The sequence below is a fragment of the Rousettus aegyptiacus genome, unplaced genomic scaffold (assembly GCF_014176215.1).
Source record: "Rousettus aegyptiacus isolate mRouAeg1 unplaced genomic scaffold, mRouAeg1.p scaffold_m13_p_7, whole genome shotgun sequence".
Classification (NCBI taxonomy): Eukaryota; Metazoa; Chordata; class Mammalia; order Chiroptera; family Pteropodidae; genus Rousettus; species Rousettus aegyptiacus.
In genome coordinates, this window is record NW_023416310.1 from 63,165,114 (window position 1) to 63,237,202 (window position 72,089).

Sequence of the window (72,089 nt, forward strand, 5' to 3'; positions counted from 1 at the left end):
GGAGAGAGAGAGGGAGGCGTGGGTTGAAGAAAAGTAAATGAATGTCTGTTGTACTTACCCATGTGGGAAGTGGCGATGATGTCACTTTGGGATTATTAGGGTAATTTATATTGACACTACTATAAATATTGGAGAACAGGTGAGAAAAAACAAAAATTTTGATTTAGTTTTATAAAAGTAATGCGATTTGATTTATATAGACTCTTTACTTCTCATGTACCTATTCCATGTAGCAGCATAATGATTCTACAGCATTGTATGCATGTTGGCTTAATGCTTTCATAATTTCATTTGACTATACCGGTAAACTCCATATAAGATGACCAGATGTTCTAGATTTTCCAAAAATAATTCAGTTCCAAAACATTTAGTTCATTTTTCTTGATAAATTATTAAAACTCTTCATTGAAGAAATTCTGTAAGTGGAGTTTTTTAAGTAGCCCACAAAAATCCAACATTAACCCCTCATTTTACTGAATTATAGGTCCAGCTGTGTATTAATCCTAGAATCAGGAGGGTAGAGACAGGGCTGAAAAGAAGGCAATTTTTATTCCTCTCTCTGTGCAACACCAACCCTAAATGACATTAGAATCAGAAACTGTCTGGGGTATGTTCACGGCATGTAAAGTAGAAACTTTGAGTGCCCTGCCTGGATCTCATTAATTGGCCAAGGCACCCACCCCCAAGCTACTATGAGCACTGTCCTGTCCCCTTGTCTTGACAATTGCCCTTAGTCGAGGGGACCTGCCTCGGCCTGAAACACCTGGAAGATTTTGCCCTCCTCCGGGGGTGGCCCTCAGCCAATGACTGACTGGTACTGGGTACAAAGTCTGGGTTCCTTGAAATAGGAGGCAACAGCTCTGTGATGCCACTTATACTCCAGAGCTCTCCATTGAATCCAGCTGAGGTAGATGCCAAGAGCACCTCACAGAGCCCTCCCCTGCTTCTCACATTTTCTTATATATTTTATTTCTGGAGAGCTCTCAACAAATTTCTCACACTAAGACCCCCGTCTCAGGCAGTGCTTCTGGGAAACCCAAACCTACACAGCCTCTTCACCAGTCTACATCCTTTACCTATCAGTAAACTGCTTCCTTCTTCTGCCCCACACTTGCCTTCAGCTGGTTAATAGACGAAAAATAAACTGAGCCAATCAATTATTGTGAATGATGATACCCTTAGCCTTCTTAAAAGTACTTATGTGTTTGTGAGAGAATCATTATTAACTAAATTAGTTGAGTTAGAATGTCATACAGTGTTTGGGAAGATTCGCATATATATATTTATATCAATATCCTAATTGACACATGGCAGACCAGTAATTCTTTTAAACCAATATTCTTTAAATATTAGTGGAATACCTATTTAGCAAAGAAGATGAATTTTGTTGGGGTAGGATCAGAGGGCAAGAAGAGAGAAAGGCCACTGTCTGTCTTTCATTGCTCTGAAGAATTCAGCTCTGGTTTCAAAGTAGCATATCCATTCAGCAAAATGAAATCCAGAAATTAATTGTCCCAACCCAATTTAACAGTGATAAAGACCATTTGCTATTTCTTGAGCATGTCCTTTTAGGACAAGTTTTCTCACCTTCTAACTCTTGTTATCACTCCATGTGGTTTATCAAAAATTGATAAGATTCCTCTTTGCCTTGCTGATGGTTTCTTTTGTTGTGTATTGCTTTTAAGTTTGATATAGTCCTATTAGTTTATTTTAGCTTTTATTCCCCTTTCCTTTGAGGTCAAATTCATAAAGTCCCCTCTATATCCAAAGTTCATGAGTTTAGTACCTATACTTTCTTCTATGCAATTTATTGTTTCAAGTCTTATATTCAGGTCCTTGATCCATTTTAAGTTAATTTTGGTGTATGGTGATAGATAACTGTCTAGTTTCATTCCTTTGCAGGTGGCTTTCCAGTTTTCCTAGCACCATTTGCTGAAGAGGCTTTCCTTTTTCCATTATATGGTTTTGGCTCCTTTGTTGAAAATTATGTGGGGGTTTACTTCTGGACTCTCAATTCTGTTCTATTGGTCTGTTCTGTCTGTTTTTCTGCCAATGTCATGCTGTTTTGATTATTGTCATTTTGTAGTATAATCCAAATAGGAGACTATATTTGCAGATAATGCCTCTGATACGGCCTAATAGCCAAAATATATAAAGAACTTATACAACTCAACAATAAAAAAATCCATTTAAAAAATGGGCAGAGGACCTGAACAGATATTTCTCTCAAGAAGACATACAAATGGCTAACAGACATATTAAAAGATGCTTAATTTCGCTAGCTCTTAGGGAAATGCAAATACAATGAGATACTATCTCACACCTTTTACTATGGCTATTATCAACAGGATAAGTAATAACAAGTGTTGGAGAGGTTGTGGACAAAAAGGTGGGAATGCAAATTTGTACAACCACTATGGAAAGCAGTATTGGAGGTTCCTCAAAAAAACAAAAGAATTGAATTACCATATGATCCAGCAATTCCTCTTCTGGGTGTTTACCCAAAAAACTTGAAAACATTTACCTGCAAAGTTATATACACTCCAATGTTCACAGAAGCATTATTCACTGTGGCTAAGACATGGAAACAACTGAAGTGTCCTACAATAGATGATTGGATAAAGAAGATGTGGTACACACACACACACACGCGCACACACACACACACACACAATGGAATATTACTCATCCATAAAAAAGATAAAATACTGCCATTTGCAACAATGTGGATGGATCTTGAGATAATTAATCATGTTAAGTGAAATAAGTCAGACAGAAAAACTTGAAAACCATATGATTTCACTCATATATGGGATCTAAAACTGAAAGCAACAAACAAATGTGACAAACAGAGTCTCATGGACACTGACAGTGGATTAGAAGTTACCAGAAGGAAGTAGGGGAAGAGGAAGTAGATAGGTGTAAAAGAGGTCAAATATTGATTAATGGAAGGAAATCTGACTTTGGGTGGTGAACACAATGTAATTTATATATGACATCTATTGAATTATACAGTTGAGACTTATTTGATTTTATTAATCAATGTTACCCCAATAATTTTTAATAAGAAATTGATAAGATTCCTTTTATTTTCTCAAAGAAAAATATAAAGTAATACCCCTATGAGAGGAGACTTTAATTTACCACATTTTATTCCCATTGACATGTCGGTGCTCCATTATATGTCATTGCCTCATTCCTTTCATCACACCAAGGTTCATGGCACTGGTTCAGCACACGAGGTTCATGCTGATGGTGGGGTTGGGAGAGGTGGTGGATGGAGACCATAGGTCAGTTGAGAACATGCTACTATAGTTCAGAGATGATCTATATACTTAGTTTCCACAGACCAAAGATTAAAAAGCCTGCATATCTACTTGCAAATTATTTTCTAAACTTATGGAGAACTTTAGAAAATCAGATAATTCCTGATCCAACCATCCCCAGGAATTGTGCTGAGAAGGCCCATTTCAAATGAGGCCATTTGGTTGAAGTATGCCATAGTGTCAGTGCAGCAATAGCTGGAGGTAAAACATCAGCAGAGCTTTTCTCGTGGACTGTAGGCGGTAAATGTGTTTTGTTTACATCTATGGCTCTGAAAGGCTTTCTGTCTGTATGTCTTTTATATGGTTCCTTTTCTCTTTCTTTTCTTGCTTGCTTTTGGATTATTTTTTACGATTGTTTTCTTTCATTGATTTGGATATTAGACTATGTTGCTCTTAATTTAGTGGTTACTCCAGAGATTATAATATCTATCCTTGACTTATCACATCTAATATTAATAGTCTGCCCAGATAGTACTATGATTTTAGAGCACTCTAACATCACCAATTGCCTACATATGCCATTGTTTTAACTCTCTTTATGCTTTCATTATCAAAAAATATGTTTTATGTAGATAGCATTTACTAAGTTCCCAATAATTTTTTGCCCTTTATTTCTTCTTGTATTTTCAAACTTCCATTAGGATACCTTTATTTCTACCTATAATATTTAGTACTTTCCCTAATGCAGGACTGCTGATCATAAACAATTTCAGTTAGTTTCTCTAAAAATATCATCCTTCTTTAAGGATATTAACACTGTGTATAAAATTCCAAGTTTGTATGTTGAAAAATTACATTAAATATTTTATTTCATTGTCTTTGGGTTTCGTTTTTGCTAATGAGAATTTATCTAACAGTCTAAATAGTGTTCCCATCTTCTTATTCTCTAGTTTTTGTTTTCAGCAGCTTTCTTAAATTTTCCTAGGTGTAAGTTTCTATTCATTCTGTTTGTGCTTCATCAAATTTCTTGAATTTGTGACTTAAAAGTCCTTCGTCAATTTGGAAAAGACTCAGCCATTTTCACTTTGAATATTGCCTCGATCTTATTCTCTTTCTTCTCTCCTTCTGAAACTTTGGTTCCATGAACATTAGACTTTGTCATTTGATCCTATAAGGTACTTACATCTTCTTTTGTATTTTACATCTTGCCTTTCATGCTTATCTCTGGGTATTTTTTTCTAGCCTATGTTCCAGTTCATTATTCTCTCCTCAGCTGTGTCCATTTGGCTGTTAAAGCCAGTCATTAAATTCTAGTTATTTAGTTTAATTATTTTATTTATCTGTTCTAGTTTTATTTTGATTCTTTTTTATAGTCTTCATTTTTCTGTGGAAATCCTCAATCTTGTTTTCAACCATAACCAGTAAATAAGGTTATTTTAAAGTCTGTCTCATGATGCCAAAATTTGGAGCTCTTGCAGACCTATTGCCATGATCTGTTTTTATGCTGGTTCCTATTGTCTTGTTTCTCATATGATTGGTTATTTGTTGCTTGTGTACCAGACATCTTATTTTTAAATTTGGAAATATAACATGAGTCCCAGTTATTTTTCTCTGTGGAAGATTTTACATTTCATTTTGTGAGGCATTTACAAATCTAGGATCCTTATCCAAGTTCAGGGTTTGAGATGGTATGAAGCTATCTGAGATCCTACAGGGGCCTTCTCACTTCTGTTTCACCCTAATTCTCAGATGTAATTTAAAGTGAGAGCAGTATCTCCCTCAGCTGCCATGGCAAGTCCCAGACTACAGCACTTATTTCTCTACCTTGAGAGGTTGACAAAATCCCCAGTCAGCTTCTCAGCTGCCCCATGAAGGAAGGGGCTACACTATTAGGAAAAAAAGCAATTTCCAACCCAACTGACCTTCTTGAGTTCCTAGATTTTCCAAGAATAATTCAATTCCAAAAATTTAGTTAGATCTTCAGGTCTTGTCCCACAATTATTCATTGTCTTGTTAGATCTCCAATGTCCAGAACAGACAGCTTTTTAAATATTTTGTGCAATTGTTTTAGCTGTCCTCAAGAGAAAAGTTTATCAAAATTGCTTTGTGTGGCATTATTGGAAGTAGAAATTCTAGATTGAAAATGTTCTTGCAGGGCTGCCCAGGCATAACGTGATAGCTGCTGCTGCTTCTACTGCCACCACTGCCACACACTAATCTCTGAAGTTGCTGGAAATAACAAGACAGGGAGGAGGACAGTAAGTCTCACATCTCAATTAACCCCTGCAGACTTCGAAGTATTTCTGGTCTGTATCTCCCTGTTTCTTCATCACATCTTTTCTGCATTATTTTTATTGATTCAAATCTGTTGTTAATAGTTTCATCTACCATGTCATTATTTTAAATCATTTCTACTCTTAATCATCTTTAATTATAATACTTTGAAATGGTAATATGGAAATAGACAGGCAGTCTCCTTCACATCGCTACCTGTGCCCTGCTTCCTTCTATTAAAGGCATCACTTCCCATCTCAAGTGTCCAGGGATTATATGTTTCTCTTTGACCAAAGGAGCTACCATCATCCACCCCCAGCCAGCCCAGCCCTCACAGACTAGTGCCCCATGAGTCTCTTCCCATTATTTAGAGTCAGAGCCTTAGTATAAACCACAGTGATGGGTGACACCATCGGAGGCCATTGTGTGAGATCATCTTATTCAATAATTAAGGTAACATGTCTGGAAAGGTTAAGAATAAGACATTACTCCTGTATTTGCATTTGGGAGATGTTTCCAGATATTCTAGGTTTCAATAGACATTTCAGGTTTCCATGGAAGAGGAAGAATTTTGAGGTAAGAAGGATATTTTCCTGGCTTTATGGTGTAGGTCTGAAAGATAAAGCATCCTTACTTGGTCTATTTTAGTAATTTTAACCTAATTTAGTCATTTGAGTCATTTTAGTTTATTTTAGTCATTTTATAGGAGGATGGCAGCACTGTAATCTCGTTGTATAATTAGAACACATTTGGTATAAGAAAAAACAAAATCCTGAGAGGGATAGCAACATAACAAGAAGAGGGAAGAGGAAGGGAGAAGAAAAATCAAAGGGAAAAAACGAATGGTCACTGAGACCTACCTTCCTCCAGGTTCCCTCTTGCTCAAGTCAAAGGACCCTCATTGGTTATGCAAGCTTCCCCACATCATCCAACATTTTCCGCTGCCTTTAAATTCTTGCTCCTAGCACATGCACTGCCTTGTCTTCATTCTGAGACACACACTCATCTCCCTCCCTTCACTTTCTAGGATGCATGTATGCACAATTCCTTATCCCAAGACACTTTCCCCTGTAGGAAAAACAAGGCTGTGGGTTCACTGATGTGTTCCAGAATCTCAGTGTTGTCACTCCTTCACCAGAGCCACGGCTGGTTTGACTTAGTCATCCTCTCAACAATTGAATTGCTGTGTCACTGTTGGACACATATGAGTTTGACATGCAAAATTTAATCTAAACACTAGAGAATGTGAATCTGTAGAGATCGTTCCAGAACCAAGTGAAAATCTTTGCAACTTTCCCCTATTTCCTTACTTTTTACACACAGCTCATTTTATCAAACACGAATACATAAATTAAATTCCTATGCCAAGTAGTCTTTGTGGAAATCAGTCAAAGATAACTATCTATTCCTTTGGGCCTTACAAAAAGCAAGCCCTTTTATCATGGCAATTTTGTACAACTCAGACTCTGCTAAATAAAGAGCTTTAATGCTTAGCTTCTCTCCCACTTTGCTGAGAATGTAAGGGAAAATTGGTCACTGGCCTTTTTTCGGGTGTATTTGCTCACCTAATGAATCCTATTAAGCCATCAAAATACAAATGCTGGAAATTCATTTTCCTGCTTTTGTTCAGGTAATACCAGCAATCCATATCTTACATAGTTAACTGGCCAGGAGCATATGAGAAGTTTTTCAAGGCTGGCTTCCTTGAGATAATGGCTTGATCTTCCAGATGAGACCTTTATAAGTGAGTCCTCTGTTCCTGCTGCCCACTTAGGTTGTGCAGACTGCATGGACAGTGCACAAAGCCTGGCAATAAATTCCCCTTTACGAAGTTGGCTTTTGGCCTATGTCTGGCCTCAGAATGAATTGCTTCAGGTCTCTCCCTCACTCTTAGATCCAGAATCAAATCTTCATCCAGCTGCATCCATTGCACCTGCTCCTGGGGCTCTGCCTGTTGTCAGGTATGAAATACACAAACAACTTCTACTTTAGAGTGTCTTATTTCCAAGGATTATTTTTAGTTGAAATCAGCACCTCCTCCAATTTTTTACACTTCCAAGGCACTAATTTATCTTATGTCACTTATTTCTGTTTCTCTTCATGTGCCCTTTCGTGGATGTGAGCAGTTTAAGGCCTTCCGTCTTCATTCATTTCTCCAGTGCATGGAAGAGTAAACATTAAGTTTCATCTGGGTCCAAAGGAGGCCTTGAGGGGAGTTCATAGCCGTTCTTTTTACTGTTGAAATGACCTAACTGTGGTGGAAGCAGTATTATCAGTTTTATCCCCATATCATTTCTTGGGCACGAGGTCAGTCTAGGGTACCTTTCTCTTGCTGCCATTTGCTCCTTTAAGCACACTCTCCTTAAAGAAGACTGGCACTACCATGCCTCTCTCGATCTACAATAGGCACTTAAGAGGAACATGCTTTCTGTCATTCTACCCACATCCTTGCCGGCACAAGGGTCCACCCAGGCAATACAGTGCTTGAGTCATTGGATGTGCAGCTATTCTTCCTTCCTTCCTTCCTTCCTTCCTGCCTTCCTTCCTTCCTTCCTTCCTTCCTTCCTTCCTTCCTTCCTTCCTTTAATTAAAGAAATGATTTACATTTTTCCACCCATCTACCTCCCTCCTCCTCCCTTCCCCCTCCCCTCTGGTAACCACTAGTCCATTGTCCATGTACATTGAGTCTCTGTTTGTTTGACCTGTTCATTTGGTGCTTTTAGGTTATATCTCACATATAAGTGATATCATGTGATTTTTCCACTTTTTCTGTCTGGCTTATTTTGCTTAATATGATTATTTCGAGGTCCATCCACGTTGTTGTAAATGGCAATATTTCATCTCTTCTTATGGCTGAGTAATATTACATTGTATATATGTACCACAGCTTCTCTAGCCAATGATCTATTGTAGGACACTTTGGTCGCTTCCATGTCCTGGTCACTGTGAATAATGCTGCTATGAACATCAATGTGCAAATATCTTTTTGGATATGAGTTTTCAAGCCTTTGGGGTAAATACCCAATAGAGGAATTGCTGGATCATAGAGTAGATCAATTCTTAGTTTTTTGAGGAACCGCCATACTGTTTTCCATAGTGGCTGTACCAATTTGCAGTCCAACCAGCAGTGTATGAAGGTTCCTATTTCTCCACAACCTCTCCACTATTTGTTATTACTTGTCCTATTGATTAGAGCTATTCTGACAGGTGTGAGATGGTATCTCATAGTGGTTTTGATTTTCATTTCCTTAATAGCTAGCTATCTGAGCATCTTTTCATATATTTGTTGCCCATTTGTATGTCCTCTAGGGAGAAGTGTCTGTTCAGGTCCTCTGCCCATCTTTTGATTGAATCATTTTGTTGTTGTTGTTATTGAGTTGTATGAGTTCTTTGTATATTTTGGATATTAGGCCCTTATCGGAGGCGTTGCTTGAAAATATATTTTCCCATTCAGATGTTGTCTTTTTACAGTTTCTTTTGCTGAGCAGCAGCTTTTTAGTTTGATGTACTCTCATTCATTATTTTAGTTTTTACTTCCTTTGCTTTTGAGGTCAAATTCATAAAATCCTCTTTAAGTCCAAGGCTTTTGGGTTTAGTTCCTATGTTTTCTTCTATGTATTTTATTGTTTCAGGTCTTATATTTAGGTCCTTAATCCATTTTGAATTAATTTGTACAGCTATTCTTGCTCCAAGCACCTTGGGGATATAGTATTTTATATTTATATAATGATTTAGAGTTTTTGCATTTATTACTTCATTTGAGTCTTGCAAATTCTCTGAAGTATGGGAATTAATATGAACATTTATAGACATGGGGACAGAGCCTTGAGATTAGCATTAAACTTGTAATTAGTGGCACTGGGCTCGAATCTAAGTATTTTAAGTTTTTCTCTCAGTTCCTTTCTATCTAACCACTTGTTTTCATAGCATGAGCCTTATACTTTAAGGCTTTCACCCTTTAGTCCCCAGATGCTTTCAGAGGATTCAATTATACCTTGCAAGCCTGAGCACTCAGAGCTAAGTATATGTGTTGACACATGTATACCCAAGGTAACACTGGCAGTCAGCCCAGGCCTGTCCCCAAACTCTTCTGCTCTGTCCTTGGCAGCAGGAGGCAGTTTCCATTTGGTCCCGCGTGTCCTGTGTGCCCCCAGGGCAGGAACAGCAGCTAGAGGCGGCCATGGGCCAAGGGAGCCCATAGCCCTGGATGTTTTCTATCTCCCGCAGGATAAAGCCGTGCTCCTTGGTGAGGACACCAGCTCTTTGCTAACCAGTCCAGCTTCTTTCTTTGAACTCTCTCCCTGCCATCCCCTCTCCCCATTTTCCTGCCCCCAAACACACCCCTGAATACCTGCCATGCTCCTCTAAACCTCTCTGCCATTTTACATGCTGCCCGTGACCCATGTACTACCTGCTCCCTGCCCTCCTCTCCCTCTCTCACGTGGTCACTGTGGGTGAAGTGGAGCCCTTGGACCTCACCGTATGCTGTGCCCTGGCCAAGGGAATCGGACAGAATGACAGTGTGCTTGTTCTGGGCCAAGGTCTTAAGAGGCACTGTGGGTTTCTGTTCACCCCTCTCAAGGTGACTGAGAGAAGGCCATTACTGAGCCTCACACATCTGCATTTTCAGTAAATTCCACCCTCTCAGTTGCCACTGCCCTGGGTGAGAGGCCTGGAATGGGGGCTGGAGGAAGGCCAGTGGAGTGTGTCAGTGGCTAGGGCAGGTTCTAACACCGATGAGCAACTGCTTTATGTATGGCACTGCTCAAGTACTATATTCACTCAATCTTCCCAATGAATTGGGTAGTTTGGGTTGCTCACCCGCAGGCCACGCCCAAGGGAGTAAACTTCAGAGAAGTCACTCAGCTGCTTGACTCCCACATCTGCTCCCCTAGAATATCCCGAAGGCCCTATCCTTCTCCATGTTAGTTCGTTTCCACACTGCTGAGCTATGTCATATACCTGAGTTACTTCCTTGATATAAAAGGAAAAAGAAAAAAGCCACCTACTCTTGCGAGGGAGGAAAAATAATTTTTCCTCCTATTTTTTTTTTTTAAGTTCTTCTAGCTGGTTTAATAATCGAATTGACATGAGATGGATTAATAGGAAAAAGATTAACCCAATTTAATTATGTGTGTACATACAGGGGTTCCATAAGAATATGGGATCCCAGGACAAATCTGACAATTGAGGCTTATATACCAGCTAGAGTTAAGAAGAAAATGGAGGGTTGGGTTTGGACTTGAAGGGGAGGAAGGAGATTCACATGAGGTTGGAGAACCAAATGTCTTGTAAACAAAAGTTCTCTGCGCTGTCTTTAACAACAGGACACTGAGAGGGCTTTGATCGAAAGGCCTGGCTGGGTTCCTCTCTGTCTATCGCACGCTTAGATCATATTGAACTATAGTCATCTATGGCGATAGCTCCCTTCTGTGAGCAGGTCCTTTATCTAAATTCTTTTAGGTGGTTCGGAGGAAGATCAAAGGCTTTTCCTTGGTCGTTTGCTTCTTCAAAATAACGAGATTAAAATAATCAATATCAAGAAAAGCCATATTTTAGGATGGCAAATTCGACTTCTCCTCACTCTATAAAGGTTAATTCCAAGCTCAGCTCATCCCAAGAGAGGGACCTTTTACTCCCTGGTGGCTGCACATGCGTGCTGCCGTGCCTCCCACGGACCCTCCTCTTCCCCCTGCAATGCCCGGGTTAAGTGTAATCCCCCTGGGGAAGAGCTGCCTCACTCCCCAGACAGAAGCAGTGGTTCCTTCTATGCTAGCGCTCACTTCATGGTGTTATAAACGACCCGTGTATGCTCTGAGCTATTAAAGAGAATTCAGCTCAACAGTATCTATTGACCCTCCTTTGCACAATGGGCTAAAAGTAAGTATTTCGTTCATAAGGTTTTTATATAAATTAAATGAGTTACAGAGGCAAAGTGGTTAGAAGAGCTAAGAAATGCCGGCTGTTATTAATACCACGGTCTCGGTAGATATTAAATTAGTACATGAAAATAGAATGAAAAGGAGCCCAATTTAGCTCTTTGCTTCTCATAGACTTTGGCATTATTTATTCCACATTTATTAAAAAAACACTTCATGACCAAAGTGGCTGTTCAAAATTTATCGAATGCAAAGAATGAATTAGTTCAAATATCACAGAAGAAAATTAGCGTGCTAAGTCACACATTATATAAGTGGAAGATCTCAAGCATTCAAACCATACGGCACCATTAAACTTTAGTTTGTCTTTAAATTCAAATCTATATCTTGACTGACAGTCAAGAACTTGCATTGGAATAATTAGCACGTTTGATGCTGGTGCAGTCAGAGAAATCTGTCCCTTGAGTATATTTTGGGCTTGTTTTAACCAAATTAGTTTCAGTTTTGGTGAGATCAGATTTTCAATTGTTTTCAGTAATGTAGAGATGCATTACTATTTTTTTTATTTTATATCCTCTGGGTTTCAGAGTTTTCAAAGGCTCTAGTTATAGGCTGAGGGAACGAAGAGACCAGAGGGCATATTCATTTACTAAGATCTGACCATGTGCCAGGCAGAGTGCTCCAGGTTTAAGTGATCTCATTTAAGATGTGGGATAAGTAAGAGCAGAACTGTTAAATATGTGGAATGAAGTTAAAGCATTTCAGGAATCTGTAATGCAACACACTGTAGCCCCTCTTCTCACCCATCTGTTCCTGGATTCATTGACGCCCCAGCGCTGCTGGGTGTCTGCAAGCTCACACAGCCCACCAGTCAGGGAGATCAAGATGGTGAAGTCGCTCCCCATACATATGCTGCCTACAAGAGACACAAGCAGTCTATGCATGAGCATAGTGCTAAGACGAGTCTACAAGCAGTATAAGTGACAACATATGACATATGAACTAAGGCATTTCATAGTCCCAAAGTTTGGTAATAATTATGCTTTTGAAATCTAGGGCTAAATTCTGAAAAATGTATATTCTAACCTACGTGAATATTTGTGTCTGCCGAATAGTCATATCTTGCTAAAACTAGAAAGAAGGTCTATTTTATTATAGTAGACATAGTAAATGTTTATTATACTAGCTGTTAAAAAGACTTTCTCTCTTGATATTTTAGTTTTTCCTCTAAAGTTTAATAGGGAAAACGAAAATGAAGACGAGTAACACAAAAGAAGGCATAAAAATACAAATTAGCTCCTTAGAATTGGTAAGAGTTAATAAACATATATTTTTAAAAAATGTACTTGGGGAACTGTATAGTTGAGGTTCCATAAACTAGTGGGATGGTAAGCCAATAGGTTGTATAATTGTATATAAAAAATTAAAAAACTACATGAGAAATTGTGTCAATTTGAAAGTAACCACAGTTGTCACTTAAACACACTCCTTTGACAAATAGATATGAACTAGCAAACATGGCCTTTAAAATGCCTGGAATTCTGCTTCTTCAGGAAGAGGCTATGTCCTTGTATGAAAAGGTGTCACTGAAACTATTTCAACCTAATGTAGACCAACTCTCAGTAGGCAGTGTTCGCAAAATGGGCAGGCAGTTATTTTGGAGTTTGTTTTTTAAAAGCCAAAAGAAAATCAGTTCTGCCCTCTAGTGTAAAATCAGGTAATTGCGATATCTTTTTTTCTTAAACAGTGACGCCCTAATCCAGTCAGTAATTCTCTCTTGAGGAAGGAACATCATGAAATGGGGATATTCCGGGTGAGTAATTCTTTTAAAGTTAATTCAAAAAAATTTTAAGTTACAATTGACATTCAATATTACATTAGTTTCAGGTGTACAACATAGTGGTTGACTAGTCGTTCATATTCCTTATGAAGTGATACCCCCGATAAGTCCAGTACCCGTCTGGCACTATACATAGTTTTTAAAATGTCATTGCCTATATTCCCTATGCTATACTTTACATTCTCGTGACTGTTTTGTAACCGTTAATTTTCACATTTTAATCCCTTTACCTTTATCACCCAGGCCCCTAACTCCATTCTTGTCTGGCAACCATCAGTTTATTCTCTGTATCTGTGAGTTTATTTCTGCTTGTTTGTTCATCTATTTTGTTTTTGTTTTGTTTTTGTATTTGTTTTTTGATTTCATATATTAAGTGAAATCATATGATATTTGTTTTTCTCTATCTGACTTATTTCACTCAGCATAATACCCTCTAGATCCATCCATGTTGTCCCAAATGGCAAGACTTCGTTCTCTTTATGGCCGTGTAATATTCCATTTTATATTTGTACCACATTTTATTTATCCATTTGTCTATGAATGGACAGTTAGGTTGCTTCCATATCTTGGCTATTGTATATGAAATGTCCTTCTTTGTCTCTTATTTAAAGTCTGTTTTGTCTGATATAAGTATTTCTTATACCACCTTTTTTTTTTCATTTCCATTTTCATTTTCATGAAATACCTTTTTCCATTCCTTTACTTTCAGTCTGTGTGTGTCTTCTGATCTGAAGTGTGTCTCTTGTAGGCAGCATATGTATGGGGAAGTGAAGCTTGTTGCAGATTTCCAAAAATTGTTGATGGGGATATTTCTGAGAGAATTACTCACTTACTGCCTGCAGTGAACCCTATCAAATCTTTCTTTGGTGACTAAGCACACTCATTATGAGCATGAATTTCCTCACTAGAGAGATGACCTCAGGGTTAAATTGGTCTTACTCCGAGTAGCCCATCGATTGTACATGTCTGGTTTGTAGCACACTATTTGAACCCCTGCTTTATGGAGTATGTCCAACTTCTCCGTGGACGTGTGCACAGGTGGCTCAACTAGCTCCCTAAGGCCCAGCCAGTACGAGCGTCGCAGAGCACTTCATCTAAGATACATATATATAACGAGCCCAGCGAGAAACCAACTAAGCAAGGACGGCACACACACAAATAGTTGCCAGAGCATCACACAAGTTTAATCATATCACATCCTGATGGATTTCGGTCCTAGCAGACCACCCGGCGGTGCTGGTGGAGACAAGACATGTGTTAAGCAGTGACCGGTCGATGCTGGCTCGGATGCTGTCGATCTGCGATGGTCGATCAGTGGAGGCCTCTTCTTTGAAGCAGAGCAGTCAGGAACCAAGAGATGGAGGAACGCAGTCCCGAGAGGATAGGGAGCACGCTCTCTAAGTCTGTATTAGAGTTTCTTTTGCTTTATACTCTATGATGACGTCTTTGGTGTCTTATCAGCCAGCCGCACAGGTGTCTGTTTATCTTACACACTTCGGGTAGCTAAGACATTTTTGGGGGGGGTTGCATTATCTGGGTTACACACATGCACAGACCACTGCAACAGTAGCAACAGGGAGAAATACAACTTTTAAATTCTTACATCACACACACACGCACATACACACAAGAAATCATATTATGTTTGCCACTCAGATTACTGTAATAGAGCATCCCTGCCCAGCTCTGGAAACTGGCTGGACACCTCGAGCTGGGTGACCAGAACCCTGGTTACAAGCCCCAAGCAGAGATGGGTTTGACTAGAAGCAGGTGACCTCCAGATGCAGAAGGAAACTTGAAAAGTCAGCAGGTCAAATCAGCAGGGAACTCTTAGGGGACAGAAGCAAATAGGACCCCAAAAGAATGAAAACAAAGGGAAAGACTGAGGTAAAACAAAACACCTATGTCATAGTTGTAAGCATGGTAGCCCATAAGAAATTCTACCACTTTCTTCACCAGGGCTCCAGCTCATGCTTACTGAGCACATTCAAATCCTGGTGCCATCCCTCACTGCCATCCCAACGGTTCTCAAACTTCCACAGGAAGAATAATTCCAACAGTTCTCAAGCTTCTGTAGAAAAAATAATCTGCTGGGAGCAGGTAATAAATATAGACTTTCTGGCCAGACTTTCCTGAAATGGGGTCTCCGAGTCTTCATTTTTTAATATAACCCGCAGATGACCTTGGTCCAAATGGTACAAAGGCCCTAGTTTGAGAAACAAAATCAGTTCCTAAAATCCTATAATTCAAGGTTGTTTATCACAAGCCTGAATTGAACAAATAAGAGATCTGCAACAGATTATGCAGGTCTCTCACACTTAGTGACCTCTTTCTCTAGAACCCTGTTTTCAATGAACCTTATTTCTAACGTATAGAGTACCAGTAATGTTGTTTAGGAAATATTTATCGGAAATTTTTTTTAAAACTAAGTAGAATTTAACATTTTTCCCCTAGTGAAGCAACATAATGGTGAAATTACTCCTAACTGTTCTGTTGCTAGGGGTAAATTTGCAAAACGAAAGGATTGGAATCACAGAAATCAATGTAGGCATTAAGAGTTTACTTTCTGATAAATATTCAGTTAAAGTTCTTTACAGTACCTACTTGTAAATTTACCTAATTCTGTGAGACAAATGCCTTTTTAGCTTATCACACCCATCCGACCTCTAAACTTAATTTTATTTTTAAAACCTTTGTAATTTCTTTAAAATTGGTCTATTTTATCAATGTATGAAATCTTCAAATGATAATGCAGAATGATTTTTCCAAATATTTTTTTTCTACCTAAAGCATATGCTTCGTATAAGGAAGAAGAGAAATCAGTACTTTTTTTCTCCTTAATAATTGCTTGTGAATCATTAATGGGATAGATCTTAAAGCAGATTGCATTTAGAAATTTTATTTCTTCACGTGAAGTTTTGCTGTAATTCTGAAAACTGGTACCTATAGGTAGGTTGGTCATGCATTCCTTTTTCTCCCCCAGGGAAAATTCTAGTTTACACCAGTTGTTCTGGTGTCCTGTTTACTTAATGTCCCTTTCAATGTAGGAAGGAGGCAAGAGAATTAAAACTTTAATGAAGCCACATCCAGAGACTGTAATATGCTGATCAGCCCTGCAGCCAGGCCAGCAGGACACCTGCAGAACAAAGGAAGATTTCTGCTGGGACTGCTAACAATTTATTCCCCACACCTCTGAAGGGGAAACAGGAACCAAGAGTCAGTCACTCCCTATATGGCTAAAACCATGGGGAACCTATGGATTAAAGGCTGGGAACTGCCAGCAGGCCTTTCACTCTCCAGGTTCTTACCTTTTCATGCTACATACTCTTCCCCTTCCTCACTGTATGTCCATATCAAAGAAAACAGGGTAAACAGTCTTTTAAACTGTAACTCACAGGTTCTAAAGAATATTATATAAACTCAATTCCCAGAACACTCAGGGTCCCTCTCAGTGCCTTTACTCTGTCTCTCACTGTCCCTCTCACTGTCTTCTCTGCTTCTGAGAGGAGACCATGCTCTGTCTGTGGAGTATCGCCCCTTTTCTAATAAACTTTCCTGTTGACTCTAACTTTGGCGTGTATGTTGAATTCTTTCCACACTCTCTGCCAAAGAACCCTCTTCTTCTCTAGGTACAGGGCTTGGTCTCCCCTCCACGTGGGGAAATTTGTCCTGTCGTGTGTCACTGTTACTCTGAAAAAAAGATCTCAGTTTGGATGATAAATAATATGTTTACTCAGGAATTAGGTTTCAACTTATAAGTAAATAGTATTCTATTCTTCAGTTCAATGAAACCTTCACTTTTCTTGTCAGAAAAAAATGTTACCTCTTTATTTTTTAATAGAACATCTTAAATTAAGTTCATTTTTTAAAAAGATGTTTTTTAAAATATAACTTTGGAAACAGTATTTTTAAATGCAAATTTTTGGAAATTTCCTCTTTCAGCAGTTTACAGATAACCCACCTACTAGAACGCTCTAGTTCTAGCAAACTAGAAAAGCTGAATTTAACAAAAATAAGTTTGAAAACAATAGTCAATTACTAGGCAGCAAGAATTTGAGAAGTCACTATTCTAGGCAAAAGAGAAGAAGTAAAGAGAGGTGAAACTGACATTTGGCACTGCTTTCTCCCTTCCAGACATCTATCTGCCCATTCCAAAGTGGAGGCTGAGAAGCTGCGCAGAGCTCATGGACCTGTCAGGGCACTGGATGACAAAGGTCAGGGGTCAGGACCCATAAAGGAGGGAAGCCTGGTAAGCACTCCAGGTTTTCATTTGCGACCACTGAAAGGTTATATCCTAGGAAACATCGTGACTCTGAACAAGATCTGAGCTTTAAAAGAGCCCAGATTTGAAACAAATCAATTCCAGAGAGATAAAGTAATATTCTCCTACCCCAACTGTCTGCCAAAAGCAAAGGTAATTTCTCTCTGGAGGAAGGTGACATCATCCAGATTCTCAAATTATCTCTATGATTTTTCTTACACAATGTTAAACATTCAATTAAAAATAGCCAGACATGCAAAAAGAAAACAATAAACTCAAAACCAAGACAATAAAAATAAAACTACTCTCAATCCAGATATATGGAGTTACCATATATCAACTTTAAAATAACTATGATTAATAAGTTAAATAAATTCAACGAATTGGAGAAATTCATCAGGGAACTGAAAACAATAAAAGGGAAGCAAATAGATATCTTAAAACTGAAAAGAATAATAATGAAATTAAGATCTAAATAGAACGGCTTAAGAGCAGAAGTAAGAGTTAGTAAGTTGGAATGTAGATCATTCAAAAATAGCCAGATTGAAGCACTCAGAGATAAAAGAATGGAATATATAGAAACTAGCTTAAGAGATAGATAGGACATGGTGAATACTTGTAATTGTATGTCATATGGAATCCCAAGTGGAAAAGACAGAAAAGATAAGACTAAAGCAATCTAGAAAAGGTAATTGGTGGAGATGTTTAACAGAAGAGCAAAAAATTAAACCACAGATTCAAAAAAATGCTGCAAACCTTAAGCATAATTTTTTTTTTTACTGTAAGTTAGAGTAATTAAGACACCGTGATACTGATGCAAAGATCGACAATCTAATGGAACAGAATAGAGGGTCCAGACCCAGACCTAAATACACATGGATACTTTATGCTAAAGGTAGCACTGCAGAGTAAGGGGAAAGATGGTTTTTCTGTAAATGTTGCTGGGTTGATTTTTTTAAACTCCTAAAAATTAATGGGGAAAAGACAGAAAACCCATAAAAGAAGATTATCCAAATGCTCGGTAAACATATGAAAAGATCTACTTCATCATTTGTCGAAGAAATAGAAATCAAACTTCAAAGAAAGGCCACCACATACCCTTCCAGATAACTAAAATGAAAAGAAGTTTGTCAGTGCCAAGCGTTGAGTGGGCAGAAGGGCATCCAACACACACTGGGTGGGAGGGCAATTATCACAACCACTTTGCAAATGAAGCTACTGCCTCTGTAAGCAGCAACTTGATCGCATCTCACAAATTTGGTATGGAGCGGGAGACAGGAACAAATGTACACTTACATGTATGATTCCCTCTGTATAAAGTTCAAAACCAGCAAAAAGGCTTTGTGATGTTCATAGTCAGGACAACGGCTACCTTGAGGAAGGAGGGGCTGTGTCCTGGAATGAGCATGAGGGGACTTCTGGGATGCCGAGAACATCCTCCTTCTTGGTGTGGGGGGTGGTCCCAGAGGAAAGTGTACTTTGTCTTCATCCGTCATGCTGTGTGCCCTGGGATCTGTGTGTGTACATTAACACTTCTCTGCAAAAAAAAAAAAAAAAAAAAAAAAAAAAGAAAATTGTTGGGTTTACCAGGAGAGAGTAACATTACTTTGTTAATGTAGTCCCTCCATGTAAGCTATCAAAATACATGCCGCCCTTTATATCTCTGAATATGCTCTTAGGTTAGATGTTGCTTTAAATGCTGTATGTTTTCTCATAATTCATTCAGGCTGTAGCTTTTAATATCATAGGCAATTATAGGCTATAAATGTGTTTACTCTTAAGAGATATTTAGTAAGAAAACAAAAAAAATTGTAGAATTTCTACTTGAATCAGGAAACTAAACATATAAGAAACTATCGATTTGTTCTCTAAATTACAGTTAAAAGTTTATTCTCTACCCCTCCCGCGGCTGCCCCTCCTGTTCTATTTTGTCTCAGTGAATGGTGCTACCTCCATCTGCTTATTCAAGCAAGGACTCAGGGAGCATTTTGTGATGTTCTTGCTCTTCTTTACCTACAGCATCCAATTAATCCTGTCTTCTCATAGCCTCCCTCAAGTTCAGCCACTTTTCTCCATCCCCGCCACCCCTTCACACAATCAGGTCAACAGCAGCTTCAACCTGGATTCCTTCACTCTCCATCTGCCTCCAGTCCCGCCTTCTACTATACTCACCCTCTGAAGTCACTCTTCTGTCGAGTGCTTTTATGGCTCCTCTGCCTACAAGATGGGGTCCAAACTCTCTAACTTGGCTCACAAGGCTCTTCTGCCTGTCCCCACCCAGTTTGAGCTCATTGCTAACCTCCTGTGCCCCTGAAGTTCTCCAAAGCTTCGGGCTCTAGAATATTCTTTCCTAATCATCTGCAAGACGGAAGTTCCATGTTCCTCCTAGGATCTCTCAGGTGACACCCTACACTTCCCCTATCACAGCACCCATTATCTATAATAATGGAATATTTATTTTTATTTCCCACAAAACTCTGAGAGCGTAGGGACCATATCTGTCTGTCCACTGCTGTGTTCCAGTGCCCAGCATGGTGCCTGGCATGTGGCATGTACCTGATACTGTGTGTGCTGTCAAATGTGTTCAGCACTTGATAAATATCTGTTAAATAAATGGCTTGAGAACGGGAAGAGGACAGTGTTATGGATTCAATCGTGTTTCTTCCCTTCGAATTCATATGTTGAAGTTCCAGCCCGCACCCCCCCCCCCGCCGCCAGTTCCTCAGAATGCAACCTTATTTGGAAATGAGGTTGTTGTCTATGTAACCGGTTTAGTAAGGTGAGGTCACACCAGCCTAGGGTGGGCCCCTCATCCAACACGACTGATTTCCTTATAAAAAGGAGAAATTTGGACACAAACCAGTGCACAGGGAGAATGCCAGGTGAGCACCTAGGCCGAGATCAGGGTGATGTGTCTACACGCCAAGGCATGCCAGAAATTTCCAGCAAACCACCAGAAGCCAGGCAAGAGTCATGGAAGAGACTCTCCCTCTCAGCCCTTGAAAGGAACCAACTCTGCCCACACCTTGGTCTCAGACTTCCAGCTTCCAGAACTGTGAGCCAATATATTTTAGTTGTCCAGGCTGCCCAGTTTGTGGTACTTCATTACAGCAGCCCGCGGAAACTCATACCGATGGGGAGGGCACTTAATATCATTCTGAAAAAAACTCCAGTTCTTTTTATTTATTTATTTTTTTAAATACATAGTATATGTAATGATGCCTATTGAAGCCTGGACACTCAGCTCTTGGTTCCTCAATGTCTCCCTGTGTCTTAACTTCAGATGTAAGGGTATTTCTATCCTCCAGTCCAGTATAAATTCTGTTCATGGATTCTAAGCACAATGCACAACTGAGAGAAAGGATTAAATTAATTTTCTAATCAAGCTCCAGTTTAGAAAATGTCTCTATTTCATAAAATTTCTAGATAATTAAGGGAAATATTACCTTAGATTATTCAATTTATTTCTTTGGGTTATATAAATTTTACTTCCTGGGCATATACATTCTGATTTAAAATGACAATAAAATAGCATCATCATAGGAAATCAGCTTAATAGGAAATGAGCCAATGCAGAGCCTGGCTTAATGACCTAATGACCAGGTAAGGGCCCTCAGCTTTTCACAGATTTTGTCTCCCAGCTGATCAGTAATCTTTTGACATGTTGCTCCTTTCAGCATAATAATAGTTAATTATATAGACTTGAATGAGTAAACTAAATCTGAAGCTTTTCCTGTTTCGGTCTTAGGTGTTAACAAGTTAAGGTCACTTTCATGCAATGATTAAGCCTAGTTTTGATAACATCTTTTCCTTGTAAAGTGCCTTTACTTAGCAAGTTAATGCAGGGTCTACTGCCCCTTGGCCGGAGTGACCACAGTTAATATTTGATTAGTGAATAAATGAGTAAGTGGCTCATTAAACTGATCCAGATGTCTGGGGCCTGACATTAGCTGGAGAGGATCAGGAACAACCCTGGAGGTTGGTTACTTGTCAGCCGGCTAGCAGGAATCCAGGTAATTGTCCTGGCTCAGCCTCAAGGAGGCTGTTCCAGTGACACATTTCTTAACGTGTGGTGACAGCTCAGGTGGGGAGAAGTCATTTTTTAACTCACACCTGGGAAACCCAAGGTTAGGACTAGGGAGAGCCAGTCTGGCAGGCAGCATGCACCTTCACCCCTTGAGCTTTGCGATATCCTGGGCCCGCCACTGTTTTTGTTTTGTTTATTTGTTAGTTTGTTTCAGCCTATTGCAGCTGCATCTCTGCCTTCAGGAGCAGGGAAGACATCTGTCAAGGCTGTGCGCCATTGCCAAATGTCCTCCTCATCATAGGTGGCCTGGGCAGGGTTCCAGTCAGGAAACTACACACCCCACATTGGAGAAAACAGATAAAAAGAATTCTTTGGAAATAACAACCACTGATAGCAAATTTTATAAGAACCAGAGGATATTTTTAAGAATTTGGTCTGAGTGAATCAGTAAATGGTAGTCACTGGCATACAAGCTAAACAGCTTCTCTGGGTAACAGATAAGGCTGAAACAATGATTCTTTTGACCCGTAGTGCTGGGACATTAATTATATTAAAAAATAGAACTCTAAGAAAAATTAAACTTTAGGGAAATGCATAAAATGTCAGCTAGTATTTTTATTGTTCTGCTACTAAATGTCATTTTTCAAAGTATAATTATTGCATCCTGTCTCTAGATGCATTTGCGAACCACTTTAAATACATCATCTATTTCTTTAAAAAAAAAAAAAAAAAGAATTTGCTCTGTCTGTGGCTAAACTATTTAGGGAAGAAGAGCTACATATGATGCAATATTCTTAACCTTGGGGGTTTCCCTGAGGTCGAGTTAGTTGATTTGCCATCTCAGCATCCACACTGTGTGCTGGCTGGAAACCGCCTTCTCTTTCCTTCATCCAGCACATTCATCCAACAGGAATTCCTGTCTCTCTAACACTCAGACGTCTGTGGGCCCATGCTCTCCTTTCCACCCCTCCACACGGTCCTCGCCCTCCTCCAGGCTCTGTCTCCCACTAGGACTTTGGAAGCAGCCTCTGGAAGCTGCTGCTCCTCCCTCTCCCTGGACCCCCGCACATTGCAGGCCAGACTAGTTGCAAGAACTCGGTTCTGATTGTGTCACTGGCCTACTTGGAAGATGCGGAGCCTTCGACACTGAATCAGCAGCCTGCCCAGAGGCCCTGCCGGCCCTGGACTGCTTGGCCCTCATTTCAGAGACCAGGGTCGGTGTTAACCCCACTCTTTCACTCACGACTCCAGACTAGTCCTGTTCTGTCTACACCTATGTTCTCTCTCCTTTCAGTGATTTCTCTGAAGCTTAGCACATTATCTTCCTTCTGAAGCATCCCCCTTTTAGGTGCGCCCTTTTTAACCCTTCCTACCAGCCTCTGTCCCAGCGCCCTATGATGGCTTATTGACATGCCTTTGTGGGGGGAGAAAGAAAATTTCCTTGACTCTTCTAGTTTCTTTCAGCTGGTCTAATGACCAAATAGACACAAGACATATTAACAAGAGAAAATGACCAAATGTAATTACATTTGAACACATGGGAACCCCACATACGTGAGACAGTGAGAGACCCCACCAACATGAGAGATTCAGAGACGGAAAGGGAAAATGAGGGACACCTCGCATTCTGAGCTAAGGGTAAGGTAAGGCACCTTGGGGCTTCCGAGGGGGGGACATCATTCTGGGGTTGATAAGAAGAGCAGATGTTCATTAGTTAGATGTTTGCCCTGCTCTGTCACTAGGTCATAAAAAGCTATTTCTGGTGATAACACGTATTATGGGCAAGTCCTCTAATTTAGATTCTTTAATGGAGAGGAAAACTTTTCATGAGCCTGTAGGGTCTCTGTTGCCTTCAGCTCAAGATAAATCACATGCCAAAGTGGCACATCTTGCGGAGGTCTGCTCTGAACCCCTTCAACTTTTTCCCTCTCCCATCTCACCCTGAACAGAGCCCATGCCTAACACAGTGCCTGACACATATGCCCAATAAGGGAGCCTTGAGTGGACATGAGGACCAAAGGGTGGTACCTACCAGATTTTCTCTGTTGGGTTTAGCATTAGAAAACTGGAATTTTCACATATGTCCAAGTCCTACTCTGAGAGACTCTGGTTTAGTAATTGTTAAAAATGCTCACCAAGTGATTTGGTAATTGCTAAAAAGCTCACCAGGTGATTATAAAGCATGTCAGTGATTAAGAATAGGGACAATCCTCTCATTCAATGATGAGAAAACTGAGGTCAGCAGAAACTAAACGACTTGTCCAAACACATAGTTAAGTAGCAGCAGCACCCAAGTTCGAATCTAAATGGCTCAATTCTCCTTGTCAGAAATGAAGTAGCTGAATATCCAAGTGTATCAGACAGGATCCTCACGTCCTCAGGGTAGAATGACTCAGGGAGGGTCTGTTCAGAGGAGGGTTGTTTACAGTGACCTATGTGTAGGCAAAACACACAGGACACTAGTGTTCCAGACATGGTGGCAGCCACAGTTACTGCCTGTCTTAGTCTTTTGGGGCTGCTATGACAGAATACCAGAGACTAGGTGGCTTACAAACAATAGAAATTTGTTTCTCATAGTTCTGGAGACTGGGAAATTCAAGATCGAGGTGTAGCACTTCCTGGGCTATAAATGACTGTCTTTTTTGCTGTGTCTTCACATGGTAGAAGGAGAAACAAGCAGCTCTCTGGGTCACTGTCATAAAATCGCTAATCCCATCATGAGGCTCCACCCTCACGACCAAATCACCTCCAAATGTCCACCTCCAAATACCATCACATTAAGGGTTAAGATTTCGACATATGAATTTCAGAGGGACACAAATATTTAGTCTTTAGCGCCTAAGCCTAAAGGGACATGAGAGGGAGCAGCTTTCTGATCCTGGAAGACAGCCAAGATTGTAGAGTTGGCTTGAGGGAGCAGTTAACTTGGCTTGAGGGGCCTGGGCAGCCTGAGATGACTTTGTAGGGAGAAACCAAGGAAAACAATACCTTGACCTCATTCTTTGTTCCTATTCCCCTAACTTCTGCCTAACTAATGATGGCTATAACTTCAGTTTGATTTTGAAAGCTATTTAGCCAAACGTCTAGGTCAGTGCTCTTTCTACCACACGGCATCAAAATGATTCTTGTTGATCATTAATATACACAAGAACTCTCTGTCTTTCCTTCCTCCACAGTGCCACCTTTCACCTAAACCCATGGCCTTATTTCGTACACATTTGCCGCCAAAGGGCCCTTGATTATGGAAATAGTTTAGAGGAAAGATCCTGGGGCATTGGACTAGGAGATAGAAGTCTAGATGTCCAGTGGCCATGCTCTAGTCCTGTGACTCAATTTCCATGACTTTGAAATGGGGATGATAATAGTTTCTGCACGACCTACTTTATTGGTATATTAAGAGGCCTAACCAGGACACTTTGAAAAGTGTGATGGAAAACGAGGACAAAATTACATTCCATAAATGCAACAACGGAGAAGAAATTTTCTTTACAATTAAAGGGCTCCCTTCCAGGTTATTCCATGCAACTAATAGCTGCTGGAAGTCCAGACCTATAAGCTGTGCCCTTGAAATCTTAGCTCTTTCAGTCATGACTACCCACAAATGAGACAGATATTAATCATAGTTGACGGGAGGGAAGGGGGTCCCCAGAGGTCGAGTCTCTTGCACATGGCTGGGAAGACTGGCAACTGGGATCCAACATAGTGAGACCCAGACCCTTTGACCCTTTTTCTATCTGTGTGACCAGCGTGGAAAGGGCCCCAAGAACTAGGCGATTCATGGGAGTGCCTAGAACCTGGTATGGAGCAGGCACTTGGTAACTATCTTTCCTGTGTGTTACAATGTCTAACAATGTTGACAGATTTGGGGACAACTGACCAGTAGCAAAACACACCTCATCTCAGATTTTTTCACAAACCTCTGGCGATTCAAGACATACAACTAAATGGAGGTCACTTCAGGGTTGTGGGAGGACTGTAGCTGAGATGACAGGACACTCTTTGCCTTTTAAAAGGTGGCGAACTTTTCTCCTTGACCACTAGGAAAGTTATTGAAGCTTGGGGCTTAATCAGCAAAACGCTGTTTGTTGGTTGTGAGCTTTCACTTCACTTACCATCTAAATCGTGTTTCTTTTGGCTGTACGAATGTTGCTCCTTCTCCCTTCTCCATAAGTTTTCATTGCTAAATGAGCTGGTAACTCCTCATGAGTTGGGACATTTTATTTCTAATGTATTTGATGTGAAATTCTACTAAAAATATTAGATTGACATTGATTTCCTGTTATCTTTATTGAGTGCCTGAGTATATTCTGGATAGGTCCTTCTAACGCCTCATTCTTAAAGAATGTGTGTGATTGCGGTGAATGGACCCCAGCAGCAGACAGAACTGAGTTCGAATCCCGACTTTCCGATTGCTTCTCTGCCATGACAGCTCATGCTACCTTACCAAGCTCCGTCTTAGGACATTCAATGTTTGCCTCACAGCCTGATGGTGATGGCTGCAGGTAATTCCTGTGGAGCCTCCAGCACAGCTCCTGCACTGAAGATGGTAACATCGTTTTTTTCATTACCTTTCTGTCTCTTACTATTTTGCTTTTCTTGTTATTCTTGCAGTCTCCCAAAATAAAAGAAGCTAATAAAATGTATAAGGGATCCTGAGACTGTTGCCTGAGACCCTCCCATCCCATGAAATACTTGATTATTTCTCTCTCTCCCTTTTTTTTCTCTTTCTTTCTTTTCTTGTCTTCTTTCAGTTTTTTATTTCTTTGGCTTTTTCTTCTTCTTTCGGGAGGGATTGCGCTATGGAGGCCGGCCTTGGTACTGCTGGGCGCATAGAGAGATCAGAGCTAGCATCGCTCTATTCCTCTCTTCCTCTTCTCTCTCTCCCCCCCCCTCCCTTCTTCCCTTCCTCCCTTCCTCCCTTCCTCCCTTCCTTCTTTTTATCCAATTCAATTCAGTTCCTGCCCCAGGGACTTAGCAACATTCTCCCAGAAGACGGATTTCTGACACTGAGTAGGGCGCCATCTCCTGGCCATCTGGGGAAGACACATCTGTATCATACTGGGGTTTCCTAACCACCACAAGCAAATTCAAGTATTACCACCATATAATATTTAGAGAAAAAGGCAGAGTAGCAACTCCAGTAGAATCTCAACTTTTTTTGTATCTTGGCATCTTTGAACTTACTGCAATTCCGTGGATGAAAAATGAAATTTATATAATTATTTGTCTATTTATTTTACAAAATGACTTTTATCTGAAGAGTTGACCTTTTAAAAAGTAGTTTAACTGTTGTAGAAAATAGCAAATGACGGTTGGATTAGGAGTCTGTAATTAACAGTAACGTTTGGGATCAGATGAGCACATCAGTTCTCTTTCTCTTCAACCCTCCCTGCCCCAAAAGCAGAGCAGTACTCTTCGTACACGCAGGAGGACTTTCTCCGCAGTGGGGCTGTTGCCTCCTAAGAAATTCATTTATTTCTTCATTAAGCTGTGGAGGAGGGAAGCGCTCACCGGGCACCGCCTTTGGAGGTCGCTGCCCTCCTTAAGAAAGGGTCCAGCCTTTCAACCACAGCAACTTCTGGATGCCTGAGGGATAACTCCTGAGAACGCCCCGTGGAGAAGGCTTCCCAAGGAGAAGAGACAGACTTCTGCAGGGAGGGCAGACAAACATGGCGTGAGTGGCGAAAGAGAGAGCCTCCAGAAACGCCTCTCCGAAGGGAAGCTGATTATCAGACTGTGAACTGCAGCCCTCATTGTCTGCTGAGGTGGAGCAGGTTTTTCTAGTCAGACAGCCAGGAAGTTTCATGAGGCCCACCTGTGCAATCAGTGCCACCGATGATGGAGACAAAGGCAGGAGGATTGAGAACCTTCCCTATAATTCCTATCTACCTAAAGTAGAGGACATGTGAGTGTCACTTTTACTCCACACACCCCTGCCCTGGCTTCCTACAACTTGCTATAGCTAAAAAGTACATGCTATGTGAGTCTCTTAAAATATAGATGAGTCAAGGTTATTTGGGTACCTGGGTCCCTTCTTTTTAACATGTTTTTTAAAGTTCAGTTCACCACATTTTGCAATCAGATAAGTCATTAACAGACAGCTATTAATAAATACTATGGCCACCTAAACCTCAAAAATTTGATAGTGTTCCCAACATTTAGCTGTTTTTCCATCATTCCTAAAGCAAGTCACTTTACTCAATTTGATGTGAACATACATTTCAACAATGAATAATCTTAGCTATTATGCCAAGAAGTGGCATTGATAAAGAAAGATTTTCTATGAGAATTTTCTTTTTTTATTAAAACATATTTCATTACAGTTGCCATACAATATTATATTAGTTGCAGGTGTACCATATAGTAATTAGACATTTATATAACTTACAAAGTGATCACCTCATTAAGTCTGGTATCTATGGGCATTTTCCATTGAATCTTTATATATATATTTATTTAATGGCTGAGCCTAGTTTTTGGTTATGCTTAATTTAATTTTTTTTTCTAGGATAAAATTCTTACAGCCAAGACTATATTCCTTCTGGCCGTAGGTCATTGCAGCCACATCCCGGCATCAGTTCCTACATATTCACATGGAAACTTTACTTTGCTTCTCCGGCCTAGGCCTGCCTCTGGGCTCTGGAGACGTCAGAATGTCAAACTGCCTAATCGATATCGACTCTTAGGTCTAGCAAACTCAACACACTCACAATCATTTTTATAATTTTTCTTCCTCATCTTGTTCTTTTCCTCCTCCCACCACCACTGCCTCCCCCTCCTGTGTTGCTCCTTATACACTAATCTTGTATTCTTTTTCGCCACAGAGCTGCACAAGCCAAAAAACTTAGCAACCATCCTGAATCTCATCCTCTTTTACAGCCACATGCTCATTTCATTTCAATACTTGTTCATTTTAATTTGCAGTTATTCATTCCTCTGTCTTCAAAACCAGCACACACTATTCCTGTCTACTATCATTTCTTTCTTTTTAGCTATAATTTTAATTTTTATCACATATTTAAATCGGTAATACAAAGATGCAAAACCCTAAATTCAGAAGGTATAAAACCTTATGCGCTGAAAAATCTCCTTCCTGCCTCTAGTCCCTAGCCCAGCTGACCTGTTACTCTACCCAGGAAACTCACCTTACCAGGGTCCTATGTGTCCGTGCGGTGATGGGTTAATATATCCAGTTACTCTGTTATGGATCTTGACCTTTTTTTAATTAAAGAATTTATCTTGGTGCTCGTTCCATTAGGAGTTTATTCTTTAAACAGTTGTATATTATCCTATTATAGAAATAAACTGAAATTTAACTAGTCTTTTATTGATTAGTATTTAGGCTATTGTCAGTATTTTTACAGCGATAAAATAAATTCCTGCAAGTTACTAGAATGCAGGCAAAGCTACTATCATTTCTCCTATAAGCAATAGCTTCACAATTGATCTGCCTTCATCTGCTCTTCACCCCTGTGATCCTTTCTATAGCCAGAATTATCAATTTTCCATAAGGGTTTCCAGTTGTACCAGCACCATTTGTCAAAAATGACTTTTTTCCCCTCACTGAATTACCTTATGCCTTTGTCAATAATCTATATTGACTCTCTCTCTCTCTCTCTCTCTCTCTCTCTCTCAACTCTATTTTAATGCATCAATCTAGATATCTACCTATACGTGAGCCTCACACAATCTTGATTACTATAACTTTTGCTATCTTCGGTCTTCTGCATGTCAGTGTAATTTTAGAATCAGCTTCTTAATTTTTATTAAAAAACAAATAAAACACTATAAGCCCTGCTGGGATGTTGATTAGGATTGTTTTGACTCTATATAGATCAATTTGACAATCTGAGGAAAATCAGATTTGGGAAGCATTAGATCTTAATATTACTGAGGTTTCCAATCAATGACATAATATGTATACCTCATTTTATGTGAGTCTCCTTTAATTTCTCATGTAAATGTTTTGTAGTTGTTAGTGTATGGATTTTACATTTTTTGTTGTTGTTAAATCTGCCCCTAAGTACTTCATATTTTCCAGTGCTATTATAAATGGCACTTAAAAAATTATTTTACACTTGCAGTTAATATATTGAGAAAATTGATTTCATGTATTGGTGATATAAATCTTCAGCAAACTAGGAATACAAGGAACCTTTCTTAATTTAATAAAGGACATCTGTGAAAATCCCACAGCTGCTATCATACTTAATGGTAAAAGACTAAGCACTGTCCTCCTAATATTAATAATAAGGCAAGGCTGTCTTCTCTCACCACACCTATTCAACATCGTCCTGGAAATCCTAGCTGGCGTAATAAGGCAAGGGGAAAAAAAGGATATCCAACAGTGAGAAACCTGACTCTAATTATCTGCAATACCTCATCAGCAGGGGATACATTCCAAGATCTCAGTGGGTGGATACCTGAAATTTCAGATAGCAATAAACTCTTTCTCTATATATTGTTTTCCTATGCACACTCATGATAAATTTTAATTTATAAATTAGTCACGGTAAGAGATTAACAACAACTAAGAATAAAATAGACTAATTATAACAACGTAGTGTAATGAAAATTATGTGAATGGCTTAGTGGCCATTCTTAAGTAAAATAAGGGTGACTTGAACACAAGCAATGTCGATCTGATAATTGAGATGCTACTAAGTGACAAAGGGTGATGACTGTACACAGTGCAGACACACTGGACAAAGAGACGATTCATGCCCTTGACATGAATTGTTATTTCTGGAATTTTCCATTTAGTATTTTGGACCCAATTGACCATGGAGAAACCTCAGAAAGTGAAACTGTTGATAAGAAGGACTACCATATATTCATTTATCTGTTTGACCCTAGTATACATAGAAAGTACTTACAGAATTGCCAACGTGAACCCCTGTAAAAACCAAATTTACCAGCTAGAGTATAATAGTTTTGTATAGTGCTTTTATTCCTCTTTCCTTACAATACACACACACACACACACACACCTGTTTCCCAAAGTTACTTAGGTCAGTTCCTTTCTTACCTACCCACTACAGTCTGGTGATGTCATTCATTACAAATACAATTAGATTCATTTGTCATTTGTCACAATTTGTCTGCCACCTTGGATCCCCTGGCAGCCAGTATATTGTTATAATTGGTTTATTTTATTATTAGTTATTGTTGTTCCTCTCTTACTGTGACTAATTTATAAATTAAACTTTAGCATAGGTATATGTACACATGGGTATATGGTTCAGTGCTATCTGAAATAAATGCTAAAATTAGTGGACAAAATTTTAAGGGGAAACAGGATTTTGCATAGCTTCAAAATATTACTCCCCATATGTTGATTAATTACCATGGTTAATAGCAATTAATGACCCTACTTCACAAATTCTTGATACTCTTCCCATTAGAATGTGGAACTTAATTTCCCTTACTTTAGGTGTGGTCTGGACTTAGTTACCCAATTCTAAAGGAGAATCCGGAAAAGGAAAACAGTCACTTTGCAGCAAGGAGACCTAGCACACATGACTAGCCATGTGATCAAGTATTACCTCATTGGTCATAATAAGTGTTGTCACCGTGTGTCCCGTAACATGGTGTCTTGAGAAGGGCACTTCAGCTCTGTGGTCTTCCCTCCCTGAATCCACAACCTCAGTCTCATGATGAGAAAACATCAGACAAAATCCAAACTGAGAGATTCTGTGAAACATCTTGTTGATACATTTCAGAGTGTCAAGGTCATGACAGATAAGGAAAGGCTGAGGTGCTGTCAGGGCCCAGAGGGGACTAAGGCAGCATGAAGAATAAGTGCAGTGTGGGATCCTGGATGGGACCCCGGAGCAGGAAAAGGACATTAGGAGAGATACCGGGGGCATCCAGATAAAATCCATCGTCTGGTGAATAGTTGTGTTAATTTCTTAGTTTTTAAACTTGGACTATAGTTAAATAAGGTATTAACATTGAGGGAAGTTGATTGAAGGAGATACAGGAATTACCTATATTATCTCCACCATTCTAGGTCTAAAATTATTTTAAAAAAAAGGTTTTTAAAAATCAAACAATAATTACAGAGCCAAAGGAGATTCAAATATTGGTGGTACCCTGACAGGGATTTAAAAATAACTATGATTAAAATGTCATGAAAGGAAATGATGAGATCAAAAATATAAACAGACAACTGAAAATTATAAAAAAGAATCAAATGGATATATTTAAACCAAAAAGGACAAAAATTAAAAGGAAGGACTCAATGGATGGATTTAAAAACAGGTCAGAAAAAATTGTGTAAAAGAAGTCAGAAAACAGAAAAAGGGATTTAAAAAAAAGCAGAAAAGAGAATGAAAGATGTTAGACATAGTGAGGAAAAAAAAAATCTAATGTGTGGGAATTGTACGTAAACAGCCTCCTCCATCCTTCCCCACAGCATACCTTCCCCTTCTATCTCACCCAAGGGGCCTCCTTCTTTTGACGTCCTCGATTAGAGGGAAGAAATGAATTTAAATAGATAAATAATACATACGCATAAACAGATGTACTAACTATACTGGACACTTTGCTAGGTGCTTAACATGTGGAAATAATAGCTATCACTTATTAAGCACTTCCTATGTGCCAGGCATTAATGATAAAGTCCTTTAATTCTCGCCACAGCCCTGAGCGCCTCACGACCAGTTCTGCCCCTTCCAAGGCCACATTAGGCCACTTGGGCAAAGAAATTTGTACCAACAGGAAGTGGAGAAAGAGGAAGGTAATTTATGACCTCTACTTTTCAGAAGGAAAAATTTAAGGCCCAAAGCAGTCCAGTCACTCACCCAAGCAAATGCTAGGAAGGGGTGGAGCTGAGGTTCCAACCCCTGCAGGTGGCCCGACGCCTGTGCTCTCAGTTCCTACACAACTGCATGTGTGGTGTCTGAGCCTGAAGATCTGAATGTAAGCTACGGGCTGAAGTTGGTGGGCGTTCCCGGCCATCTGGTTAACCTCAGTGGAAAGGCCAGCACATTCTGCAGGCCCTTATATGGAATGGCCATGACAAAGGCTGAGATGAGAGTCCAGACAACAACTCACATTATGGAAAGAAATGAAAAGTTGGGCAACAGCGAGAGCAAAGTGAAAGGCAAAAGGCCTGCAGCATCAAAAGCCTTTCCTGGAAGGAGAGGGACTCAAAGGAATCGGTGTTCCTGGAAAGACTCGGTGATTTCCTAAAATCAAAGCTTTAAACTGTAAGTGCTACTAAAGCAGAAACGGGTCAAGCATGCTCTATGGCAAAGCTGCCAATAGCGCAGTTCCTTTTATCCTCCCACGCCGAAGGGTGCTCATTGTCCCCCAGCCACTCATAATAAATCTCATCTTCAGCCCCTTCTATCTTAAGCCTATTGATTTAATTTTCTTCTGCCAGCAAAAGTCGTATCTCCTCCTTCACCATTAAATAGAAAATACAACATACACCCACACTGGAAGCCTCCTGCTTAATTTCTCAGAAGTCGTGCATGTCACAAGGCCACTTTGTGCTTCTTTAACACTTTGTTTAATAAAGTGGGTTGCAGACACGAAGTCATTTGAGTTTCTTGAGTTATATGTTTTAGAAGTAATAGAGAAGTCTGGAGGTCTCAGTCTTTTTAGCCGGTAAGGTTTGATTGTCTACATTTTACAGGGAAACCTGCCAGAAAGCAAAGAGGTCAATAACATGCTGATACTTTAGAGCTGTAGCCATTACCCTGGCTAGCCTGACAGGCACCACTCACCTGGTGAGCGAGGGACTCCAGTGTGTTTCTACCTGGGTGGATTTAATTGGAGGCTGAAGAAGAAAGAGAGATCAAGACAGTTGAGCCAAGGGACCCTCTAGAACAGCTGGCTTGGTGACCCTTTGCTATCAAGACCCTCGGAGTGGCCAGGACTCCCTAGTGCAGAGGCTCCCAAAACTTAGCATGCCAAAGAATTTCCAGGGGAGCTTGTTCAAGTTCAGAAATTCTGATGCAGTCACTCTAGGGTGGGCCTGGGTGGTTTTGACAAGTTTGGGGGCTATAGTGGAGCCCGCATGGGGGAGAGCAAACCTCAGAGTTGGAGACCTAAGCAGTCCTCATCATGTTCAACCCAACAAATCTATTCTTTAGTATTTCTCTAATTTGCAGCAGAAATAGTGTAGCTAAATAAGTGTGAGGCTTGTTTAAGCAGCTTTAAGAATGGTTGGCATTGAGGTGAAAAAGGAGCTAGAATGAGTGGGAAAGGACAAAAAAGGACAGGGAGTTTGTAAGAGCACAGGATACTCCCCTCTGGTGATGCTCAGAACCCTTGAGGGGCTCTCTGCAGGAAGGCAGTGAGGTCCGGGGTGAGCAGGTAGGTAAAGAGCAGGAGTTTAGGTCATTAATGTCAATGTCACATGTGCAACCACAGCTAATAGGTGTTCAGGAACTGGGTCTGATCTTGGGCCTACTGCCCCCAGCACCAGACTTCCATTTTCCTGTACTGACTCTATAAAGTTATTCTAGAACTAAAAATTTAAGGGACCAAATAATTCTTTTTGATCAACATCAACCAATCTACTACTGAAAATAGGCTGTTGGGAGTGGTGGCTTAAATGAATTTTCATACCCTGGGGCTTAGAGCAGGATGGCTACATAATTTGTGTGGTCCAGTGCAAAATGAAAACATGGGATCCCTTATTCAAAAATTGCCATCAAAGGCATTAAAATATAAAGCTTTTTCCTTTCTTCTACAGTCTCCCTTTCAACTTGTCATGGTATTATTTGCTATACAACGTCATTCTAAGTAAAGGAAATACAAATTTTACATTATTAACATAAATTTTAGTGTTCTTATTTATATTGTGCAATGTTGGTTTTAAATGCAATTTTAAGAGCATTTGAATCATATTCGACATCTCTAAAATTACACAATTCATACATCATAGCTCATACATGCATACGCATTTCATTCTTAACAGAATAACGGAAAGAAAACTAATTCAACTGTTTTTATTTCACTGCTTATTACATGGATGTTCTACCAATACTCTCTCTCTCTCTGGATTACTAATGAGTAAGAAAAGATTGGAAGGAAAAGGAACTCTAGGTTGCCTTACTTTTATATGTCGTTTTCAACTTCAGTGGGGCTAACATAAAAAGTTATAAGACGCGATGTGACCGGGTTCGTTGGTTGTCTGTGTTTTTTGCACACTTTTGCCTCTTTCTGCATTGGAAGCAAGTTCTGGTCCGAACCGAAAGCATGGCCGTTGGGAGCTGTCAGCAGCCCCACCTATTCAGGAGTAGTCATGTGTCTCTTGTCTTCACCTCGAGTGTTGCTGAACTCCCACGAGTGGGTCCACCAGAATTCTGTCCTCATGACAGTACAGGTCACCTGCCTGTGAAGCCAGTCAATACAATTTATGCAGTAAAAGAAAAATGGCAAGTAGAAGTGTACTGACTTCAGAAAATTAGGTCAAAATTCATGATGACCCTAAATTGCATAATGCTAATACTTATAGCAAAAACAGTGTTATTCGAATATCGAGGTGATGATAACTTTTTAAATTCATGATTTACCAATTTGTTACATGACATGCAATCTGCTCAGAGAATTTTCTAAAAGAAGACAAAATGAACAACAAAAATGGAAATATATTCCATTTTATTCTCTTCTTGCATAATTTTACTGAATGATCAGTGCCTAAATAGTGAGATGATAACAGCTATCAGAAAAGTAAAGTGGGCTTGTATCACTGCTTTTTCTCTGCTCTGAATTTTTAAGACTTACTTGGATATAGATTTCTATTAAACTGTTAAAATAACATAGTGTTCTAAAGGAAAAAACATGAACATTTTTGCAATCAAAAATACAATACAAATGACTAAAAAGTAAGTTGCAGATTTTTACAAAGTCATCTTGGTTCCAGGAAAAATAAGAACTTTTTATAAGGCAAATCGTTTCTGTTAACAAAGGAAAAAATCCTTGTCTAATGACATTTAGTAGGAAATGGGGAAATTATATTTTCCTCTGCCAAATGCTATTGACAGAACATTAGCAGAAGAAAAAAAGCATGTCCGTGAAGATTATATGAGAATTTTTATCAGCTACTGTCTGAGAATTGCTCTGATCAACTGTAGAAACTGCTTTCAAAAGAAAGAAAGAAAAGACCTTTCAGAGATCAAACTAATTATACCAAGATTGGGCACTCCCTATTCCATAGTTAGGTGAACTGAGGGTTTTTTTTTTTTTTTTTTTTTGAACCAGAACAAGCAATGCACTTCAGGGGCCACTCAGGAAAATGTATAATAAGTTGAGTTTTCCATGTGTCTAAAAGGTGACGGTATGTTAGTTTCTTGCCATAAGTTGTCCTTTCGTAAAAACACAGCTAATTAAGGGGTGAACACCATTCTACACCTGCTGTTTTTCCCTCTTTGAGCCGTGTTTCTTACAGGGCACCTTTGTGCACCTGGGATACAAAGCTGCACTATAGTGGGAAGGTGGTTTTTTAATGCTCTCGGTCCTAGGAAATCTTGCTATTGAGCCAGATGAAACAGGAGGGTGGGGAAGGCTGGTCTTGTCACCAATGAAGCTCTGCATTGTCATCCAATATTTTTGCTCACCTGAGATGCTATGACTTCAGACAAGTGTAACTGCTGCTACTGGCAAGTCCTTCTCACAGCGCTGATGAAGGTAAGGCAGAAGGGGCCGTCCTTGTCAGAGGGAGGAGATGCATTTGTGCTTGTCTCCCGGTGAGTATCTTTAGTCAAAATGAACACAGTTTTGTCATGTAAAATTAGATTTTATTTTGCAAGGCAGTAAGAATTTCAAAAGAGAGCACCTGTATATATTTTTGGGAATAACCACACCTATATTTTAGAAGGATATTGACAGAAAGATGAATATTTTTATGTCTTAATTTTACTAATACTGATAGATATTTTTTAATGCACAAGGCTCTGTGGGGAATAAAAAATGAAACCAGGCAAGGGGCCCCTTATTCTAGGACCCTACACTACAGTGCAGGAGATAATACATGTAAGTAAATAAAAATGATATAAGAAAGTGATAAGGGTTATAAAGCAGGTAATACAAAGCATTTTTGGTGTTCAGAAAAGAGAGACAGTGCTTTTGGCTAGGGCGATACAGTGGGCTTTGGGGGAAAGCCAGCATTTAGCCGGGTCTAAAAGACTTGTGTGTCTGTAAAGTTTTTTTATTACACCAAACATATGGTGTCTTTTCAAACCTACCAAACAAGTCTCTGACACCCACTGGATGTCTTACAATCCAGTTAAATTTTGCCGTTACGCAGAGTTATCACAGACCCCACAGGTGAAGGGCTCAGTGTTTCAGGACTGCCCTCACTTCAGGTATCATTTGTTTAAGCCCTGAACCCCGTCATTTAGGGGTTTCATGCAGGTTCCATTATGTAGGCATAACTGAGTAAACCACTGGCTATTGTCGTTGAAAATTCCATGTCCCCTCCCCCGCCCTCCCCGCTCCCCAATCCTTGAGGCCAGTGGGTAAAGCCTCAGTTTCCAACTCTCTAATCACAGGATTGATTCACTGGGAACTGGCCCTTACCCTCCATGGGTCACCTCATGAACAGAAAGTCAAGTATGATTGAAAGGGGCCTTCTGTGAATAATAAAAGACTTTCCTCTCTCCTATAACCACTCAAGAAATCCCCAGGCTTTAAAAAACTCTGCCTGGAACTAGGGATGGAGACCAAATACATATTTTCCATAATACTGTAGAGCGATGGGGTGATTTTGACATGGAAAGAGTAAGAGCTACCAGAATTTCAGAACCCATATTAGAAATGACAGGTTCAGCTTGTTGAGATGTACAGTCAGGAAGGGGTTTTAGCAAAAGTGGCTGGAAAGTTTTAGTTTAAATCGTAGAGAATTTAGATACCTGGCTAGGTGAGAGCCACTGTAGCTTGTGAGCCAGGAAGTGACTTGATCTTTCAATTGTCAGGAAAATTATTCTGCAAGAAGGTGCAAGGTGGATGAAACTGGTAAAGGAATGAAGTAGGGAGACCAGTGGAGGGTTATGAGAAACATCTAGGTAAGAGATGGTGAAGTTTTGAACTAGAATAGAGGTGTTGAACATGAAGAAGGCCGGGCAATGTTTGATTTGGGGGACAAGAGAGGCGGGACTTTAGAATCGAATCTGACAATGTAGATTTTATTTATTTGTTTGTTTGTTTGTTTGTTTTTGCCAATGAAGATGAGAGAAGAGTCCAGCCCATACAGGGTAGTGGAAATTCCTGAAAGTAATTTCCAGCCATGTGCATTTCCTTATCTAAACCCTCTCTGCTGCTTTCTTTTTTCCTGTGTGACATTTTAGGGAATTATTAACAATCACTTTATTTTTGCATTTTTATAAATTTGTGTATCAGGCAGTTGACATAATCTGCTAGTTGAACTGCAAAATTTGGAGACATCTGAAATACTAGTTGCTAGAATGCTTCATCTGGGAACATGTTGAGAATGTGTAATTGTACACTTTAAAGTAACAGAAACTCTTCAGACCAAAATGCTCTTGCAGCCTATAGTTTGCCATTTAAGAAGACTCTGTATGTAAGTCTCCTGTGCTTGGTTTGCCATTGTGCCGGCTTTGGAGGGGATGATCACTCTACTTCAGGCTCTTAATTAAATCTGTGCTTCCAGGCTTGACCTAACATTAGTTTTTCCCAGCGTGTGTCATAAAGATAGGAAAATAGTTTTCTGAGTTGAATAAGCTTGAGAAATTCAGGGTTAAACAACGCGAGCAGGTTGCTTTGTTGTGGGACTTCTCAGAGTGTTCAGCACAATGGTGTGGACTATAAACCTCTAAGGGCGGCACAGTGTCTTGCCCTTTCAAAACTTAGTTGATTAAAATTCACTTTTCATGCACTATCTCTTAGTCCAGTATCCTTAGGAAGCACCTACTCTCAACTTGCAGAGACCTAGGAGCCCCCGGGCTGAATGACCCAAGAGAAGTACTTGAATCTAGACCTACGTAATATATAACAACCTGCCTCCTGGGTTCAGGGCTGGAGGAGTGAGACAGAGGCCATCCTTTGTAGCAACTCTGTGCCTATGCCTCTGTGCCTGCAGCAACTGGCCTGCCTTGCATGGTGTGTGGTTCGGCCCCCAGACCGTGGCTGAGTGCATTCATTGCGTATGGGACCACAGGCAGGTGAAGGATGCAGAGGGGAACAAGCTGTGGTCTTGGAGTCCAGAGGCCCAAATTAATAGCCTTCAGGTGCCTTTTACCAGCTTTCTGATCTTGGGTAATTTGTCCAATCTCTTTGAGTCTCCTCTGAAAAATACGGATAATAATATACTTTATCATCTAATTGTTATCTATTACTTTCTGTATGCCAGGCACTGTTCTGGATAATGGGATACAATGATTACTTAATCCAGGAATTGTAAACACCCTGTAACTAAGAGTGAAGCTTCCATTTTGGACTTCACAGTCCTAGCTTTTGCTGTAAGAATAGCCAAAGAGTCCTTCACAATTTGCTTGCAAGATAACAGTAACCGCTGAAGGCAAAAACCAATGATTTCGGGCTGAATTAAAGCTGATGATGAGTGCACAGCCCGGCTGCTGCAGCACAGGGATTTCCAAAGGCAGAATCTGGCCATCGTATCTTGTTCTATCTCTTTGGTGAATGGAAAACCGACAAATCAAGGCTCTTTTCCAGAAACCTCCTATAGCCGTGACATTTCTCCTGACAAATCTTTTATATCAAAGTGGCTCCACATGAAGTCTGAAGCTTGGTGGGGAGACTGAAGTGCTGAGTCAAAAATGTCTTTCTCCAAGAGCAGCGCCCAGGTGTTGACAGGTGGCCGTGCTCCGGGAAGATGCTCCCGCAGAAGGTGCAGGGAGAGCAGTGTGGAGGGAGGATGCCCGTGTACCAGGCCTTGCACACATGCTCGACTCCACGGTTCCTTCGAGGGGAAGCTATACTCTAAGTTGTAGACAGAAAAGGGACACTGTAATAAATCTAACCAAAAGTAACCTCACAGGGTAATCTGATCATAAATCCCTAACTGTGTAGGTCATGGTGGGTAGTCACACCCCAGGTGTACAACTTTTAGTAAAAGATTTAACTTTGTCTAAAGCAAGCCCTGTTCTTGTTCCTGTGCATCTAGGTTAGCGCACCTTTAAATTGGTTCCTTTCCAGACCCCTTGGAAGTATAACCACTCTCAAGAGAGTACATAATCTTATTAACAACAATCCTGCCACCCCACCCCACCTTGCTTTCTCTCCCCTTCTGTAATCTTTCTCAAGTTTCCTCCTTAATTCCAAAAGCTTAAATGAAGCTGCAAACTGTCATTCTGGGAAAAATGTTTTCTCATTTATCGAGATCTTGCTTTCAGGTGTATCTTCTGTTTGGTTCAAATGAACTCTAATAAACTCAGAAAAATTTTCTAAAAGTTTGGATGTTTTTACATCGACAAGGTTTACAAAATTAACATACTATGTATATTTACATATATATTTATAAATATATATATTTATATATTTTATCTCTTTTAATCCATACAACACAGCTTCAACTCCTCTCTGTTCCATGAGGGAGAAACTAAGGCTCAGAGAGACAATGTGACCTGAGCGAGGATGTATGAAGTTTGAATGATATTAATAAGCTTGATCTATTAAATCATATTTATTTTTATTGACTATACCACTCACGTAAGGAAACAGGAGACAATGGAATACTTGAAACAGAATAGATAATTCAAGATTTCTTTACACAGACTAGTGACAGGGAGGTGAGTGAGTGTGGTACTCCCTTGGTAGCAGCCAAGTTGTTAGCTCCTGGGAGAGGAGGCGAGAGAGTGGCTGCCTGAGCCCAGAAGGAGAAAGCTTCAGAGGAAGGACACAGCCCTGTCCAGGCTGCCCAGTGAAGAGGAAGCCTCGGGGACATGCCTCTGTCCTTCTGGTTTCCTTCTTCTTTCCAAGTCACGCCAGATCTTCCCAAGCAGAAGCTGGGAGCATGGGAACCCTTGATGTGGTTTGGGTAAGGTCAGCCCTGGAGCAGAGAGCAGGGTGGAGGAGCGGATCTGAAGGGTGAGAAGTGAAAATGAGCTCCGACCTAGAATGTAAAAATTCGCCTGGCGTTTCATCAGTCTGGGATTAGAGACAGATGATGCCAGCTGAGAAGTTAACCATGTTCCTCCCAAGGACATGCTGAAGCTGTGACGTGTCAGAGTGACTACAGCGCAGAAAAACCTTGTCCTCTCAAATCATCCTGCTCTCCAAAGTGCTAGCAGTAGGAGATGGCATCTCATGCTTGGATCTAAGTGCCTGACACAGAGAAGCTGCCTTGATTTCCACTCCAGGGGCAGCATTTCAGAAGAGGCAACTCTAGATACTAACCCCACATCCGTCCTATCTTTGTGATTTCAAGGAACAGGACCTGGACTCTGCACCCCAGACCTGAGGCGGATCCAGTGACATTCGTGCTTTGCTTTGGGTTTATGAAAATACTGCTGCGTGTAAATTTCACCCCAACTCCACCATCTCTCCCCAAATCCTGTGCTGATGCCATCTTTTCCCTTCTTGGTGAATGCCCACAGTTCCCTTGCACTCTCCTTGCAAGGATCCAACAGACTTGACTTTTGCAGATTCCGTGTTTGCCCTGGGCCTGGCGTGGGCAAGGGTCAATGGAGAAACCTGGCTCACCCTCCCTTTCACCAGCATCACGTGATGGTCAGTTGTTTTCAATTATTGGTTCGGTTCCTGAGCCTCTCTCAAGCTTTCAGGAAAGGGCCTGGGTTTGAATCCTAGTAAGGAACCTACATTTTCCCTCTAGAATGTTCAGCAATTTTCTTTTTTTCTTTAGAATTTTCTTCTTTGAGGATTTTGTGAACTCACTCTAAGTTGAGATATTTTTTTTTCCTTCTCTGACCTGTGAGTGCTCCGTGAGGCCTTTAGAGTTGAGGTTAGGCCTCTCCTGTTTCTCCATCCTCCAAGTGGAGAATTTTTAGCCCTTCCAGAGCAGGTGCTGCACGTGGGGAGATGGGGCTGGCCTGTGCTGGGCACGCCTGGGACAGGGGAGGGCCTGACCACACACTCCCATCCCCACCGGATACTCTGGGTAAGCTGAGAGATGACTTGGGTTTTCTGGATCCTTCTGAGAGTTCTCTGTTGCTTTTCAGAATTTAAGCAGCAGCTCCCTCCACACACCTTTTTAAGCAAAACTCCTCTGACAGGAGGCACAGGTCCCTCAGGCTCAAACACTGCCACTCCAGACCTAGGTCAATCTGCACAAAATGTTTTTGCCTCACAACTGAATTGGCAGCAGTCTTCCTGCTCTGAGGTCTAGGGGTCACTTAACCCCACCCCAGGAGGCTGCGAGAGATTAAGTAACTTGCTCAAGGTCAGCAATTGGCAGAACTGAGGTGAAAATCAACAAGTCAAGCTTCAAAACCATGGCCCTAAAAGCTCTGCAATGCTGCCCTGTTTATTTTAATGGTCTCATCTGACTTCCTCCATCACCCATTTTACAGATGTGGAAACACAGGTCGACTAATTAGCCTGAGGTCACACAGCTAGTGATAAGTGGAGCTGGAGCTGAAACTCTGGCCTGTTGGCTGCTGAAATCCATATTCTAAGAAATGGAGTCGAAGGAAGGTGGCAGTGCTAGTAAAGGAACCAAATCTTCTCTGTTCTCATACAGGACATGGGCTCAAGTGGGCTGCACGTGGATTCTGCAAAGAGCAGCAGGTTTTGTCCCTGCACAAGGTCAGGGCAGCTGTCACGGTGGATTCTGATGTCCCCTGAAGGCTTTTGACAGCATCAGGTGAGGCCGGGAGTTTGCTCCCTGTGGCAGAAATGACCCTTTGAGCCCCACTGGCCCTTCCATTCCAGAAACACCCAGTGTGTTCTGCAGAGAAGTCTCAGCTCATCCTTCTGGTGAGGGTGTTGACAAAGGCACAGGACAGGTCTGACTTGGAATCTTGTGCCATAACCAGACATGTGACCATTGGCAAATGATTTAGTCTAAGTAACCTAGTGTCTGCTCCACAAACCAGGAACCCTAGACCCACCTCACTAGGAAGATGGCAAACTATCACATGGGCACTTCACACCAACTCTGGGCTGTATGAACGGAGCCCTCCACAAACTCCACTTCTACTCCTATCCTTTGAGCTGTGACAATGTGTACAATCACCACAGACTACAACTGATGAAGTGACACAATTGAGTTTTTGTTTGTTTGTTTGTTTTTGAGAATATGGCAGTGTTGGAAACTGTGCCTACTTATTACGATAAGTAATCGTCATACCTTCACTGCCGAGCCTTACAAAGCAGCTCTTGGTAATGTTGAGATAGAAATTTGCAATGCAGGATTCATCTCTTTCCTCTGTCAGATAGGTCTGTCCTTATTTTCAGCAATTTAAGATAAAATGAAGCCAATTGTGAGAAACCGATGCAGCAAGATGAAAGATGGGGATGGGGCGGCTCGTGCAGCTGCATGGGCTCCCTGGTAGGGCCAGCAGTTCAGGCCCATTGCAATGGCAGCACGCAACTCGTCTTAGCCCCAGACAGCTCCAAGTTAGTGAGATGGGGTAGTTTCCTGGGGCCATAACCTCAGCAGTGTGTAGTATGACAGAAACACAGAGCGACTGGGGAGGCCCGGCCACAGCACTCAGCAGCTCCATGGCTTCAGGCTTGGTATTGACTTTCCTGAATGTCGACTTGCTCATCTGTAAAGTGGGGAACAGAGCAGAATTCTTGCCTCGTGGGGGTGTTTGTAAGCATCCAGTGGGATAGGAACTCTAGGGACGACAGCACCTTGCAGATAGCAGCCGCTCAGTGCCTTGTGGCTCTGCTACTATGACCCCCCTTTTTGGTCCACCCAGCCCCTTCGATGCCATTTTCCCATCAGGTGTGTCCACGTCTTTATTCTGGCTGCCTGACAGTTAATGTTCCCTTTGGCAACAGACTCAGCTTCTGAGAGTGCTCTGGGAAGGTATAAATGGAACCAGAATTCATTCAAGCAATTTCCAGCACATCCGAGCTGGGAATTGACCTGAATCATCTTTTTAATCTAATCTCCACCTCCACCCCCAGCCCACAGCTGTAAGACAGCCTGCACTGAGACCAGGCCTATGCAGAAGGTGCCTTTCTCCCCACCCAGCCCTAAATCAGCACCTATTATGGACCATTACCTAGCTGACTTCAGAGAGGCAACCTCTGACAGTGGTGAACAAATGCTCCTGTCATATGGTACCTACTGAGCATCTCGATTGCCCAGACAGGTTTGGACTCACTGGGCACTCAGACCATGACAACAAGACAACAAGTACTATTGTCCATCAATTAGCAACTCCCAGAGGGACGGCCCTTACTGCTTTCACCCTCAGGGAAGGGTGTCCGTGCACTGTACTGCCCACTGTGCCCTCTGTCAGCCCTGTGTTTGAATCTCTGTCTGGAAAACTAATTTGCTAAAGGCTTCGCATTGTCTTTAGTGGTTTCTAGGAACACTGATCATGTTGTAGTGAAAAACATATAATTTGGTGCACGTACGGTGGTGCCATTGCCTGGTATAGTGCCCCCACCAAGATTCTGCTTTTGTTGATCTAGGGTTGGCTTCAGCACTGGGAGCTTTATGTTCTCCCCAGGGTTTCTTATGTAATGTCCAAGTTGAGAAGTAGCACATTAGATGGACCCATGTTAAAATCGCCAGTCACTGATGAGCTGTGGAATTTTGGTGAAGTTGCTAAACTTCCTTGACCTTAAATGTCCTTATCTGTAAGAGGATGGATGTAATATTGATCCTGGAGCCTTGTCTCGATGATTGAATAAGGTGGGATGTGTCAAGTAGCTGTGATTCCTAATGGAGCAGGTGTGCCTGAAAAATTTGGGGCCCCCCACAGGCACCTAGAAGAGTGGGTAATAGTTCCTCAGAGAGATGTGCTTCAGGAGAGTTCTCAGCGTGTTGGGAGCAGAGCCAGACCATGCCTTTGGGCTTCCCTGTCCCCCACCTACTCCTCACTGCTCCCTACCTTCAGGCCATGCATTCAGCACCACCTGCACCAGTCTATCACTGGCTGGAAAAAGACAAAATATTTTGAAGAATTGAGCTTGTTGTTTTCAGACACTTCAGGTACCTAAATATCCGGTTCTTTATCTCTTCAGTTTCATGGACCTTCGATAATCTGGTGAGCTTCCCTAGAAAACACACTGAGGTGTGCTGAAAGCAGTTGGAACACAGCTCAAGGATGCGCACTGACCCACTGAGCCCATCACTAACCTCAGGTGGAAAGCACCAGATCTGAACGAGCCCACCAGGAGTCTTAAGTTGAGAAAAAGGAATGACAAAGCTGGGCCTTATTCCTGGTCAGATGCAGGCAGTGGTAGAGTGGGAAAGAAAATGCAGTTTCTTACCTTGTGAGTTTCAGTTGTACCGAGGACTCATTTTATCCTCATTTTATCCTGCTCTTTGAAAGGACGACTATGGAAAAGAGAGCTTAGAGCCTATGTACTTGACCTGGTTAATCGTGAGGTAGAGGGACAAGAAAAAGGCTTATAAGGTGGGTCCCCGACTTTGGTTAATCCCCCTCTTGAATGTTCAGAGGGTGCTGGGCTTCCCCACCCCCAGCTGTTAACCCCCACGGGCATTTGTTTGATTGTGTGTTTGTCTCCAACACTAAGAAGCCTCCTAAGGACTGAGGACACACCCATCCCATTTACTATGGGGTCCCAGTACCTGGCTAGACTGGGCAATCAATAAATATTCATGTGGTGAAAACAATATACACACACACACGTGTGTGTGTGTATGTGTGTGTGTACCTGTCTGTTGAATTGTACACTTGAAACTCACTGGATTTCATTAACCAATGTCACCATAATAAAAATAAATAAATAAATACATAAATATATAAATAAAACTAAAATGCAAAAGAAAAAGAAAAAATATTCATGAATGAATGAACAAATAAATAAATGAAATGAACAGGAGCATTTCAAATACATAATCATGACTAATTTAACTTAAAAAGTTCAACATAGTATCCATACAAAACTACATTTTTATTGGAAGTATTTCAATATCCAGGTGTAAGTCGGCCCCTTTTTTGTCCTCTCTCTTTCCCATTTCCCCTCGTGTCTTGTTTCTCAATCTGAGGTGGGAGCCGAGAGGCCAATGTAGAAAACGACTTGCAAATTCTGAACACGGGGACTCAGGCAACATCAGTAGGTGTCTGGCGGAGTTGTAAAACATGGTATCCCCGCCCAGGAAACTTTAAATGCTGTCACTAGGCACTGGGGAGCCCGCCTCAATGCTCTCTTGATGAGGTGCTCTCATGAATATTAATTCCCTAACCTTAGGGTAAATGACATTCCTGTGGAACGTGTCCTCAAATCACTGAGAGAGCGTGAATATGGACGGCGAGCTGCGGTAGGTAGCCATCAGGATAATGCAGAGCAGGCACGGGGAGTCTTTGCGGCAGACACAAGAAAACACAGGATTTGAGAGGCGTTATTACAGTTTGGAAATGAGAAAGGTAGCAAGAGAATCTAAAAAACTAAAGCAAAGGCAAATAACCATTTACAGAGAAGTCTTTGAGCCCTAAATGCCTTACTGCCACCTCAGACTCTCACAGAATTGATTTCCGCCCCTTGGAGAAACTGTTTGCTGTGACTGACCTACTTTCTCACATGAAAGATATGCTCACTGAAGTGTTCTTCTCCCTTAGCTGATTTTTTTTTTAATCCTTTTTCTAACTCTGACATATCCACACTGTGGAATAGGACACATTAACTAAGAAGAATGACCTATGCCAGCCAGGTCTGTTGTATAGAACTTTCTGGGATCACGGAATTTCCTACACCTGTGCTGTCCAAGGCGACAGCCACCAGCCACATGCGTCGTTGAACACTTGAACTATGGCTGCTGTTATGACTAGGGAACCAAATTTCATTTTATTATTTTTTTCTTTTTGATATTTTTAAAATTTTCAATTACAATTGACATAGGATATTATATTAGTTTCAGGTATACAACATAATGATTAGATATTTATGTATCTTACAAAGCGATCACCCAGATAAGTCTAGTACCTATCTGACACCACACATAGTTATTACAATGTTATTGACTATATTCCCTATGCTATACTTTACATTCTCACGACTATTTTATAACTACTAAGTTGTACCCCTTAAACTCTTCCCTGCTTCATACATCCCCTCCGCTTCCCTTCCATCTGGCAACCATCAAAATGTTCTCTGTATCTATGAGTTTCTTTCTGTTTTGTTTGTTTGTTTGCTTGCTTGTTTAGATTCCACATGTAAGTGAAATCATATAGTATTTATCTTTTTCTTTCTGACTTACTCAAAAGAATACCCTCTAGTGCATCCATGTTGTCACAAATGGCAAGATTTTATTCTTTTTTATAGCTGAGTAATGTTCTATTGTATATATGTACCACTTCTTAATCTATTTATCTATTGATTGACACTTAGGTTGCTTCTATATCTTGGCTACTGAAAATAATGCCGCAATGAACATAGGGATGCATTTGTCTTTCCAAATTAGTGTTTTGGGTTTCCTCAGAAAAATATCCAGAAGTGAAATTACTGGGTCCTTCCGTCTCTTATTATAGCCTTCGTTTTAAAGTCTATTTTGTCTGGTATAAATGTTGATACTCCAGCTTTTTATTTGTTTTCATTTGCATGAAGTATTTTTTCCATTCCTTCACTTTCAGTCTGCATGTGTCTTTCAATCTGAAGTGAGTCTCTTGTAGATAGCATTAGAAGGAATTTTGTTTTCTTATCCATTTGGCCACCCCATGCTTTTAAATTAGAGCATTTAATCCATTTACATTTAAAGTAATTGTTGACAGGTATGTAGTTATTGCTATTTTACTATTCACATTTTTAATCTTTTTTTCTTCTTCTTAAAGAAGTCCCTTTAAGAATTCTCATAACACTGGTTTGGTGGTGATGAGCTCCTTTTGTTTTTTCATCAGGAAAGCTCTTTATCTGGAGAAGGTGAGTTTTAAAGTTCATCTACTTTTAAATTAATTTAAGCTTAGCTATGTGTAGCTAGGGGGTCACAGACCATATTGTCAAAGTGAAAAAAAGAGTAAATTGCAGTGTTAGATATTTAGTATAACCCCCCTTTTGAAAATATACTCACCTAAAACAAAGCAATACATGTTTGTCTGTGCATTTAAATGCTTTCAAATGCTTATAAAATGACTGAAATTACACCCAACAGGCTGATAGAGTAATTTCCTCTGTAGAGGAGGAAAGAGAGGAGATCAATAGTCTGAAATTTTTGTTTGAAATTTTTTAAATGAAAATTTATTCAAGTTATTTGAATAATGCAATATAAAAAAATTCAAACTGATTTTGCTTACTATATCTGGAGTTATTTCCTCTTTTGGTCTAGTTATCATGGTAAATCCCTGAATCTGGTATCTAAGACCAAAGAAGCCTGAGATGGGTGGATGAGTGGTAGGATGCTCCTTCTAAAGAGCCTAGAGATGCTTTGTAGCAGGTCAGAGGATAAGTTAAATATGCACAAATGCACATATGCATCCACGTGCACCACCAAGTAATGCAGCATACTCTGTTCTCAACCTCGACTGTGCCAGAATGACCTTATTAAAAATATGTAGATACTGGAGTCCCATCCAAAAGATTAGATTTCGATTTGTCTGAAATGGGCCCAAGCCAATGGTATTTTTAAAAAGCTGCCTGGGTGGTTGTATTGTGCAGCCAGGGTTGAGAACATCTGGGCTGGAGGCAACCAGTGAAAGAATACACAGTGACAGGGGAGCAGCGAAGTTGGGTTAGGGGCACTCAGGAAGACCCCTCTGTCCTTCGGTCGCCATGGGAAAGCTGAAGGACACACAGGTGCTGCTCAGCTTGGCACTTTGTGGACAGAAATGTGGCATTTGAGCTCTGGAGAGCCCTGCGGTTAGGTTTTAGGTCCTGTGCTTGTAGGTAATCTCTCCCCTGCTGTGGTTTTAGATTATTAATGTCATCCTAATGCAGAGATTGGGACTCTTCAGCCTCCCTCCTTGACCTCTGACTCAGGTTTACAACTCTCAACACATCATCCCTGCTTAGATATCTAATCAACTTCAATTGCAACAGGACCACTCTTGGATCCCTCCTCCTCCCTCAGGCTCCTGATTTCAAAAAATAACACCACCATCCGCCAGCTGTTCCAGACAGAAGCTCGTCAGAGCACACCTGACTCTTCTCTTCCCTCATACTATATGTCCATTTCATCGTCAGGTCCTGCTGGCTCTAAATTTAAAAGGTATCTAAATCTAACCATGTATGGCTGTTTCCAGTACCACTCTAGGCCAAGCCTCCATTGTCCTCTCTGAATGTTGTACCAGCCTACAAATGAGTCTCCTGCTGTCACTCTCCCTCCCCACAGCAGAAACGTCAAAGAACAGCAGGAAGACATTTGTCGACACAGCACTCGTTTCCATAGCTCCGTGCTCAAAGCCCTCCAGTGGCTTCTCATCCTGCTCAGAACGACATTCAGTAACAGACTGTGGCCCACAGGCTCCACGACACCCTGGCCCTCAGTCCCTTCCAGGCTCATCTTTTTCTACTGTAGTCACATGGGTCTCCTTGTAATTCTGAGATATTCCTTCCACCAGAGCCTTGCACCAGGACACACTCCTTCGATCACCTCACTGAATGCATCTATGTCTCTGCTCAAATGTCACTTCTTTGGGGGGCTTTCCCTGGCCTCTCCAGTCTCAATCAAGGAACCACGTCCCTCTCCCACCAGCATCCTTCTGGGTCTGTGACCTGGCCTTCCTTTTCTACACAGCACTGATAACTGCCCAAAGTTACTGCTTGCTTTTGTTTATTTGCATCTGCCCATGTCCTCCACTGGAAAGTAAGTGCCTGGAGGGCAGGGACTGTCTCTGTCTCTCAAAGCTGTTCTGGCAAGCTCCTAGAACATGCTAACATGAACAATGGCAGGACAAGTGCTGACTTTACACAACTATATATCTTTCATTTAACTTTTTTAAATTGTAAAATTTAAACATATTCATTTTACAAAATACTATGTAAAATTTACCATTTTCAGTGTACAGCTCAGTGGCATTAAGTACGTTTACATTGTTGTGCAACCATCAGCACCATTTGTCTCTAGAACTTGTTCATTTTCCAAACTGAGACTCTGTGCCCATGACACAAGAGCTCCTAATTCCCCCTCCCCCGGTCCCTGGCAGGCACCATACTACTTCCTGTCTCTATGAATTGGATCACTCTAGGGACTTTCATATATATGGCATTATACAATATCTATCTTTCTGTGTTTAGCATAACATCATCAAGATTGATTCATTTGAAGCACGTGTCAGAATTTCCTTCTTTTTAACGCTGAATCTTGCATTGTGTATGTATACCACATTTTATTTATCCATTCATCTATCGATGGACATTTGGGTGTGTTCATTCAACTTTTTAATAGCATTTTGTAGCAAGAGTGCATGCAAAATGTGAGGTGTGATGAACAGAAGCCTACTGTCTGATATGGTGTCATCAATAGCCCAAGTGTCCAAGAAGCCAGCAAGTAGGGTATTCCTAAGACGTCGAGCGCAGCCCCTTGGGGCAGCCATGGTTGGCATTGAGGTAATTCCATGCATCAAGCGTGTGGCCTGGATGTGTGCATTTTCAGAGTGACTTATCTCATCAACAGCATCACATTTAGTAAGTACTGACTGCTGTGTGGCTGTCTTCACCGGCCATCTAGCTTTCTACTCACCCAGCCCTCCTGCCTAGGCTGCCTCCCTCCTCACCTCCCCGCCACTTTCCTCTCCTACTCTCACCTCCCAGGCCTGTACAGTAGGATCCAAAAGCTCACTGAAGAAACAAACAAGTTCACTGTTTTCTTTTGTTTCTTTTATTTCTCCAAAACTTGAGGTCGTAGGAAACAAAGCAAAGTCTTGTTCAATATGATTGTGTCACAGATGAAAAAAAAGGCATAGTCATGTCTGCAAGAACGAGTCAGGGATGTTGGTACAACAGTGAGAAGGATGGGTTGACCAGGGTGGTGGAGCATATTTAAGATTTGAGGAAGAGGAAGTTGGGTAAGGAAGGAAGACCAGATGATGGAGCTGGACAAAACCATGTGGAAGAATGTGGAGTTTTCTAGAGCGGAGGGCTGCATTTAGATAAGGGTTAGGAGGAAGGAAAGGTGAATGTTTTATTCAGCCTAGATTCCTTTGAACATCCTTTAAATCATCTCAACAAGATGCTTTCTTCCTCAAAGTGAGGTCTGTGTGCCGGTGCTGGTGGTGAACTGTTACCAGTGAGGTAAGCACAAAAGTGAGAGTGAAGAGATGAGAAACCGGGGACAGTCGACAAGTGACAGCATTGAAGCATTGAGCATGTGGCCAGTGGACTCAGTAGGTCAGATGGGTCTGAGACCAATTGGGTTGCTGTTTCCTGAGTCTTGAGCACAGAGAACTCAAGCTGCATCCTGCCAGGGCCTGTATCAATCCTTGAAGGATGGAGGGTACGGTCCCCCCATTAGATGGTCTGAGGATGTGCCCTGAGTGCTGTCCTGTGAGCCAGCCTGCCAGCGTCTCCTCCAGCCTCTGACGGGGCCTGTTCTCAGGTTGGGCACATGGCGAGGTGGCTGTCCTGCATTTGGGGGCATACATGCCCAGAATAGGCACCTCTCCACTCTGGACTCACATCCCTCAGTGGTGGGATGCTTGTGAGTGACACCAGGGCCTAGGCTGAGGAAACAGAAGTCTTAACTCCAATTTCTCCCTCAATCAAGGGTATTCTCTCTTTGAGTGGGATGGTAGTGAAGTGCCTCTATTACTTAATTTTTAAAATGTGTTTCAATTGTTCTCTCTCTCTTCCCTGCCCCTTCTTTTTATCACTCTCCCCCTGTTAGCACATATAATTGAAATTGCACAAGTTAAATGTATGTATGATTTGACTCCACCATAGAAGGTATAAAAGCAAAAACTGTGTGTTGATCATGAGCCGGGCCTGGGCTCATAACTTTTCATGGATTTCAACGTTGACACCTCACATCAGATCACTGAGGAAGAGGCTATTATTATACCAATTTCACACTTGGGAAAACTGGCAAGAGTTGTTTTAGCTTTTCCTACCTGCTGCGTTATAAATGGAATTGTTCCCTAACCCCTATCCCAACAAATGCTACACAGAGGTCCTAATTGTTGGTACCTCTGAATGTGACATTATTTGAAAACAGAGTCTTTACAGATGTAATTAGTTAAGAGGCAGTCATGAAGGCAGACTTATCTAATAGGATTGGCGTCCTTATGGAAAGGGGAAATTTGGACACACACACAGGGAAAAGTGTGCGAAGGCAGAGGGTTGGAGTGATGCAGCTATAAACCCAGAAACACCCCAGACTGTGACTGCCACCCACCAGAAGCCAGGAAGAGGCAAGGAAGCATTCTCCCCTACAGGTTGCAGAGGGACTGCAGCCCTGTCAACACCTTGACCTTAGCCTTCTGGCCTCCAGAACTGTGAGACAATACATTTCTGTTGTTTGAAGCCACTCAGTTTTTGGTACTTTGATATAGCAGCCCCAGAAGATGACTACACCTTGTGACCAGGAATAACCTAGTGATCCAGGCCAAGCCAAACAGAGACCCCTAACTACCCTCTGTCCACCATGATCGTAACTCAGGGAGGAGCAAGGGACCCATGCCTGGCCCACAAGCAGTGCCACAGTTTTTACATAGCTACAGGGAAAGAGAAGTTTTTCCTGACAAGTTCCTCAGCTTTGGCTTGAAGTATCTGTTGATCACCTGGATCCAGCCATGCCTGAAGCAGTGTCTTCTTTAGTCACATAAACCCCAAATTTCTCTTTTATTCTTCTTGAGTTGGGTTTCTCCCTCTCATAACCTGAGAGCAAGTGAGCCAGATGGTCCACATGGTCATTGTAGCTTCAGACACAGTGTGTTGACCTGCCAGCAATCTTCCCTCGGCTCTGCAGGCGGGACCCCCTCAAGCACAGTGAGGGCTCCAGGAGGCTCGTGCTGCCAAGCTATCAAGCTAAATAACTGTTTAGTAATGTTTCAAAATTATAACCTCTTGGAAAAGCTCAATGTCATTTTCTTCATATGGTTTCTCAAGCAGGATGAAAAGGGTGGCATCTCTGTGTGCTGGGTCATCTACTCGGCAGGACAAGGAAAGGAAGAAGAAGGAGATGAGAGACAATAGCCCTTCCAGGCCTCAGCTGTCTCCTACAGTGAGTTTTGTGTCACTTCCCTGGTCCAGGACTTCACAGTGAATATGGAAGACTGGGCACGGGCCCGGGGAGGCGAGCAGAGCCCTGTTTGCAAATCTGTCTATCCAAACCTTTGCTGTTGGGGTGGCAATTAGGCCTTCCGGGAAAAGGCAACAAATTATCTTAACAGATGTGTAACCCTACAATCATACAGGAAAAAAATTAGATTATTAGCAAACTATGTATTTTAAATCAAAAATTAGCATTTTTATAAACTGCGTGTGATTTTCATGATTTTATTCTGTTCCCTCAATGTAATTTACATATGACGCACTGAGCATGAACTCAGTTTTGTTCTTAGAAAGAACCAGGTTTGTACCTAACTAGAATTCAGCATTTTTGGAACCAACAATATTAAGAATTATTGAAATATATATACATTACACCAAAACTTGAGAAAATGTGAAGCTTATTTAATGTCAGCAAACTCTTACCGAGTATCTTCTAACTCAGAGAAGGGAAAACCAGATGATCTACGGACCTTACCCTTGAATTGCTGCTGGTCCGTGGCAAAGCATGATTAAGGACTTGAGTTCTAGAAAGTTATGTAGAAAGCTTTTGGTTGCAAGAAATTAACAGACAAAAAAACTGACTCAATTAACCTAAACAATTCAGCAAGTTTTAAAACTCACAAGAATTAAAGTCTGAAGGTAGCTTTGCCTTCAGGTGAGGATTGATCCAGGGCCTCAAATGCTCTGACCAGCATTCAGTTTCTTTTCCACCTTCCCTTTTTGTCTGTTCCTAACTTTCCCATTCTGGGCAATATCCTCCTCACCTTCCCCCATCCCTACCCCAAGCCCTAGTCCCAGCCTATAGTTTCAATCTTTCTAGTATCCTGTTTCTGGGGTCTCAGGAAGAGATGCTCAGGGGAGGTAATGCTTTGCATTTCGAAGGCAGACTCTGCATTGAATTGACAGTCCGGAATGCCATTGGAGAAGAGAATATCCTCCTCGAAGGCATGGAGGAGTGAAACTACTGAGGAACTGCAAATAGTTCAGTGCTGCTGGAGGAGAGAGTTCATTTGAGGGAATCCAAGTGAGTTATGCTGGGTAGAGAGGGGACCCATGACCTCGGCCCCAAGCTGAGCTGAGCTGAGGAGATGGCGCTTCAGCCTGAAGGACAAGGGCAATGATTTTAAGCTAAATGTGCAATGATAAGATCTATCTATCTATCTATCTATCTATCTATCTATCTATCTATCTATATATATATATATAGATATATTTTTTTTTTTTCAAAGAAAACTAAAAAGACTGACTCAAATGATAAGGGAGTTTATTATCCCACGTAACTCCAAATTCAAAGGGAGGGTGGGTCCAGTCTTGGCAGGATTGGCAGCCCAGTGATGTCCTCAGAGATCTGACTTCTTTCTATCATTCTCCGGGTCAGCTCGCACCAAAGTCTAGCTTCCCTTGGGGTCACAGAATGACTGCCTGTAGCAAGCAGGGCCATGTGCTGTCCCATATAAATCCAGTCATGAGGATCAGGGGAAGAGGGAGAAGGAGAGATATGATAAGTTGGGGAGGGAGAGGGAGAAAGAGGGAGGGAAGAGAAAGAGAGGACTAGAGAAATCCTCTTCCAAGCACAAACTCTAACTTCATCCCAATGAGTGTTGGGTGGGAACCCAAGAGTATCTGTACAAGAGGTCCCCAATCCCTTAACCTGTTGTATTTTGCAATTCAGAAGTTTGGGCTTTTAGAAAGGTAAGAGAGAGCCTGAACTCATAATACATTGTACCTCAGGGAGACCTGAGGCAGTACCCCACACTAAGACACGTTAATGTTGCTGCAGGAAGTGCCTGGGTCTCCAGACCCAAGGGATAAGGGTGAGAAACAGCCCCACTGCTGAGGGCAGGTTGTTCAACAGTTGAGTCACAAGCATGCTTGTGCATTTTCTGTCTGGGGATAGAGACATGCGGCGAGGACCCAGTTGGTTCCATGTTGCTCTGTGAATAGAGGAGGGTAGGGGACAGGACGGCCGGACAGTTTCTGTGAGGGGAAATGCGGGAGGCCTGAAGGAGGACAGTGGCTGTGGAAATGAAGAACCGATGCACACGAGGGATATTCAGGGGGAAAATGTGAAACCAAATTACCTGGAAAAATAGTGAAATCCTTCTTCTGCCACTAGAGGTCATGAAAAATTAAGATTAAGTCAGTTCATAAATTGCTGAGGTGTTTGCAATTATTTATGTGAAACGAGCTCCAGAACAAAGTGCTGGAATTTCATTTTGTTCATATGTCTCAGACACAGAACAATAAGCTACATACTTTTCTAAACATATGTCAAAACATATAATATCGATAAAATCATATTCTCATAAATTCATATGTATGCAGTCTTAAGAGCCCAAGTTCCCCTCCTGTGTCTAAATACACTAGCATTGCACACAGGTGGACCCTGCCTCCAAGTGCACCTGCCCACGGGGCGGGGGGACTCTCTAGAACACCCTATGCCACAATTGGTTGGTACAGGAAGCTCTCATTCCCATGTCCACCCAGCAAGCAAGTAGAAAATGAAGACACGTGGCAGATAATTCTAGATGAGAGCGTGGAGAGGTAACAATTAGTGACATGACAGTATTCCCCGATGTCTCCTCTTTAGCCTGCCAGAAGCAGTTCTGTACTTGCCAGCCCAGCACAGGGGAGGGGGCCCAGACCTAGTGGTCTGAAGCTGAGGTTTGCTTGCAGAGCAGAGAGTAAGTGGAGAGAAACAAGGGGGTGACATGACGCATGAGGGATGTGGAGCAGGACAGGTTTAATTGCTGTGAACCGTGTATGTATGATCCCTGTCACACTGTTCAAGAAATACTTGAGCTGGGATGGAGATTTTGCCTGCTGGACCACAGTTTTTACCACTCTGAGGACAGGGGTGAGGGACCACCACCAGGGAGAGAACATTAGAACCCGAAGGGGCCAAGGCCCTCAGGGAGTCCAGAGCACAGACTTTCCAGGTGGGAAGACAGAGGCCGGCGAGGTGAGAGGGCCTTCCACAGGCCACAGAGCCAGGCAGGGGCAGAGCTGACACAGGATATGCTTCCCCTGGCGGGAAGCCCAGACCCTGGCCTCTGCGTGACCCGGGAGTGGGGGCTGTAAGCCTAGTTAGCTGGGAAGCCAAGCCAGAAGCAAGTGCTACTTGCAATGTCCACCCACGTCCAGCCTGGCCCTGACCCCTTCCATGCCTTCGGTCCTTCTGCCAGGATTTAAAACTCCTTTTCCCAGGGTTTCAACAGCTCGTGACTTATGCTCTTCTTTTTATGTTCTTGGGCCACTTTTTCTTTGGCTGGTTTTGGAGCCTGGATTTGCACCAGACACCTCGCCTCAACTGCAAACACAGATAAGAGCAGCCTCTGTCCTCCAAGTCTCACACCTGCCTGAGTCCGCCCTGGTGTGACCCTGGGTCTCTTGCCGCCATCTACAGCAGCCTGCACAGGGCATCTTTCTGGATTTCCACTGTGTGATGCTGACAGGTATAGGTCCTGCTCCTCTCTGCCCCAGCTCAGGTGCCAGGTATTCCGCTCAGATGGCAGAGCTGCATCCCGCCACACATGTGATCTCGTATGATGGCTGTGCTCAGAGCCAAAGACAGTAGCTAATACACTCAACTTAATGAGGCCCAGGTTTTTCCTTTTAAAGAAAGAATCATCTCAGCCCACAAAATAGTCCGAAGAGTGGATGTGTGAGTAGGGGATGCCTAAAATCTAGATAAGAGTATTAAACTGGAAGAAAGCTTGTTCACAAGCAAGGAGTATTGTTAGGTCCATTGGTGATACACTAATGAAATATTCTATAAATACTCCATGAGAAGTATCCGCTGGGCATCATCAGGTGGTCTGTGGTTGGTCCTGGGAAGCTAAAGGACTAATAGATTTAATACATTCCCATAAACCTCAGAATGGGGAGAGGCCAACAAAGATTGAGTGACTTGTGCACAGAGACGGTGCCCAGCTCACAGAGTGGCCCACCCGTTCAAAGCAAGATCTCATTGTAAACCCTTTATTATCACTTAACAAAAGGATGTAGATAAATTAGTTTTGACGTCTATGTTTTATCTGTTGCTGCAGTCAGCATTTTATTACCTGGTATATTTGAAAGCTCTTCATGTGTAATGAATAGAACATTTCTGGCAATGAGGGAGGCAAAAAGCCAGGTTAGAGAAAAAATCCGCTAAAGTTTCTGTCAGGATTGAGTTTTCTCCCCTATATGCTATTTTTGCAGTAGGAATATTGTCCATCCTTCACTCTGCTCTGGAGCCATAGACTAAAGAGGATTTTCAAAATAATTTTTACCTGGGGAAAGAAAAGTAAAAAACACAGTACAGTCGCTTGGAGAGTCAGGTGGCCTTTGTGTGTACAGAGAGCATCCACTCTTCCTAAGAGTGTGCGCACACAGCTCCTTGCCTTCTTGCGCGGTCTTGCTGCCTCCACCAGGACAAACCTCACTTCCTTTGCAGCCGAGCACAGGCCCCGCCTTGTGCAAGGACCATGCTGAGCACGCCTGCAGTGCTCCCCTCTCAGGTCGTTTTTCACTTTGGGCAAAGCCTGCCTCTGCAAGACCCCAGAAACCCTTCCTCCTCGGTCCCACTCTCTTCTTTTTTCTGACTTTTCCTTTCTTAGGGAATAGATGGCCAAGTGGGTCCAGTTTGCCTCTTTGAGAATGGTTGCTAATGCTGACCAGACTTCATGGCTTGATTTCACAACGCTCCTCTAGTAAGGGGCCTGATCTCCATTAGTGGTGATGACGGAGAGGGCAAGGTTATGGAAAATGTGCAAACCACAATCATGTCCCACTGAAGTGGAGTCAGGGGAGCCACAGAGAGTGGACAGGTGAAGTCTCTCTCCTGGCCTCACTCTCATCGTAGGCCTCCATGTTTCCCTATGAAAACTGTCCATGTGCACGCACCTGGGCCCTGCAGCTGGAGAGCCCACCACAGGGCAGGCCAGTGGTTCCCCAACTTCATGCATCAGCACCACTTAAAGGGCTTGTTGAAGCACAGGGCCTGGGCCGCACCCTGAGTTCATGATCTAGAGAATCTACAGTGTGGCCCAAAAGCTGCATTGTTAACAGGTTTCGAAGTGATGCTGATGCTGCAGGTCCAGGGACCTGACTTGGAGAACAACTGGGAAAGCAGAGGTGCATGCCAAAAGCAGGTGAGCTGAAGTACTGGGATGTTTGACCTGTATGTTGACTTGTTCAGCGATAGCTATTCACTAGAGTGTTTCTCCCATGTCCCAGTTTTCCACCTGAATTTCTCTTTGTCAAGTACCAAGGACTTGAGAGTCACCTGCTTACAAGTTACCCTATTAGTCTGTCACAGATTCACAGATGGTGGCAGAAGACTTGAGATGCCTGGATCAGAGGCAAAGAACAGTTTTCAGCTCACAGTCACAGTAGCAGACAGAGTATCAGCATTTATTCCAGTTTCCCAAACACCGATTCCTGCTGGGCAATGCTAAGCAGGCAAGGTGATACCTGCACCTGTGGTGAGCTATGGTACTGGAGAGGAGCCCCACACTACAGAAACCTGAATCTTTTGTAATGAACGGGAAGCCTGCCTTTTGCCCCGGAGGGAGACATTTCCCTATTACATTCCCTATTACAACTTTTGCTCCAGAGGTGAACACTATTCCCATATTTCAAAGCTGTTTGCTATATAAACATTCTTGAGAATATAGTCTGGAACAAAGACACCATGCGCCTCTGCTTTCAAGATGTGCAGAAACCTGAAAGACCCATGGAGCATTGTTTTCAAACACTCTTCTACTCCTCCTACCAATCCTTCTCTTCAGAAAGTATGAAAATGCGAGATTCTTGAAGGCCATGTGGTGGACAGAATAATGCCTCTCCTCTCCCAAGAGGTTCACAGCTTCATTTCTGAAAACTACATGCACCTTGCATGGTGCGTTAGTCCCCCAGAGCTGCTGCAACAAAACAAAATCATGTGCCACATAACCACGTTTTAGTCAGTGACGGACTCACCGCTCATCTGAGGCAGTCGCAGATTATAACGGAGCTGATAGTCCTATCACCTGGTGACATCACAGCTGTGGTAACATCACAGCACAATGAGTTCCTTTCGTGTTTGCGGTGATGCTGGTGTAAACAAACCTACTGCACTGCAGTCGCATGAAAGTGTAGCAAATACGATAATCTACAGTACATAATCTTTGATAATGATAATAAACTGCTACATTACTGCTTTATGTATTTACCATATTATACTTTTATCATCATATTAGAGTGTATATTTTCTACTTATAAAAGAAGTTTGCCGTAAAACAGTATCTTGTGTTACACTGGCAGCAGCCGCTTACATCCCATGTTTACTGTGTCTCTTAGTGACATTGTTTTATCTTGCTCTTGATTTAATCTCATGTTGTTTTGTACAGCAATGTGCTGTACAGGCTCGTAGCCCAGGAGCAGTGGGCTATAGCATAGAGCCTAGGTGTGTAGCAAGCTAGACTATCTAGGTTTGTGTAAGTGCACTCTATGTGGTTCACAAATGATTTAGATGACAAAATCACCTAATGACATATTTCTCAGAAGGTATCCCCATTGTTAGTGGTGCATGACTTTATCTCCAGTTTGGTGTGTTAACACAGCAGAAACTTATTTCTCACAGGTTTGGAGGCTAGCAGTCTAGAATCAAGGTGTGGGCAAGGCTGCGTTCCCTCTGCAGCCTATGGGGGAGGACGTTTCCTTGCCTCTTCTAACGTCCGATGGCTTCTGGGTTTCCTTGGCTTGTGGATATATCACTCCAATCTCTGCTTCCATCTGCACATGGCATTCTCCCTATTTGTCCATGTCTTCATATGGATGTCTTATAAGGACACCAGTCATGTTGGATTAGGAGCCCACCCTACCCTAGTGTGACCTCACCTTAACTAATTACATCAGCAAAGACCCTGTTTCCAAACAAGGTCACGCTCTGAGGTGCTGAGAGTTAGAACTTCAACATGTCATTTTTGGGGAGGACACGATGCAACCCATAGCACATGACAAGGAGGACTTAACGTTACTAATCAATTCACCTGAAATCAAACATAAATCCTGGATTGTCTGGGTGGGCCCAAATAATAATGAGATTCCCCAAAAGTGGAAAAGGCAAGCAAAATAGTAGGTCAGAGTGATGCAGTGTGAGGGCTCACCCTCCTTTTCTGGCTTTGAGGATGGAGGATGGTGCCATGAGCCCAGGAATGTGGGTGCTCTCCAGTAGCGAGAAAAGGCGAGGAGTCAGATCCTCCCCTAGAGCCTCCAGAAAGGAACTCAGCTCTTGATTTTAGCCCCAAAAACTACAGAACTATAGGATAGTACATTTGTGTTGTCTCGAGCCACCCCGAGAGCTACCAAGCACAGTACAGTTGAGGTCACACAACTTTATTGCCCAGGCTATTTCCTTTACTGTCTTGTATATCACAAATTAATATATTTCACTGTTCACTCTTTGCCATTTCTAATACCATGACTATAAGTTTAATTGTTTCTGAATCTCAGAAAGAAGAAGTTCTGCTCAGAGAGCTTATTTCTCTTTGCACCTCTCTTTGCCTTGTTTAAAGTTTTACTTTTCACTGTTCCATTTCCAGGAGACTGAAATCACAGTGCCACTTTATATTAGGCTTTGCTTTGTTAGTCAATTAAAATCTTTTGCTGGTAGAAGTTAGGACTGCTTACTTATTTAATGTCTGTTCATCTATTTTGATGATGCCATGTTTGTATAACAAAAGCTCTGAAAATTAATCAATATTTCTGATACAACAACACCCTGCTCCTCAGTAGGTGTAAAGCCCTGGAAACTTGGAGTTGTTTGCATATTACAACTGCTCTGGCCACTTTTTTTTTCCTGTCATACCTGCTCTGAGAGAAGAGACTAGGTCTTATATACCTCTGAATTCTCTCATGTATAGAGCCCTATATTTTAGATTCTTGGTAAATAATGGTTAATTATTAAAGATGAGAATAGCTGCTTTCTTGAGTGTTCTTTCATGTTCTGCAGCTTTCATTTCCTCTATCTCTTTATTGTTTTCTGTTCTCCTGGCATCTTTCCAGCTGTCACCTCACCTTTCTGTAACTAAGCTTCCTGAAACAGAACAAAGTATTCCGGTATGGTCACATCTGAGTCTCTAAGCTGTGAGGTAATGCCTCTCTTCATAATAATACCTTGTTCTCACCTGGCACCTTACAAATACAATCCACCGCTGATGAAGAGCACGTGCACTCCCACCCCCACAGGCACATCTACACACATCCACACACAGATACTCACTTTCAAACGCTGACCCAAAGTAGGTTAGCCATTCCTTCAGAAAGCAGAGCACTGCCAGCCTGGTGTCCCCGTATTTTTTTCAAGAGATCCACTTAATAGCACAGTGTGTTTCTAACAAAAGCTAATAATGTCACTTTGAAATTTTAGAGTGCCTGTGCTCTTGGGTCTCAAAGTACAGGTGGGAGCTTAAGTTTGACTTTATGACATCCCGATGGGAACAATACTCCTGCTTTTGAATATGACCCATTTAGTTTAAGTGTAAGGAAGAAAGATTTGGGAAAAGTCCACCGATAGGGTGGAGCTCTTGAAAGAGTATCTGAGTGACATCAGTGAAAGAGTGTTCAGGAACAAGGCCATTGGGGAGGAAAGACTGAAGCACAATTTATTTAAAGGAGAAGGTAATTTTTCTAAAAGGATCAAGTAATTCCTGGCAAATGTCAGGTAACGAGAATTTCCTAAACTCTTAGGATGTTTCAGAGTCCATCGTAGCTCACCACGTAACATCATCCAGAACTGTGCAGTCAAATAGCCTCAGGTAAATGAAAGAGAAAGAGGTTTTGGATTTGCACAGCTTAGTTCAGCCTGGAATGGATTACACTAAACTGCTAAGGTTGGGATGTTGTAAGAACATTCCTGACGTGAATTCTTGTGAAAAACCTGAATTTATGTTATCTTTCATCTGGGTGTGGAGGCTGCCTTGCTGTTGACTAATGCCCCAAATACACTCCATGTGTCCCAGTAGATCTAAAAATAAATACCATTTCAGAGCTTCCTTCTTTGTCTTACTGACACAAACACATGCATTTTAATTCGCCAAAAGTTTTCAAAGTGTTTCTTATGATGAGAGAAATCCCACTCGTAGGATACTTCGGGATGTTCATCAAAGCTAGGCAAGTTTATCCGCCATACTCAGGTGTTGCAGCATTTAGTCCAAAAGTGATTCAGGCCAGACGATATTTGGCCTTTATTTTTTGGATATTCAAGTTACTGGCATGTTGAACAAGTAAAAATATAATTTGCAGCCTCTGTGTCTTTCCCAGCCTGCTATGGCCACGAAGACTTCCAAGACCATCAGGACTGGTTAAAGCGGATGAACTGCACCAGCGCCATCCTGAACCATATTATTACCGTTTGGGGGAGATTTGAACTCTGACATCACCCTGAAGAGGAATTTTCACTCAAATGGCTAACATTATAATCAGCTCTTTGTTCTGCTTCCGTAGATATGCTTGCTGCATAGGACATAGGGCAGGGTGACCTCAAAATTAACTAAAGGCTCATCCTCCCTTTTGTGTGTTCTGTCTAAGAAAGAAATGTAACTGCCTGTAAGCTATAACAACTTCCTCTCTTTGTAACCGCCCGAGGACAAATTAACCAATTGGCCCATGCCAAATAAACCCTATAAAAGCAAAGTTGCATCTGAGCTCAGGGCCTAGACCTTCACAGTGCTAGCTCCTTTGGGACCATCGGGGTAATAAACCGGAGTTCTCCAACTCTCCGAGTGGTGCTTGGTTTCTTGCCAGTCTGATTTTTACAACATTTCTGCAACAACCCCAGCCTCATGGAACATGCTGCACACACAAAAATTCAGTCTTTATTTAATCCTGTCTTTATTTAAAACAGTGACATTTTGTTCATTGTAGCTTTAAGGCATTGGTTTTGATTTATTGAAAGATTGCATTAAGAATTGTTTGTCTCAATGACTGAGCTTTTGGTTCCCCCTTAAATGTGTGCTGATCACAAAGGATCAACAGGCAAGATGCTTGGAGGAAAGTATATCCCAGCAATGATAGCGAGACACCTTCATCTTGGCATCAGAAAAGGGTAACCATTAGCTCCATTCCTCTTGAAGCCCCACTAAGGTGACTGTAATGGGTCTTTGTCATAAACCCACAAAGAAAAAGAGAAGTGGAGAAGAGATTGAAAGGTGGAAATCAAATGAAAAGGTGATAGCAAATGCTGAAAAACAATCTTATTTACATCATAGGATCCCATTCATACTACAGACAAACTCCTCAGAATTGGTAGAAGCAGGTGCTTCTAAGAGTGGGGTGAAGGAGGGTCAGATAAAGCCTTCTTTAGAATGTGGCTAGGTCAACAGCAGGCTGAAGAGTGTAACTGAGGCTTTCTGGACTTGGAGCACCAAGTACAGTTGAAGGAAGGACATGAGACAGAGAGAGTAAGAGGTAGTTTCCAAATAAATGTTGAAAACTCCAGCCTTCTTTTCGTCCAGATAAAATGAAATATAACCAGCTATATTCCCTCTAGAAAGAAGATTGGACATGTCTTTCCTGGAGAATTTCACCACCGAAGAGGAATACCCAAAGACACTGACTCCTAAGGAAATAGCCCAGCCTGACTATCCTACAATGAAAACCATGGGTGACAAACCATGCAAGGCTTCCAGTCAGTCCTTACCAGTCTACTCTTACACACCTACCACCAAGGATTATCAGGCAAGATGCTTAGAGGAAAGAACATCCCAGCAATGACAGAGAACAAAGCAACAGAAAGAGAGCACCTTATAGAAGCAAAGACTCCTCAGAGAGAAGAAGAGAACAAGAATAACCTCTGAGTGATAAGAGAAGATACTGCATCCATCAAACAAGAAGAAGATCTAATAATGAAATGAATATGCAGGGTACAAAAGAAGTTCGAGAAAATTAAAATACTATAGCTGACATTTAAAATTTAGTAAGAAAGTTAAAAGATAATGCTACAGAAATCTCAAAAGTAGAATAAAAAGACCAAGAAATTGGAGAGAGAAAAAAATTAAGAAAATTAGAGAATCAATCCACATGACAGGAATCCAGCAAGCAAATCCTGGGAATGAAAACAAGAAGCAGTGAAAAGGAAATAATTTAAGAAATAACAGAGGAACACATTCTAGAACTAAAGGACTTTACTTTCTAGATTCAAAGAACCATATATAAAAATGTATGAAAATGATCCACACCAGGTACATCATTTTTGCAGAATTTTTTGAAACCCATGGACAAAGAAAAGTCTCTAAGCACTTCTAGAGGCAAGCAGACAGTTCACAGATTAAAAAATCAAGAATCAAAATGACATTAATTAAATTTCTTTCTATCAATCCTGGAAGCTGAAAGACAATGAATTTAGGCTTTCAAAATTCCAAGAAGAAATCATTTCTATCTTAGGATTCTGTTGCCAGCCAGAAAAATCAACTAAATGTGAGCAGACAATGAAGAATTTTTAGTATATGCAAAATTTCCAGAAATTTACCTCGTGAAGAAATTCCTCAGGAAGCTGCTACAGGATGTGGTCTCTAAACAGGGGAGTGGACCACAAAATAGGAAGAGATGGGATATAGAAAACAAAGGCCATGACGGACATTTCTTCTGGAAGAATAACCTACCTGGTAGATGTTCTTACGTGTTTGACCAGAGAGAGAGGAGATATGCACCCATAGGACACAGTTTGGATGTATGGTGCTGATAAACACACAGAGTTAAGCATGCATGTGCTCACACATGCTCACATGCATGCACACGCACGCACAACACACACACACACACACAAACTCAGTACAATGATAAGCTCCAGAGAAAGCAAAATATTGTACAAGAAAGAAAAAGTGACTATAGTATACTGTGAGTAGCATTTACAAGCACAATTACGAACACTGCTAAAACCAAACTGTGCCGTAACTATATTGATATTGAGAGGATGGAAAGATGAGAAGTGTGTCTGAATGAAGTAGGGGTACAATGGCTATTGGCAGTGTATGAGAGCAAACTTGTCATTCTCCGTGAAAAGAAGTCCACAGATAGTCCCTAAAATGGAAGACGCCAGGCAGAGGAACGTAGCATGCTCTTTGGCGGTATGGAAGGAAGTACCAAAAGAACATGCTCAGCTCGGTGCTTGCAGGTGGCCTCTGAGGAGTGAGAAATGCTAAGAAGGCTCTGCTGTTTTTCATATAAAGCCTGGTAGGACAATTTGACTTTAAAATATGTGCATATATAACTTTGATGAAAATAAAAACACAACTAAATTAGAAAGGGGAGAGGACAGCGACCTCTGAGAGCCTCAGTAAGGCTAAGAACCGGGGCAGATGATTCAGAGGTGGCTGTTCCCATGGAGGCAGTGGCTCAGGGTGATGTGCATTTGCAATGACACCCTCGTCCTCTGAGTATATGCAAAGACCTCGCTTTTGAAAACTTGACCCTTCTGTTGGAAAACAACTGCTCTCCAATCAGCTACTGCTATCTTGCTATATATATAAAAAAAGTATGTGAATATGTTTCTAGGGTAGGACATAAGGATCATAATTTCAGTTAATGAATATGGATTCCAGTGTTAGCCTGGGTAGTATGAGAATTAATTATAAATTTGATTAAAGGGATTCAAGTTCATTACAAGTTAAGGGTTCTTATTCCTCGGAATGTTGATCTCAGCCAGTAAAATTGGGTTTGCTGGTCTTGAGTGTGTCCTGCCCCAAATCCTTGAGCTGAAGCTAAAACAGGATAAGTGCCCCCTTTCCCTGCCCTCACTGTGCCCATCCAAGGAGTCATGCTTAATTTCTGGGCACACACTGTTGATGAAATCTCTTTAATCCTTACCATTTCTCCCTCAGGCCTGCTGTAGGCACCAAATGCTGTGAATTTTTAATTAAGTTAGAGTTGATGATGTATATAAAGTTATATATTCCCTAATATTCAAATGGTTTTTCTGCTGACACTTGGATGGCCCTTCCTAACAAGGTCTGAGATAAAGTTTTCTGAAAAATTAAAGTGTGCTAGAGTAGGAATAGGTAATTACCACAGCCGGTATTAATTGAGCCCTAAGACAAAGCCAGGTTTAGTTTCGGGCTGTTTATATCCATTTGCCCACCATGCCCTCCTTTCCTGCCTTTCCCTACCCTTTGTGCCCCAGGGTTCTGACCTCCGTGGCTGCTTCATTTGGCTCCATGGCCCTTTTACTTGTGATGCCAGGCTTGGGCTTGGCTGGTGAAGACCGAGGAGTGGCTGCAGGCCTCAGTTGCAGCCTCACTTACCTTGGCCTCAAGGTGCTTCTGGTCTCCACTACGTGGCTTCCTCCTTCTGTCCATCAGGCCCAAAGACAGTGACAGCTCCGATGGATACTAGTCACCACCCCTCGCTGGTTCCATGAAACCCATCCGCAGCTGTTTAATTAAACTCCATTCACCCAAGTCCACCAAAAGGCAGAAAGGAAATCTCTTTCACTTGCTTTGTTTTCTCAGGAAAGCCTTCAGCAAATGCACCCTCTCGTCCATTGACCTTGACTGGCTCACAGGCCCATGACCTGGCTGCAAGAGAGGCAATGGAATTGACTGATGTTTTTGGTCTCTACAATGGGAGGCGATCTCTACTGGCAAGACTGAAGGGGCAGAGGAAGAGCTGTTGGATAAATAACCAATAGTATCAGCATAAATCAAAGAAGCAGAAGAGAGGAGATGCTAAAATTCTGAGGATTCCACATATGCTTAATTGAGAAAGTTATTTTATAGATTTACTTACATCCATTGCTCATGTCAGTTGAGTTATTTAAACTGAGAAACTCCAGGGACAAAACCATGATGACTTCAGTCTGTCCCTCCCGTAAGATGAAATTGATACTGACAGCTGTTTTACAGAAAAATGTGGGTAACAAGTCAATGTTTATAAGGGCCTTATGAGATCCACAGAAGAAAGCTGTCACAAGCACTAAAAATATATACACACCTTTGTACCTGACACTCTTCTCACTTTATTCCCAGTTGTATTTTCATGGTTTATTAAATTTACTCGCATTTTATAGTAACAGTACCTGACACACCAAAAAAGTTAATGTTTGTCAGCAATTCTGCTGTAGGTCTTCTTTTGTCAAAGAATTGCTTAAGCAATGTAAGTTGTCCACAAGTTAAAGCTTATGGTAAAATATCATAAAAGATGAGGTGCTATTATTCTCTTTCAATTAAAAAAATGTTAACTGTTTTATTGTTTGAAAGAGGAGAGAACAAACATTTATGGAGTTACCTCTGTATGTTACACATTCTTGTAACTTCATGGACCCTCACAACAACCCTGTGTATGTGTTTGAGGGGCATATGAGCATGGTATGTGTGTGCATGTGTGTGTATGTGTGATATGTGTGTACTGCTGTCCCCTTTGTATGGTGAGAGAGCTAGTTCCTTCTGGGAGTATGAGGGGTAGAATTTGTTCCAGGCCTCTTCCTAGCTCTGATGGCTGCCAGCAATTCTCAGCAGTGCTTGGCTTGTAGACACATCACTTCAATCTCTGTCTCCATCTTTATATCACCTTGTCCTCTTTCAGTGTCCTCTCTTCTCATAAGGACACGAGTCATTGGATTTAAGGCCCACCCTAATCTAGTATGACCCATCTTAACTAAACTAATTACTTCAACCAAGACCTATTTCTAAATAAGGCCACATTTTAACATTCTAAGGTACATCATTTTTTTTAGAGGGCGTGGGGCCCTGTTCAATCTAGTATGGTGAGCTTTGAGTAATTGAGAAATTGAAAGAATTTGACTTTACCAGAGTTGTCTACCTGGTGTATGAGTAGTTAGGAAACATCTAGAAAGGACAGAATGAGATCTATTCTCCCAATTCTTTCAACAAATACCTACTGAGCACTTACCAGGTGCTTTAAGCCCTGGAATACAAGAGTCAACCATGCCAGAAAGGTCCCTAGCCTCCCTGGCTTTCAGATCTAGTCTGGACTCTGTTTTCTCACCATCCAGGGCTAATGGGGCAGGTGACACAGCCAGTAGGAGCGAGTCAGAGTGAACGCGTCTCTACGGGTTTTCTTTTCCTTTACGCTGGGCGGGAATCATCATCATCACAAGCAGTCACATGCTACTCACGTTTCACACCGCACTCCTATACGCATTACCCTGTTTAATTCTCTCAAAAACCGTTGGACGTGGTGATCATTGTGTTCACTTTATTGGTGAAAAAAAATTGTAGGTAACGAAGCTGCAATCGAAACCCAGGTCCTCTCATCCTTAAACCGTTGTTGTCGTTTTCCCCAATGACTTTGTAGCCAGACAGGTAATGCAAAGGAACGAAATAACCATCAGGCAATAAGGTGTCATAGGGACCCTGATCAACTGGAGACCACAGATATTAAATACAGATTCAAATCCAACTTTCAAAAACTGCTCTGTTGATGTATGCCAAGATTATAAACACACACGTGTTTGTAATCACTGACTTTGAGTCAGTGATGCCACTTGTAAGATTTTATCCTACAGATGTAGTCGCACACGTGTGAACAGCACGGTGGTTACCAGTTGAGACTGGCTAAATAAACATCCGTGTATCTGGACAAAGGATGAGTATGGAACTACTAAAAATGACTCCGTTCTTGAATGTACTCGCATGACTCTCTCTCCAAGGTGTATGACAACGAAGTGAAGAAAGGATTTGTGCAAAACTGTATATATCTGCTGGCGTAGTCATAGACCATCTCCAACAATATGCAAGAAACTGCCCATTGTTCGCCTCCAGGAGGGATCCTTTTTGCAAATATCCTTTTGTAAATTTTGATTTATGAATTATGTGAGGCATTTTCTATTTTTAATAGTTAAGTAAAATACCATGTTGGTCAAATGCAACCAGGGAGGGGGTTTGTTTTGTGACCCCTTCCTTGGGCCCAGGGCTTTGTTGCAGCTGCCATTCAGTCTTTCCCTGCACCTCGTACCTGCCTGGCATGCAATGGGGCTCATTTAATAAGTTTGTGGGCCCAAATCATTTCACTCTTTTAGCTTTGCAGTTGAATACTTGAGGCTACTTTGGCCCCACACTGGATTCGTTATCTTCTTCTGGGCACTTCCACCTTCCCAGCCACCCCAGGTCACACTCTGGTTTCCTCTTGCCAGTCTCCCATCCCTCTCCCTGTACTTGTCTCACTGCCTCTGGTCCTAGCACCCCAGCGTGCCCACACACTCCTCCTCCGTCACTGAATTTCACCCAGTTTATTTCTAAATGCCTCCAAAAGTCTCACCTTTCCACCTCTCCCCTGCCCTGCCCTAGAGAAGGGTCTTATCTCCAACTAATGCTGTTGCCTCGGCCCCTAACTGACCTTCCTCCCACCCCTTTTTCTACTCCCTTCTTCCAGGGTTATCTAAAACTCAAATTTCATTCTGCCATTTTCCTGTTTTAAAAAAATCATTTGACTCCCCAAAAGAGCTCAACCTCTTTAGTATGGCACACGGGGCCTCTAACAAGGTGGTACCTGCCTCCCACTCTCCACCCCTGTCCTCTGCTCACACTCCATGCCTCTATCCTCACCAGTCTCTTCCACTTCTGAGGTCTACCAAATAGGAGCAGATCTAGCTTTTATGGGGCTAGAAAATGAATTAGGACAGGGGAGGCCTTTTTGAAGAAAATGAATGCAAAACTATTAATGCAAAATCACACATGAAATTGAATGCGTATTTACAACAACAACAAAAAATAACAGATTACACATTTTCAAAAGCCTTGGAATCTCCAGAAATTAAAATAACGTTTTCATTAATTAACTAAGTGATACACCTTTATGCTGCATACTCTTGCACTTATTTTTCATTCCATTTTCAATAAAAGGAACAAAACAGAATGCCCTCTGTTCTCCAGTTTACAGACTGAAAATTCCTTTCATTATTGATAATTAAGTGAAATTTGTTTCCATTACTCATTATTAGATCATGATAAGAAATCACTGATGTGCATGAGAACAGCTCAGTCTACAAGCCTGATTGGACTGCTCATATAAACTTGGGTGAGTCACACAGCTCAGTCATTTTACCTGCGACATGCAGGTAGGTGTCTCACTAATGGACAGAGTACTAGTCTGGGTGGTAAAGAGACCTCAGATCTCTTTCTTACTCTGTCAACAACAGCACCATCTTGGACTTTAACTTCCTCACTGATAAAATAATAGCGTAATGGTTTCTAAGACTTCCCAGCTATGAAACTCTGGGATGGTCTAATGAGATAATGTATACGAAATCTATAAAATATTATGTGTTCATAAGGCATTATTATGTTAGTACTATCTCTGGCAATAAAGATTTTATAAAGGAAGTGGAATTTGAACTTGTCCTTGAATGAAGAATAGGATTTAAATTGATGGCCATGTATGCAAAGGGCATGTGTGACAGGTAAGCTGGGAAAAGGGAGAGAGAAAGGAGGGGAGATCGAGCAAAGGCTCTGATTAAGGGGACAAGGTGATGGATACAGGTGGCCACGATATGAAACTTGGGCTCATTAATGACAACCTCCTGAGACAGGGACTCAGACAGGAGGGTCACCTTCCGGAAATGCCTCAGGGGTCCTGGCCAAGGCCACAGAGGCCACATCACCAGTGCCTAAGTGCCATGAGTATCACAGCTTGTTCTCTTCAGGAAGGGAACTAGAAAGCAGACTGAGGCCTAACACTAACCCCTTTTCCAAAAAGAAGTCTGAAAAGATATTTTTGTTGTCATTGTTGACTATATTTGAGTTTTAACCTCAATTCAATCCCTTGTCTGAGTATTCCAGAGGCTTCTTCTTCCTGGGGCATTGGGAACCCTGTCTCTGAATGGTGAGCAACCATAGCATAAATGACTACTTTTATGCAAGGCCATTTTTAAGCACCCCAGGCCTCACTGGCATTGAAGAAGTTATAAACTGCATTGCTAATGTTGCATTTAAAGTTGTTCCTGCAAGGGGAAGCTGTCTCTGGTGTGGGAGTTACTCACATTTAATTATCATTCACAGACACTCCTCAAAACTGTTCCTGGATGCCTCAGCTATTTTTGTGGTTGCTTCTAAAATAAAGTCTTGTGATTATTTTTTTGTGTGCGAGTGGATGGCTTGCAACTGTGCCTGTCTTGTTTTTGTGGAGTTGGTTTATCCAAAGAAAATTACAGAGATCAACAGAAAAGGGAATGCTCTTTTCCTGAGGAGCTGTGAGCCTGCTTGTTGGCGAGAAGGCGTGGTGACTGTGTTTGGGTGAGCCCGGTGCCTTTGGGACAGTTACGAGCATCCACCTTGCACCAGTCGCCATGGAGTGCAGGCTTCTGGTTGTCATCTCTGGAGAAGGAATGGCTTTCCAGCTTTGAATGTGGGGGCATCACCTCCTGGCCTCACTGTCATTCTCCCTAAGATTTCTTAGGCCCTTGGATCACCAACCTCCTGAGCTGTTTAAACTGCTGCTGAGAAAACACACCCACAGGTCCTGACTGGGGAGGAGAGAGGCAGAATGGACCCGTCCTCTTTAGGCCACTTCTCCCTGACATTAGCCTATGTGCAAAGGGGCCACCAATCTTGGGCGGTAACACCCTGTGACACAGTAGAGCAGGTGAGTGAGAACATGTGATTCGAGTTGGCACGCAGAGGTAAAAACATGAAGGAAAACTCTTCGGGGCCTCATGGCTACACCAGGACGCAAAGGACTGTACAGTGATGCTTCCATGTCTATCATGATGGGGACATGGGCAGACTTCAGACATCAGTGCCAAGGTCCCTCCTTCCCAGGGAAATTAGTTAAAAAATCACTTCTCATGATGCCATCCTCATATTAAACTACAGTGTAGAAAAACAGTGAAAATTGTCTAAACTTAAAATGGAACATGATGGTAAACACGAGTTCTAAGTCTCCTGCCCCACCCTGCAACACCCCCACCACATCGACCTCTCACCGAAAAAAATCGAGAACCGAGAAGGAAGAGCGAGAAGAAAAAAGGTCGCTGAGCAGCACGGACTTTCCTCTCTAAGTTGGTATTGTGTAGCTGATTAAGGTCACCTGAGACTTTGTCATGAGAGCATGTGTTTACTTCCCAACCTGGGGTACTCCCCGACAAACCTGTGTCTTATAAGAATGACCATGTGGATGGTCATGGTGTGTACCGGTTTGGTTATAAAATGGCCACACGTGGTCAGTTCATTGTTAGCATCTATTTTGTGATTTGGGGAATATCAAAAAGTAGATGTATGTGGAGTGGTTCACAGAATAGAGTGCCAGAGAAAACCTTCAAGATGCCATGTCATCTCTTCCTCTTTAGGTCCCTCAGCCAGAGGGACCAACTGCCACTCAGAGG

The 72,089-nt window shown here is 41.7% G+C and overlaps 1 long non-coding RNA gene across 3 annotated transcripts; it reads left to right on the plus strand.

The window, feature by feature from the left end:
* Positions 1-13,191: 13,191 nt before the first annotated feature.
* LOC118605549 lies at positions 13,192-52,993 on the plus strand. Of its 3 annotated transcripts, none has more exons than XR_004952200.1 (4): positions 13,192-13,232; positions 17,394-17,508; positions 42,183-42,305; positions 52,628-52,993. It is a non-coding gene; the product is annotated as an uncharacterized LOC118605549 (long non-coding RNA). The 3 variants fall into 3 exon arrangements; XR_004952199.1 differs by lacking the exon at positions 13,192-13,232 and adding an exon at positions 15,130-15,359 and having other exon boundaries at positions 52,625-52,993; XR_004952198.1 differs by lacking the exon at positions 13,192-13,232 and adding an exon at positions 15,130-15,359.
* Positions 52,994-72,089: the final 19,096 nt, after the last annotated feature.